A 51,736-nucleotide genomic window follows, 5' to 3' on the forward strand; every position below is an offset into this window, starting at 1 on the left:
AAAGAAAGAAAGAAAGAAAGAAAGAAAGAAAGAAAGAAAGAAAGAAAGAAATGAAAACAAATCATCAGGAGCAGAGAAGTAGCACTGGGGTTAAGACCTTGCAAGTGAAAAAAAAAATAAAAATAAATAAAAAAATGGGGCTGGAGAGATAGCACAGCGGGTAGGGCGTTTGCCTTGCACGCGGCCGACCCGGGTTCAAATCCCAGCATCCCATATGGTCCCCTGAGCACGGCCAGGGGTGATTCCTGAGTGCATAGCCAGGAGTAACCCCTGTGCATCGCCAGGTGTGACCCAAAAAGCAAAAAAAAAAAAAAAAAAAGACCTTGCAAGTGACCAAACCTGGTTTAATCTACTTCTAGGAGTGAGCACTGAGCACAAAACCAGGAGTCAGCACCACTGGATGTGGTCTCCAAATAAATAGCAGTCACAGTCATCCCATTGTTCATCGATTTGTTCGAGCAGGCACCAGTAATGTTTCATTTTGAGACTTGTTGTTACTGTTTTTGGCATATCGAATACACCATGGTAGCTTGCCAGGTTCTGCTTAGCGGGCAAGACACTCTCAGTAGCTTGCCGGGCTGTTTGAGAGAGACGGAGGAATCAAACGCGGGTCGGCTGCTTGCAAGGCGAACACCCTACTGCTGTGCTATCGCTCCAGCCCACCAAATAAGCAAAATTAAAGTAAAACAAAAATTTTAACTGAATGTTTTCAGGTTGTCCCAAGTGTTAAATCTAACAGGAGGTGGTCGGAGTGACAGAGTGACGCGGCGGTGGGAAGAGGCTGGGGAGGAAGTGAAGGCGACTCTGCTGAGGAATCTCTGCTGACCTGAACCTTTGGATCAGGTCAGAGAAGGCCTTTTTTGAGAAAATGACTTTTGAACTGAAAACCTGCAGGACAAGAAGCTCACACCTGGGGGCAGATAGTTCTAGATTAAGAACAGCCTGGAAGGCCTAAAGGCAGGAACTGGCTGATTGTGGGCTCGTGGCAGACTCTGGAGACTGTTCATCTTGGGGGGGGGCTATGTCAGGGTCCAAGAAGCCTGGGTGTGTTTGTGTGTATGAGCTCAGGAGCAAGCAGGATGATCTATTAGCCTTGGCTATTAACGGCAAGGGGAGAGTGGGCAACTAAAAAGGGGGACCAAAGGCTAGAACTTGTTTTTTTAATTTAATTTTTATTATTTATTTATTTATTCTGCTTTTTGGGTCACACCTGGCAATGCACAGGGGCTACTCCTGGCTATGCACTTAGGAACCACCCCTGGCTGTGCTCAGGGGACCATATGGGATGCTGGGAATCGAACCCAGGTCGGCCACGTGCAAGGCAAACGCCCTACCCGCTGTGCTATCGCTCCAGCCCCTATTTATTCATTTGTTTGGCTTTATTTAATTAGTTTATTTACTTTTGGTGGGGGGTGTCATACTCAATGATGCTCAGGGTTTACTCCTAGCTCTGCATTCAGGGATCACTCCTGACAGGCTCAGGGGACCATATGGGGTCTTGGGGTCGGACCCAGGTAGACCCCATGCAAGGCAAGCACCTTACCCACTGTACTGTTGTTCTGGCCCCCAAAGCCTAGAACTTTAACCCAGAGGAGAGCTGATAGATAGGACTTCTGTGGTGAAGTTGGGGAAAATATGCTAGAAGAAGAACCAGTAGATCTTTGGGATTCTTTTGGGGGGTGGTGGTGGGAGATTCGGGGCCATCCTCAGAAGTGTTTTATAGTCACTCGAACTCCATGTCTGGTGGCTGCTCCTGGTGGTTTCCCAGGGACCATGCAGTAGCGAGGTCAAACCCAGGACTGCTGCATCCGAAGTCAGTGGCTGCTCTGGGCTCTGTGCTAAGGGTCACTGCTGGCGGGGTTCAGGGACCATATACACATGCAGTGTGGAGAGTCAAAATGGGACCGAGAGCGTGCAAGTGCTTGGTCCTCTATACTGTCTCTCTAACCTGCTCTCATGGATTCTTGATGAAATGATCTGAAACTGGAATTTTCCCCCCAGATCAGGACTTGCTGATTCTGTAATTTTATGCTTCTGGCTGCTTCCTAGTCCCCGGCTTTGCTAAAGCACAGTTGGAGGCAAGAATCCTCATTCACATCCCAGGGTCTCTCTCACATCCAGCCGCAGGCAGGGTGGCCAGGGGTCCTGAAGGGCTGGGGAGGGGGCGGGGACCTCTCAGCAGCAGGGAGACCGCCAAGGGGCTGCTCAATGGGGCTTTCAAGGGACAGGTCACTGCCCCCACGCCAAGCCCTAAATCACTGTGACCAGATCCATTCAGCCTCACCCTGGAGTTTTAGATGGCCAAACATGCCCCTCAAGGCACACAGCACAGCCACTGTCTGAGGAGAGGTCCCCAAAGACCCCCGAGGCTCTGCCTGCCCAAACTCACCACAGCCGGGGTGCAGGCAATGTAGACTGCGGCTGCACAGGCCGGACGGGAGCCACCTGCTCCTCTGCGGACACGTGTTAGAGCCCGGGAGGGCATAGGTGTGCTGTCGGGGTGGTTGTGTGTGCGTCTGGGCTGGGGTGTGGGCCACACCCAGTGGTGCTCAGGGGCTCCTCCTGGCCCTGTGTAGGGGACCATGCGGTGCCTGATCCCTCTAGCTTTCCGTCCTCTGTGTTAGCATGTTACTCTCCTGTGGCTCCAGCAGGCTTGGGGCTTATACTGGGGGTGCCAAGGGGCTCATTCACACAGACACTTCCCCAGACCCCTAAACCCAGACCCCGCAGGAACTGGCTCCTCCTGTCCTGAGGTGGACGGGAAGAGAAGACAACACACATCATACATATATATCACACACACATGCCCCAACTGCATCACGCACACACACACATACCATATGGACCATGCATACAAACCTATATCTCACATCACACATACATCACATAAACCACACATACACACCACATACACCACACACACCACACATCAAACTTACATCACACACCACATACACATACTACTTACACCACACACCAACCACATACTATATCACACCTACATCACACACCTCACATACACACCACACACATGCCAAACTTACCATACCGTGCATGTACCACATATACTACACACCCTATTACACACAATATCACACCTATATCACACGCTGCATACATCCACATAAACCACATCCACACCAAACCTATGTCACACACCTCATCATACACATACATCACATACGTCGTATAAACCACACATACATACCAGACACACATCCTGCACCACACATACCACACAAAAACCACATACCACACCACACACATGTTACATATCACACATATACCACATACCATACTATACACATGAACAGCACGTACATCAGACCTACCACACATCCACCACAGCAGCCTACACCACACATATACTACACATACACTACCCCCACCCCATGCACACCACACACATACCACAGAGACACATGAACATCACACCCCTCTTGTCTGGACCATAAACACCACAGGCAGAGTCCTGCCGGTCAATGATTGACCAGCTCTTCACAGGCTGTTGGCTACAGCCCCCCGCCAGCTGACCCTCAGAGGTCACCTCTCCAAACAAGAGTTCCATCCTCCGGAGGGCCAGGGTCCCCCACCCCTGCGGTTTCCTGCCACCCCAGCCCTTCCGGATGGATCGTGGATCTCGGGCAAGTGCCCGTGCCCCGGGTGCCTCCCAGTCCGGCCTCGGCAGCCCCCGCCCCCCAGCTCCCGGCGTCTGCGGCACTGGTGGGCCCCGGCTTCCCTCAGTCTCAGCCTCTCTCCCGGCCCTCCTGCCAAGCCCTCCACAGCGCCCACCCTGCCCCCCTTCCGCTCCTCTTGTCAAACACCAGACAAGGATTTTCCCCTTCCTCCCGGGCCCTGAAAGGGCTCATTCTTTCTCGGGGAGCCTCGCCCCTCGGAGCCTCCTCCCCTGGGGTGTGAGTTCTGACCCCAGCTCAGCCCTGCCCACTCCGGCCCACTCCGGAGCTGGCTCCGCCCCCTCTGGGCAGTCCCTCCACTGGGCGTGCTGCCCTTCCCTTCTGGTCTCCTAGATCTTGGGGGGCAGGTGGGAAGTTCCTGTAAGGAGGGACTGGAAGTTACCAGGATCTCTTCAGGGGCTCCTGCTGCCCCCATATAGGGCCCTGGGGGTGTTCACGGGACCCTGGAGGGCGTTCCGTGCTCAGGGGCGCATGGCTCTGCCAAGTCTAAAGACTCTCCCAGTTGCATCTCTGGGTCTCAGCTCCTCTGCAGCAGGACGGAGGACAAGGGGCAGCACTGACGCGCCCCCAGCCTTCAGTGAGGAAAGGAAAGTAACCCCGGGACACAGAGGCATAGATTATGGGCCCACTAAAGGACGCCACCCTCCCCTAGCAATTTTGCTGGCCAGAGATAAGGTCTCTAAGGCATGGACATGGGGCTGGGGGCTGGGGGAGCGGCAGCATCTTTGACCCAGAACCTAACAGCTTAAGGGCCTGTGGTTGAGGATGTGTTCCCAGGAGTGGCCAGAGAAGGGCTCTCAGCAGCAGCCCTCCCCCCTCCCCCCACCCCTATAACATACACAGACCCCTGGAAGGGCGTAGGAGCTGTGGTGAGAGGCCCCAGATGAGGTTTTCTGTGCTGGCTGCCAACAGCCAAGTGAGGGCAGGAGTTGGATTGACTGGCAGGTAAATTGTTTTGTTTTGTTTTGGTTTTGAGGGGGCCACACCTGGTGATGCTCAGGGGTTTATTCCTGACTCTGCTCTCAGGTATTACTCCTGGCGGTGCTTGGGGGACCAAATGGGATGCCAGGGACAGAACCTGGGTTGTCCGCATGCAAGGCAAACACCCTACCTGCCATACTATGTCTCCAACTTTTGGCCGGTAAATTCTTCCTTTATTACTTCCCGGCTGTCCTGGAACTATCCTGAGCAAGTTGGTTAACTGTTTGAGCCTTGGTTTCCCCATCCCTCATTCTTGTGTTGGTTTTTGGAGGGCGAAAGCACACTGAGCTGTGCTCAGGGCTTCTTTCTTTTTTTTTTCTTTTTCTTTCTTTTTTTTTTTTTCTTTTTGGGTCACACCTGGCGATGCACAGGGGTTACTCCTGGCTCTGCACTCAGGAATTACCCCTGGCGGTGCTCAGGGGACCATATGGGATGCTGGGAATCGAACCTGGGTCGGCCGCGTGCAAGGCAAACGCCCTACCCGCTGTGCTATCGCTCCAGCCCCCTCAGGGCTTATTTCTGGCAGGCTCAGCGGACCATATACGTTGCTAGGAATCGAACCTGGGTCAGCTGTGTGCAGGGCAAACACCTTAAGCACTGTTCTGTCTCTCCAGCACCCCAGCACATGTGTGAACACAGGTGACCCCCAGCAAGCACTAACTTAGGACATGCAGACGCACCCGTGGAGGCCCACTCCTGACTGGAAATGCCGCCTGCAAGCAGGAGCTAGCAACCAAGCAGGTGCCCCCCCCCACACACAGACTGAAATCCCCCCCTATTCTTGACAACAAAAAAGAAGGGAAGAGGAGAAATAATAGTTTATAATATCCCCTCCCCCAAAAAATAGTTTTCCAATTTTCATAAGCTTCTGGCCCCACAGAATTCGGATTCGCCCCAGTATCACTAAATTTGACACCATTTACTGGCCCATTCCTATGTGCCAAGTACTTCACTCATTGCCCCACGATAGGTATAATTTGCAGGTGAGCAAATAGACCAGAAGAGCCCTTACTTGCTCCCTGAGACATGGAGTCCAGATTCAAACCCGGGGGCCAGATGCATGGGTCAAAGAGCTCGTGCTTGCATGCTGAAGGCCTCCACCTGGTCCTGTGAACCCAGATCATATGAACCCACATTTGCAGGTTCTCAACTCCCTCGTGGTGAAAGTACCTGCAGATAATCAGGGGAGCAGCTGTGCCCTCACTCTCTGTCGCATAATCCCCATAGCTCCCCTGGCCTCCCCTTGACCAACACAGGAATAGACTGGGTTCAGGCATCGCAAATCATCAGTTTCACAAAGAACATGTGTGCTGGGGGGGGGAGCACAGAGATGGGGAGGGGGATGTAGTGGAGCAATAGTACAGTAAGGGGCTTGCCTTGAACACAGCCTACTCGGGTTCAGTTCCATTCTCCGTTATGGTCTCCTGAGCACCACCAGGAATAAATTCCTAAGTGCAAAGCCAGGACTAACTCTTGAACATAGCTGGGTGTAGCCCTAAAACCAACTCCCCCGACCAAAAAAAAAAAAAGGCAAAAAAAGCAATGATGTCCAGTTAAAATTGATTTTTCAATAAGCAACAAATAGGGTTTTTGTAGTAGTACGCAGTAATCGAGATTTTGTTATAATCTCCACCAAAAAAATATGTCTGCCTTCCCCCCACCCCTCAACAGAGGGTCAGGGTTCCAAATGTGAATGCAGGTGGGGGAGGTGGAATGGACCAGCCAGTGAAAAACTGGGAGAGAAGAAACATTAAACCAATGGAGCAGCACCCCTTAAATAAACAAAGTGGTGTTCTTCGGGGGCGTCTGCACTGTAGCCCCCTTAAAGCCACCAGGCTTTTCAAGTTCAAAGATGTAGTTGAGCGCTAGAGTGCAAGTTCCAACCCTGGCACCGTTCCAAACACAAACACACACACACACACACACACACACACACACACACACACACACACACACACACACCCCACACCAAAACCCCCAAACCCCCATCCTTTTCAGACTGGACAAAGCACCTGAAAGATTTGAGAAGGCATGCCAGGGAGTGTTGGAAGCCACAGCGTTTAACACCGCAGAGCCTGTGCCCAGAGTATCAGTTTGACTTGCGGCTGCGGTGGGAAAATCCTGCTTTGACATTAAACCCAATAGGCGCGTGATGGGGTAGGATGCCAAGTCGCCAGGAACGTTGAAAGCTGCATATATATATAAAAGAAACAAGAAAGAAAGAAAGGGAGAAAGAAAGAAAGAAAGAAAGAAAGAAAGAAAGAAAGAAAGAAAGAAAGAAAGAAAGAAAGAAAGAAAGAAAGAAAGAAAGAAAGAAAGAAAGAAAGAAAGAAAGAAAGAAAGAAAGAAAGAAAGAAAGAAAGAAAGAAAGAAAGAAAGAAAGAAAGAAAGAAAGAAAGAAAGAAAGAAAGAAAGAAAGAAAGAAAAGAAAAAAAAAGAAAAGAAAAATGCCTGCGACCTAGAAGAATCGGAAGCCCAAAGCGTGAGCCCCCGACGGCCGGGGCAGGAGGCGCCCCTCGCATCCCGGGCTTTTCGGGGCTCTCCCGGGAAGCGGGCGAGGAGCGGCCGGGGCGCGCGGGGCGGGACGCACCCAGGCCTGCGCGCAGAGGGAGAAAGTGAAGCCGGGACTCACCACTCCCCGCGACTCGCTGGAATGTGGTTGGAGGGGGTGGGGGGGGGCCAGCCGGGAGCGCGCCTGCTCCCAATCACAGGAGGAGGAGGCGGTGGAGGCGGAGGGCTGCCGCGAGGAAGCGCAAGAATGAAGTTGTGGAGCTGAGATTCCCCCCGCCGCGAGCCCCGGAGAGCCGAGCCCCGCGCCCCGGACGCCGCGCGCCCACCCCGCGCCCCCCGCCCTCGCCGAGCCCCGCGCCCTCGCGGCGGGGTCCCGCCCGAGCCATGGGGCCCGAGCCGCAGTGAGCACCATGGAGCTGGCGGCCTGGTGCCGCTGGGGGCTCCTGCTCGCCCTGCTGCCCCCCGGCGCCGCGGGCACCCAAGGTGGGTCGGGGGGAGGGCGGCTGGGGGTGGAGGCGGGGGGCACGGAGCGGCGGCGAGGCCTTGCAGCCCCGAGCCCCCGCCTCTCCCCGCGGGACTGCGGGGGCCGGACCCGCGTCGCGGCACCCAAGTTTCGGGCGATTCCGGCGCTCAGAGCAGCCGGCCCCGGGCGGGGGTGGGGGGCGGAGGAGCCGGGGCGGGCGCGGGGCGTGTGTGTATGGAGTGGGGGGTTGCAGTTGCTGTTGTTCCCCGGGGTTTGGTGGTCCACTCAAGAGGCGCTTTGCGGGGTCCCGTGTCGGCTGCGCCGGGAACTTGTCAAAAAGTTTTTGAAAGTGATCAGAAAGTTTCCTCCGGGAGGGAGTAGGACGTGTGTGTGTGTGTGTGTGTGTGTGTGTGTGTGTGTGTGTTGTGCGTGCGCGTGTGTACTATGTGTACTGTAGCGTAGAGTATGTTTGTATTTTGTATTTGTGAGGGCACCGGTGTGTTTGTGTTGTGCCCCCGCCCCCCCCACACACCGTACGTGCGCGGTGCCAAGTGCGCGCCTTCTGCCGCCTTGAGCCCCCCACCAAGTTTTCTCAAAGCCTCTCCAGCCGGCAGCCTTGTCCCCAGACTGAACTGGACTGGATTCCTCCCGGGGTCCCTTCTGCCCCCCTCGCCCCTCTTTCCTCCGTCTCGCTCCGGCTGCCTGGGTTTAGTTGTTCCAGTTTCAGGCATGATGGGAGGTGGGGGCAGTTTCGGGGCGACCTGTCCAGCGGAGTGGGGCGCCGAGGGTGGCCCTGGCCGTGGGGGGAGGGGAGGCGTTTGTTTTGAAGGAGTTTCTGTCGCACCGGCCAGCGCTGGGCCTGCTGCTTTGTGACTGTCCCGGAGCATGGGCTGCCGCCAAGCAGTGGGTGGATGGCTGAGGGTTCTGGGCTGGGGCAGAAGCGCCAGTTTCTAGATGGGGAGCCCTGTGCTGTTGGTGGGGGCTGGAGCTCAGGGCTGGGGAGTACACAGGGGCTGGGTTGTCTTATTTCTTCTTTCCTGCCTCCGGGAGGCACGGGGTTGGAGACAGGGATGGGGTGACAGTGTGTAGTAAACGGCTGGAAATCCAGCCAGGCCAGGGGCTTCTGCCAGTGGCTGCCGGTGAGAAGCTGAATTTGCCAAGGGGAGCCCCGTGTGAATCCTAGCTAGGACCCCAGGAATCTGGGCGCATGAATCTATTATGAAGGATAGGGGAGCCTCCTCTCCACAGATGGGTGAGATGGGGGGAGGGGTGGGGATGATCTGGACTGGTGGGTGCTCTCCACAGTCTGGGAATCTACGTGTCCCCACCCCTCAGTCTCGAGACCAACCGTGATCCAAGGCCCTGACTGCTCAGGACTGTGTGCATTTATTCAGCATTTATTTATGCAGCATTGTGCATATGCAGGGTTGTGTGTGTGCGGAATTGTGTGTGTGCATGTGGGGTGGTGTGCACACAGGGTTGTGTTGGTGCAGTTGTGCACGTGCAGGGTTATGTGTGTGCGAGGTTGTGGTGGGGGTTATGTGCACGCAGGGCTGTGTCTGTGGGGGCTCTGTATACAGGGTGTTGTGGGTGCAGCTGTGTGTGTGTGCAGGGTTGTGTGTGTGTGTGACTGTGTGCATGCAGGGTTGTGTGTGTGGGCGAGAGGAGTGTACATTCAGGGTTGTATATCTGTGGAGAGCTGTGTGCATGCAGAGTTTTGTAGGGGGCTGTGAGTGTGCAGAGTTTTGTATGTGGGGGTGTTGTGCATGTGCAGGGTTTTGTGTGTCGTATATGGGGCTGTGTGCATGCAGGGTTGTGTATGTGTGTGGGGCTGTGTGCGTGCAGGGTTGTGTATGTGTGTGGGGCTGTGTGCGTGCAGGGTTGTTTGTGTGTGCTTTGTGTGTGTTCCTGGACTCGGTCGCCACCCAGCAGCCTCTGCTGACTTGGGCACTGGGCTGAACTCTGCCCCTGCTCCGAGGAACTCCCTCAAGGTGCAGGGCCAGCTCTGCTAGAACAGGGAGGCGGCCCAGCCTTCCCTCCCAGGGAGGCTCCTCTTTCCCTCCAGCTCGCAGGCAGCTTTCTTCACCCTTGACCTTCAGACAAGAAGGGCGAGGCGAGGCCAGGCTGCTCCTGGTCTCTCCTGGGCCTGGCCTTGAGCAGGTGGAGAGGGGCCCAGCCCGGCATTTGAGGGGTTGCTGACTGCATCTCTCAGGGGGCTCCCCGTGGCCAAGTACAGAGAGATGGGGAGGGGGGTGTGTGCTGTGCAGGAGAAGTGAATGCGGTTTGTAGCTGCCGACTGCCTCTCCTCCCCTCCCCCCTCCCGGCATCAGGTCCCAGGGCCTGAAGATGGTGCAGGAGTTGGGGAGGCGAGGGGGAGGAGGTTGCAAGACCCCTTCTCCAAGGTCAGAGTTTTGGAAAGCGCTGCAAACATCCTTCTTAGCTGGCAGAACTCCTGTTTCAGCTCCCCTCTGCTGCTCCCAAGAGCCTCCTTCCTTCTTTTAGGGAAAGTAACCTCATTTTAATATTCCCCGGGGGAGGGGTGAAAGGAAGGGAAGATGGGATCCAATGCAAAGAAAATGATAGCAGCCTTCCAAAGTCAAAAAAGACAAAGCCCTTGTTCTTTTCTGTGAGTTTGGAACCAGGCGTCTGGGGTGGGGGTGGGAGTGTCACTCCCAGGAGTGCTGGGGGATCGCGTGGCTCCAGCGTGGAGGGTTGCCCCCCCCCCAGCACCAGCCCTTTGTTTTCTGTTCAGTCCTTGCAGAGGTGGGAACCCTGAGTGAAGTGGCTCATCCAGGGCTTCCCAGGGAACCAACAAAGCCCAGCAGTTTGGCCTCCAATGAGGAAGCACCAGGAATTGGTCAAAGTCTCTTTCCATCCGTAGGACAGGCTTGAGTGGCGCCAGGTGGCTGGGTGTGGGAGAGGGGATCCTCTTCCTTCTCGCGGCAGCAGGAAAGCTGGGGAGCTGGAGCCCCTGTGCGGTTCCTCTTCTGGCTGCGAAGTTCTCTTGGTCCCTCACCTCCCTTCCTCTTGGGCTTCCCCAGACTGGCAGGGGACCCACAGGGTGAGGAAGGCTGCTGGCATGGGACCTGGGGGGTGGGGAGTCAACCAGTTAAGGATGAGGAAGCCAGTGTAGGGCTCAAGCATTGGGCTGCCGCTGGGCACTGGAATGATCTGGAAAGAGAGCCCCCTTGCCCCCCCGTCCCTGCCCCATGACCTGTGGGAAACCCTTCCTGGGTGATGCCTCCATCTTTTGCGTGGCCCTCCCTCCCCGACCCAAGATTGCCGAGGGGAGTCATGGGGTGTGTGCTCCCTCAAGGAGTGGGAGAGTGTTTGTAGTTAATGTTTGCATGGCCCAGTTCTGTTTACAAAGCCTGGCCATGTCTGTGGACAGCTTGTCGATTTGTCCGTTCTTTTTAATTCTCTTTTGCTTTCTCTGCTGAGCATAAGGGTTGTTTTCTTCTCTGCTCCTGGGGCCCAGTCAATCTGTAAATATTCATGGAGGGTCTAAGAGTTCCCAGGCACGACTGGCCAGGCTGTAATGAAACTGAGTTGGTCGCTGCCCTCGAGGTCCAGGAAATGACACAAGGTTCCCCAGTGAGTGGCCCGGTCAGGTCTGTGGCATCAGGATGCTGAGTGCAGGGGTCTGAGGTGCTGGTCTAAGGCCAGGGCAGACTGGGCCCTGGCAAGGGGCGGGGAGCTTGGGGATGTGGGTAGTTTCCCTGGAAACCAGAGGAAGGATGGGCTTTCCTGCAGGTTCGAGGAGGGAGCCCAGTTAAGAAAATCCAGAGTTGGCACCAAACTCTGGGCATGAGAGGCCAGTCGACAGGACTTGGTGGATTGTGTGACAAGCCTTTGAACAGAGGGATGGACACTGGGACCTCGATTGCTCCCTTTGAGTTTGGAGACTCCTTGTTTGTTTGGGGACACCCGTAAGCCCCGGCAGTGCTCAGGGCTTCCTTCTGGCTCTGTGTTCAGGAATTACTCCTGGTGGGGCTCAGGGACCATATGTGCTACTGGGGATCGAACCCAGGTCAGTTGCATGCAAGGGAGTGCCTTACTAGCTGTACTGTCTTTCTCGTCTATGAAGGCCCTTGATTGGACTCCACCCACCCACCCATCCATCCATTCATCCATCCATGCATCTGTCCATTCATCTGTTGGTCCATTTGTCTGTCCACCCATCCATCCATCTGCCCATCCTTAAATCTGTTGGCCCACCTGTTCACCCATCCATCTATCCATTTATCTGTCCATTCCTTCATCCACCTACCCACCCATCTGCTCACCCATTCATCTGTCTGTCCATCCATCACCGTGTGGTCTGGTCACTCTGTGTCCTGCCCTTGGGCAGGGCTAGTCCTGCCTCTTTGGCCCCTGGGAGCCAGAGTTTGGGCTCTTGAGGGGCATGTGTTTTTGGGACAAAGAGTCCCTCCATGTCAAAGAGGACCTTTTCATCACCCAGAGCATCAGTGGGGGAGGGGGAGTCTGGGGAGAGAGGTGAAGATGGGCAAGGGGAATAGGAGGGAGTGTGGGGGGCCATAGGGAGGAGAGGGATGTCAGAAGAGTCTTGGCTTCATGATGGGTTGGTGGGAGTGGGGGTGAGCCCAGAAGTTGCTTCTAGCTCCCTGAGAGTAGGTACCAATTTTACCACCTGTTGCAAACACTTAGTCTTAATCAGACTCGAATCAGACAAACAAGGGCACTCCAGGGGTGGGGCTACCACTCTTTCTGGTCCTTCTGCCCGGCCCAGCCACCCTGCCCTGCCCGGAGCCTGTCATGTTTATCAGTGGCATCAGTCGAGTCGGTGTGTTTACGTTCGCAGGGTGCCGGGTGCGTGGGGGGTGGGGAAGCAGCCAGGCCTGGTGTGGGCAATGTGGGATCCGCAGTCCGACAGACTCAGCTTCAGATCCGGCCTCTGGCGCGCGCAGCTTTGTGATCTGAGAGAATCTCTCCCGTCGGGCTAGTCCTTTGCAAAAGAGGGACTCAAATTTCTGTTTCGGAGGGGCTCCACCTGGGCCGGGGTGTGTGTGGGGGTGCACACAGAAGGTGCTCAGTGAATGCCAGCCTCTGCCCCCTGTTCCCATGGTTGTTTTCCTAGTGCCCTGCTGCCACAGCTGGTGCCCTGGGAGGTGGCGGTGGAGGGCAGCAGGGCGTGGAGACGCCCTGCCAGGCGTGGGCCAGGGCCGAGGGGGTCTGGGCTGGAGACAGCTGGGCTTGTAAGCAGCTGAAACCGGGGGAGGTCCTGGCTGCCGGGCGTTATTTTTGGGCCTGGCCTGCCACCCCCAGCTCCTGTTTCTCTTGGGAGTCTGGTGGGGGGAGGGACCCTGGCGTTCTATTTCGGGGCCCTCCCCTTCTGCTTTCTTCCTTCTCTGCCTGAGGGGTGAGAGCAGAGACCACTAAGGTGTCCCTGGGAACTAGCAGCTGGTGGCTACTGGCCCAGACCAGAACCCCAGGCCGGTGCTCCCCGTCTCCCAGAGACATGGGGTGTCTGTCCTCACCCCATCTCCCAGGATTGAGACTCCACGTTGTCGGGCGAGCGGGGGCTCCTCATGTCCCCACACTCATGTTCCCTGGGTCCTCTTCCCATCCCGAGAGGTCAAGTGGCAGCCAACAGGAATTTCAGGCAGCTCAGGCACCCGTGGGCTTGTGGATCTGGGGGTGCCCCCCACCCTCCCGGGCAGGACGTGCCAGGTGATTCATCTTCTCACCAGAGCAGAAAAACGGGTTCGGCTGGGCACTGTAATCTCCCCCCTGCCGACAGGCATGGTGCCAGGTGCAGCTCAGGGCACCCTCCCCCCGGGGGAGCTCACCCCTCGTAGACTCTGGCTTGGGGCTGGGGGGAATGTTGGGTCCCAGGGGTCCCTGCTGGGGGCTGAGTGATCGGATGTGCTCGTTCATCCTGATGCCCGATGGGCGATGGTTGGCCTGGGGCAGGTGCCCAGCACTGACGTAGTGTGCGGGCAGGCACTCCACAGCATGGATTCTGCCAGCTGGTTCTCTGCTGTCTTGCTGGAAGGAGGTGGCAGAGGTGAGGTGCCAGCATCAACACCTCCACATTGGGCATCAGTCTGGTTAAGGGCCTGTCCCAGGGGCCCCGAGCTGACACCTGCTGCCTGGGCAAACCCCAGAAGTCCCTGCAGTGGCCAGGCCCCCCGGTGGGCCCTGTGCTCCAACTCCGACTCCATCAACCCTCCCTCCCTCCCCACTTTCTGGAATTATGGGGGTGGTATCCCTTGCCGGGAGCTGGCACGTGGGTGGTGTTGGAATGGGGTGGGAGTTTGTTTGCTTAGGAGAGAGCCAGGGGCTGCTCGCAGGCTGCATGATTCACTGCGGCCTCTTCGGGGATTTTACCCCCAACCCCCATGAGTTGTGCCTTAGGGACAAAGGGACACTATTTGCCAGCAGGCCTCTGTATGGAGGGGCCTAGGGCCACACTGCTCTGGACGCTGTGTTCAGTCTGTCAGGGCTCCTCCCAGGAGTGCCCTCCACCCGTTTGAGCTCATCAGGGTCACTGTATGGGGGCCCGTGTGTGTGTGTGTGTGTGTGTGTGTGTGTGTGTGTGTGTGTGTGTGTAGGGGGTCTGCCTTCCCGAGGCCCTGACTCTGGGGAGTGAGTATGGAGGTGGCAGCTCCAGGCCGCGCCACTGACCCCATCCTTCCTCCCCGCCAGTGTGCACCGGCACGGACATGAAGCTGCGGCGGCCCGCCAGTCCCGAGACCCACCTGCACATGCTCCGCCACCTCTACCTCGGCTGCCAGGTGGTGCAGGGCAACCTGGAGCTCACCTACCTGCCCGCCAGCGCCAACCTCTCCTTCCTGCAGGTGAGGCCTTGGTGCCTTGGCCCGCAGCTGGGCCGAGCTCGCCGCTCTTAGAAGGGGCTGCTGGAGCCAGGGGGGGAACCCTCTGATGCTTCCCCGAGCAGGAAGTCCTCTTTGAGGTCGAACACTTTTTCTCCGTGACCAACTGTGTAAGTCCCCCTCGGGGGCTGTGGCACAGCTGGGGGGATACAGTTGTTCCTTGGCTACTCTCTTTTTGTTCTCTTGTTGGTTCGATCACGGGCCCCCAAGCCTCATCCTCCAGCCCCAGCCGCTGTCCCTCTCTCACCTGGAGGAGTGGAGAAAGCTACTGGGAGAGGTGGTTCTGGCCCAGTTCCAGGCCCCACTGGTCTCAGTTTCCCTATCTGTGTATTGGGATCAATAGGCTTGCCTTAGCAACAGCGTGAGGGTGGTATCAAACAGATCAAAGGGAACATACGGTGGGGGGGGGAAGGGTTGGAAGCAGGAGGAAGCAGAGACCAGCCCGTTGGGTTGTGCACCTGGTGACCTGGACCTCGGCCCTCGCCCCAGTTACCAAGTGCTCCCCCGACTCTACCTCCGGATCGTTCAAGACTCGGGTGTGGCGCGGTGGGAAGCTGCTGCCTCTCCGTGCTGTCTGTGGGGGAGCAGGAGTGCTGGGGGGCGGGTGGGGGCTGGCGCTCGTGTTCCTGGGCCCAGGGCACCCCTCAGATGCTTCCCGGCCCGCTCCCCTCCCAGGACATCCAGGAGGTGCAAGGCTACGTGCTCATTGCTCGCAGCCGGGTGAGCCGGGTGCCTCTGCAGCGGCTGAGGATCGTGCGCGGCACTCAGCTCTTTGAGGACAAGTATGCCCTGGCGGTGCTGGAAAACGGGGACCTGCAGGACACCGCCGAGGGAGGACTGCGTGAGCTGCAGCTTCGGAACCTCACAGGTGTTCTTCGTGCTCCCTGACCCCAGTCACCTGGCTGGCCCCGGGGGCAGGCTTGGTGTGAATGACGTCCGGAGTTCCCCTCTGGGTGGACGCAGGGAGAGCTAGGATAGGGGACAGCCTGGGATTTTGCTCACTTCTTGACCAAGGGCACTGGTGCAGTGTGCAACCTGTGGAACTGCACCTGGCAGCGGTGAAGTTGACTGTGCTGTGTGTGTCAGGTGCTCTGTATGTATGAGCACCTGTTGGAGAATTGTTGCAGTTTTTCATGTTTACTTGGGGGCCACATGTGGCAATGTGCCAGGGCTACTCCTGCCTCTGAGTTTGGGGACTGAGTGGTACCAGGGATTATTAAACTTGGGCCTCCTGCATGCAGAGTACGCACTCCCACAGTTGAGCTCTCTCCCAGCCCCTCCCGCTAGTCTTGCCGGGGAAGCAGCTACCTTTTTTGTTTTGTTAAGGATGAGAAACTCCTTAGAGGTGAGACATGTGCCAGTCACTCTGGGACTGTCTCTGCTCCTGCTCCCTCTTAGAAGGTGGGAGGAGCCAGAGAGGGAAGGTGAGAGACGGGACTGAGCCCCCTGATTATTATTCGCCCCACAGAGATCCTGAAAGGAGGGGTCCTGATCCAGCGGAACCCCCATCTGTGCCATCAGGACACGATTTTGTGGGAGGACATTTTCCACAAGAAGAATGAGCTAGCGCAGCAGCTGATAGACAGCAACCGATCTCGCACGTGTAAGCCCCGCCCCTCCAGCGACGTAGGCCCCGCCCCGTGCTTGGGCCCCGCCCACTCTGGCATAGAAGCCCTGCCCCTCCGGCAGAACAATAAGCTATGCCCATGCAGGTCTATAAAACCCACCCCAGTATCAAAGCCACGCCCCCACCTACAGTCCTGTGTATCTTATCCCTTTGTCCCTCTGCTCACCCCCCAGGTTCCTGAGCCTCTCCTGTGCCTCTAGGTGCCTCTATTTTTTTTTTTTAATTTTTTCTTTTTGGGTGACACCCGGCAATGCACAGGGGTTACTCCTGGCTCTGCACTCAGGAATTACTCCCGGCGGTGCTCAGGGGATCATATGGGATGCTGGGAATCAAACCCAGGTTGGCCGCGTGCAAGGCAAACGCACTACCCGCTGTACTATCGCTCCAGCCCCGGTGCCTCTATTTTTGTCTGGATCTCTCCCTTACTGTGCATTCTGCCTCCTGATCATTGTCTCTGTTTCTCTCCCCAGGCAAACCCTGTTCTCCCACCTGCAAAACCTCTGGTTGCTGGGGAGAAAGTTCTGAGGATTGTCAGATTCGTGAGTCTCATGGAGCTCTTGGTGGGGGCGGGGGAGGGGGCGGAACTGAGGTTGCCCCCAGGATGTGAGGGTGCCCGGCCTTCTGTGTTGTCCCTGGGGCATGGAGTGTCCCCTAGAGGGTGATGCAGGCGAGGGCTGCCATCCAATCCTCTCCCCAACAGTGACGCGGACGGTCTGCGCCAGTGGCTGTGCCCGCTGCAAAGGCCCGCTGTCCACCGACTGTTGCCACGAGCAGTGTGCGGCCGGCTGCACAGGCCCCAAGCACTCCGACTGCCTGGTATGTGCCACCAGGTGCCATTCTCTGTGGGGGAGGGTGACCCCACCTGGTGCCGCCCTCTCCCCCCCCCCCGCCCCGCACCCCAGGGAAGCGCAGCCCACTGAACTCCAGTGGCCTGTCCCCCCCAGGCCTGCCTCAACTTCAACCACAGCAGCATCTGTGAGCAGCTCTGCCCGACACTGGTCACCTACAACACGGACACCTTCGAGTCCATGCTCAACCCCGAGGGCCGCTATACCTTCGGCGCCAGCTGCGTGACTGCCTGTCCCTGTGAGTGGCCGGGAGAAGGGGCGTGTGCGGCCTTTAGCTGGGAGCTTCTCTGTGTATTATTTGGGGGCACCCAGGACCTGGACTGGCCCGTCTGCCCGCTGCTTTGGGGAGCTGGTCACGGTGGTTCCCCTGGAGCCGCCCAGACTGTCACAGCCGTAGACTGGGTGGCAGACTGGGGGACAGTTGAGAGCTCGGCTCAGGCGGTGGGTGTGAAACCTGCCCGTGCCACTCTCTAGGTGTGGGACTGTCTGGCCTTATTCCATTTCATCATTTGTCAAGTGGGACTCATCAGTGGCCCCAACCTGAAAAGGGGGGTCACAGAGTTGGTTGGTCCACTTATTATATTTTTGGGAACACAGCCAGGAGTGCTCAGGGCTTCTTCCTTGCTCCGTGCTCCAAAATCACTCTTGGCGGGGCTCAGGGGGCCGTGTTGGGGATCAAACGTGTGTTGACCGTGTGCCAGACAAGCACCCTTCCTGCTGTCCTCTTGCTCTGGCCTCTGGTTCCTTTCATTCCTGTGGCACTTTCTGGGCTTGGTGACAAAGGAATGGCAGGCAGGGCCCAGGGAGACGTGCTTCCCATCTTCTCAGACAACTACCTGTCTACGGACGTGGGCTCCTGCACCCTGGTCTGCCCGATGGACAGTCAGGAGGTGACAGCTAGTGACGGAACCCAGCGGTGTGAGAAATGCAGCAAGCCCTGTGCTCCAGGTATCGCCGGCCACCCCCAGCCCTGCTGCCGTCCCTGTCCCCAGCCCTCTGTCCCCCTCTTCCCCCGATGCTCCTGAGACCCCCTTATTTTATCCCAGTATCTCAGACCCCAGCCCTCTGTGGTGCCGCCCCTCTAATCCCCTATTAAAGGGGCCAGGGGAGGGGGCTGTGCACAGGAGTAGGAAATATAAGTTCCTAGAGCGGCTCAGTCCTCACGAGGGGGCTGATGACCCCCTCTCACCACCCGCCCCCCCCCCCCGCGCCCCACAGTGTGCTATGGTCTGGGCATGGAGCACCTGCGGGAGGTGAGGGCTGTCACCAGTGCCAACATCCAGATGTTTGCGGGCTGCAAGAAGATCTTCGGGAGTCTGGCGTTTCTTCGGGAGAGCTTTGAGGGGTAAGGCTAGTCGGGGCGAGGTGGGCTCATGGCCTGTGGCGGCATGAAGGCCATCTATATCCAGTCCTGAGGACCCAGAAGTGGTAGCAGGGGAGGAATGGTGATGGAGGTGACAGGGCAGGAATGCCAAGGGAGCAGGGGGGAGGCTGGGGGTATGCCGGGCTCGGAGGGATTTGTTTTGTGAATGGTTGCTTTCCCATGCGCCTGTTTAATGGAGGAGTTCAGATCCTGATCAAGTCAGGATGAGTTCATGGCGGTTTTCGCTGTCAGAGCCCTAACCTCGAAAGAGCACAGCAAGGTCTGGAGGTGACAAGAGAGAGCAGTGGTGGGCTGTCCTGGCAGTGAGATTCTTATCCACAAAGAGCGGTGGGCCACGGGTACAGCCGGCAACCGAGAGCAGTCCCAGAAACATGTTTAGCAAATGTCTGATTAGCGATATTTTAGGGAAGGTTCCCAAGCAGGCAAATTTATTCTTGAGGCAGAAATCAGAACAGTGGCTGCTTGGGGCAGAGGGACTCAGGGGAAGCTGAGGGAAAAGGTTTTCTGGCGTGAGGGAAAAGTTCTGGGTATTGATTGTAGTGGTGGATTCATGGGCAAACGCATGTGGGACTGGAGTTATAGTACAGCATGGAGGGCCTTAGCCTTGTGCGTGGCTGACCAGGGTTTGATCCCCGGCACCCCATATGGTGCCCTGAGCACCACCAGGAATAATTCCTGAGTTCAGAGCCAGGAGTAACCCCTGAGCATCTCCAGATATGTCCCCCAAAGCCAAAAATAATCATAACACAGAAAATCCAACTCATTAGACTTAGGGGCTAGGGCAATAGTACAGAGGGTAAAGTGTCCTCCTTGTATGTGGCCAACCCAAGTTTGATCCCCAGCTCCCCATGTGGTTCCCTAAGTACCACCAGGAGTAATTTCTGAGTGCAGAGCCAGAAGTAACCCCTGAGCATTGCTGGGTATGGCCCAAACCTGCCCCCCCACCCCCAACAGACACACCAAAAATATAAAAACATTGTCAGACTGTACATTTCAAGTCGGTTAAAAAGAAGCCAATATATATATGTATATATATATATGTATATATGTATATATATATATATAGGGACTGGAGCGATAGCACAGCGGGCAGGGCATTTGCCTTGCACGTGGCCGACCCAGGTTCGATTCCCAGCATCCCATATGGTCCCCCGAGCATCGCCAGGAGTGATTCCTGAGTGCAGAACCAGGAGTCATCCCTGTGCATTGCTGGGTGTGACCCAAAAAGCAAAAAAAAAAAAGTTTTTTTTTTAAATATATAAATGATACACCTATTAAAAATAAACTATACTATCTCTTGGCCTGCTGTTTTCAGTGTTCACTGCTAGAAATGGTTCCACCTTGTACATGCCTTAGGGAAAAGGTCCTTCTGGGTCATGTTCATGGAAGTAGCCATTTCCAGGGGAGAGGATATAAATGTTGTCTTGCTGGACTCCGCCCAAGGGAGGGCCGGCCTTTGAAGGTCAGGAGGGAGGCAGCTGAGGTCAAGTCATCAGGAAGAGGAGATGCGGGGGGCCAGAGAGCCGTCTTGGGGTCCGGCCCCTTTCCTGGCCCCGCTGACTCGACCCTAATGCTCTCCAGGGACTCGGCCTCCGGCACGGCCCCCCTCCAGCCCGAGCAGCTCCACGTCTTCGAGAGTCTGGAGGAGATCACAGGTCAGCACTCTCTGCCCGCCGTGCCCTGCTCTGGAAGGAGGCGCTCAGGCCGCCTCCTGCCCCCACAGACCGGCCTGCCCCCCGCCTTGCAGGTTTCCTGTACATCTCTGCCTGGCCGGACAGCCTGCCTGACCTCGGCGTTTTCCAGAATCTCCGTGTCATCCGAGGACGAATCCTGCATGAGTGAGCTTGGGAGCCGCGGGGACAGGGGCTTTGTGGGTGGGTGGCCGGGGGTAGGAGCTTCGGCCTGGTGGGCACCCCTGCTGCCAGGGACGTGGGTGTTTGCCATGTGCGGGGGATGGGCAGGAGTTCCAGGGTGCTGCTCCTCCCGCAGCTGGGTCCTCCTTCCTGCCCCGCAGCGGCGCCTACTCCCTCACCGTGCAAGGCCTGGGCATCCGCTGGCTGGGGCTGCGCTCGCTGCGGGAGCTGGGCAGCGGGATGGCCCTTGTCCACCGCAACCCCCACCTCTGCTTCATCCACACGGTGCCCTGGGAACAGCTCTTCCGGAACCCCCACCAGACTCTGCTCCGCAGTGCCAACCGGCCTGTGGATGAGTGTGGTAAGATGGGGAGCCCAGTACTGCGCCCAACACACCACCCAGGGCACCCCTGGGGCCGCCTGCACCCAACCACACCACCCCGGGCACCCTGTGGCCACCAGCAGCCACTGTCTGGCAGGCCTGCGCCTTCCCTGACACAGCTCTGCTGGGCTGGCCTGGGCACGGCTCTGGTTGGTCATGTGGCCTACTGGGCATCCTTCCCTTCCCTCCTCCCGGGATCGAGGGATTCTTCCCTGCCTTGCCCGCAGCCTGTCCCTTCCCCGGCACCTGAAGCCTCACAGCCACCCCCAGGACCCCCTGCCTCCCCCTTCCCCTTGCCCCTGGAGCCTCAGCTAAGCGCACCTTTCACCCTTCCCCTCACTGCAGAGGGCGAGGGCCTGGGCTGCTACCCTCTGTGTGCCCAGGGGCACTGCTGGGGCCCGGGGCCCACCCAGTGTGTCAACTGCAGCCAGTTCCTCCGGGGTCAGGAGTGCGTGGAGGAGTGCCGAGTCCTGCAGGGGTATGCGGGGCGGGGGGGCGAGCGGGCGGAGGGGGCTCAGGACGCCAGCAGATCTGCTGACCTGCCTCTCCCCTCTCAGGTCCCCCCCGGAGTACGTGAAGGACAGGCGCTGCCTGCCGTGCCACGCTGAGTGCCAGCCGCAGAACGGCTCCATCACCTGCTTTGGCTCAGTGAGGAGCTGGGGCGTGGGGCAGGAGGGTGGGGGCAGGGGAAGGAGACTCAGGGGGTCTCCAATCGTCAATGCTCTGAGCTCTGAGCCCGGGGGCAGAGGGTGGCAGGAAAGGGGTGCTGGGGGTTGGATGTGGTAGAGAGGGGCAGACGGCCCCAGTCCCTTTCCGCTAGGCTGGGCGCCCTGGAAGCCTGTGTCCTTGGCTGGGGCAGGGTCATTAGTCTTGAGTACCTGGGCCTGGGACTCTGGATTCACTCATTCGTAAAGGAATATGGCTCTAACCGCCACGCACCCTTGAAACGGGATCAGCTCGGGCCTGACAGGCCCCCCGATGGATGGCTGACTGCAGTGTCCCCAACTATGCTCTGATTTCTGCAGTTTCCCATTTGCCAGTGGAAGCTCTAGCTTGGGAGGGGCCCCTGGAGGGTGACAGGATCAGGGGGCACAGCAGGTCCTGGACTATCCCTGGCATTGGGTGAGGGCCCCTGAGGGTCTGAGCCCACTCCCCTGGGGGTGTCATGCCATTCCCCCCAAACCCTTCCTCCCCGCCCAGGAGGCAGATGAGTGCGTGGCCTGTGCCCACTACAAGGACCCTCCCTTCTGCGTGGCCCGCTGCCCCAGCGGCGTGAAACCTGACCTCTCCTTCATGCCCATATGGAAGTTTCCCGATGAGGAGCGCATGTGCCAGCCATGCCCCATCAACTGCACCCACTCGTGAGTCAGGGGGTTTTCCTGTGCAGGGCGGGGCGGGGGGGCTTCCTGATCAGGAGCGTCTCTCAGCTCTTGCTGTAAAAGGGTCACCTGTCTTTGCTTCACCAAGACCCCTCATTTCATATAATACACACACACACACACACAAATATATTTAATTTTAACTTAATCATAAAAGTCACATGTTTGGGGCTGGAGTGTTATACAGTGGTTAGGGTGTTGGCCTTGTAGCTGGCCAGCCAAGTTTGAGAGTTTGATCCCCAGCACCACATATGATTCCTCAGCCCTAAGTGATCCCCGATAAGCCAGGAGTGATCCCTGAGCCCAAAGCCAGGAATAAGCTCCACTCTGGGTGTGGCTCCAAAACAAACAGTAACAACAACAAGTTTTTTCAGGGTGAGCCACACCCGGCAGTACTTGGGTGCTTCTGGGGACCCGACCCGGGGCCTCCATGTACAAAACCACTCGGGCCCAGTGAGCCGTTGCTGGCCCCGCTCCCCATTTCTCTCATTGTCCATATATGTGAAACCTAGAGTATATTTTTACTTACATAAAATGGAAACAGTGTGAAGCAGATTTGTCCTTTTCTTGCACACCTCAGCCACCCCAGCCCTTCTCTGCCCGGGGGGGGGGGGGGGGCGGGGGGAGAGGCAGCAGCTTCGGCTGGGGAATGTTCCAGTCTCCTCTCTGCACTCCCCCATAAACACACACCTGCACATTTGCATCCCGTGGACTCTGAGAGCAGCTGCTTTTGTAGGTCACATGGACAAGAAACAGCAATTTCGAGTTCAACTTGTTAGCCTTCCTGTCTTTATTTATTTGTTTGTTTTGCCATTCCCCCTTTTGGAACCACACCCAGTGGTGTTCAGGGATCACCCCTGGCAGGCCTGGGAAACCATCTGGGGGTTGCCAGGAATGGATCCGGCTTGGATGTGTGCAAGGCAAGCGCCTCCCTGCTGTGCTGTTTTTCTTGCCACCCTCAGTTCTGTGGTTTCATGTTAACGGAATCATCCTTTGGGTGTTGCTGTGTTGCTTCGCTTCCTCCACACTCCAGACACCCTGATCTGTGGCAGTTCAGATGTCCTATTTGATTTCTTTTAGCGGGAGGAGGGGTATCACACCCGGTGGTGCTCAGGGATCTTATGCGGGCTGGGGATTGAACTGGGATTGGCCGCATGCAAGGAAGTGCCATCACCCCTGTTCCATCACTCTGGTCTGGGTTTGTTTTTCCGTGCTGACAGTGGAACCTTCCTGCAGCCTTGAACATGTGGAGCGTGTGCTGTACCGCCAAGCACAATTCAGGCTTTAACCAGGCTCACTGCCAGCCATCCTGGGCCGGGAGTGTGGGCCTGATGAATAGTTCAGCCCTGGGACCAGTGGCACTGGGGACAAGTACAATATTTATTTTCATTTTGGGGCCACACCCAGCTGTGTGGTCTGGTGACTCTCCCAGATCAGTGCTCAGGGAGTATGTGATGATGGAACTCAGGTTTCCTAGATGTATGTGAGGAGTATGGACCACTGAGCGACCTCCCACCCTGGAAAGAAATTTTTTTAAATGATTTTTTTTTTTGTGCCACATCCATGGTGCTTGGGGCTTAGTCCTGGCAGAGCTGGAGGGCCTACCTGGGGTGCCAGGGATGGAATCCAGGTCAATCCCTATCTGCTGTACTCCAGCCCCCAGAGAGGATTTTAAACTGTGCATCAGTCTGAGGTGTAGATTGCACATTTGTCCTTTTATTTGATTGCGCATGAGCTCTGGGCCTTACCTCCTAGGCTGCAGGGCTTGGCACTTTTAGGATCTATTCCAGTGGGTGGAACTGCTGTGTCATAACTTTTTTGTGAGAGTTTTGGCCACACCTTGGCAGTGCTCAGGGGACCATATGAGGTTCTAGAGATCTAACCAGGGTCAGCCACGTACAAGACAAACATCTTTAAAAAAAATTCGGGGGGCACTGGAGCAATAGCACAGCAGGTAGGGCATTTGCCTTGCACACGGCCGACCCGGGTTCAATTCCCAGCATCCCATATGGTCCCCCGAGCACCGCCAGGAGTAATTCCTGAGTGCATGAGCCAGGAGTAACCCCTGAGCATCGCCGGGTGTGACCCAAAAAGCCAAAAAAAATTGGGGGGCGCTGGAGCAATAACACGCGGGTAGAGTGTTTGCCTTGCATGCGGCCAACCCGGGTTCGAATCCCAGCATCCCATATTGTCCCCTGAGCACCACCAGGGGTAATTCCTGAGTGCAGAGCCAGGAGTAACCCCTGTGCATCGCCGGGTGTGACCCAAAAAGCAAAAAAAAGAAAAAAATTTTTTTTAAAAATTTAGTTAAATAAACTAACTAAACTAACTATAAACTAACTAAACTAACTTTTTTTTTAGTTAAAAAATGTTTTTTTAATTTAGTCATTGTAAATTCCAAAGTTCTTCAACACTGGGCGTTAGGCATAGTGTTCCAACACCAATCCTTTCACCAGTGCTCCAGCCTCTGGGGTGCACTGTTGAATTCATAGCTGTTGCCACATTGTCCCCTGCAGAGGTTGCAGCAACCAATGCCCTGGAACTCCTTTACAAAGTGTCCAAGCTCTGGGGACTTCCTTGGCGCTCCCTCAGTGCACTGGTCTTCCCTCACTAGTCCACAGACCGGTGCCAGTCCCTGGGTGTAGAAAGGTTGAAAAACCCTGGTCCACCGCTATGGTTATAACCGCTGGCCCGTGGATCAGCCTACGGGACAGGTGCCAGTCGGTGAGTGTCAGAAGGTCGAAGAAGACTGCTTTAGCTCCTTCCCCCTCCCCTCTACTAAGAGATCCAGGCGGCAGGAATTCCCTTGTGTGCTGGTTTCAAGAGCTCTGGTGAGGACTGGAGCGATGGTACCGCGGGTAGGGCACTCGCCTTGCATGCAGATGACCCTGGTTTGATGCCTAGAATTCATATGCCGCCCCCTCCCCAGCCCTGCCAAGAGTGATCCCCAGGCACAGAGCCAAAAGTGAGCCCTGAGGGGGGCTGGGTGTGATCCCAAAGTCAGAGAGAGAGAGAGAAAGAGAGAGAGAGAGAGAGAGAGAGAGAGAGAGAGAGAGAGAGCGAGGGAGAGTGAAAGAGTGAGAGCAAGAGTGAGAGTGAGAGAGCGAGAGAACAAGAGAGAGAGAGCGAGAGCAGGGGGGAGAGAGAGAGAGAGGGAGAGAGAGAGAGGAGAGAGGAGAGGTTCTGGTGACCTTGAGCCCAGTTTTTGCTTTCATCCCATGTGGAGATTAACCCAACCACACCCATCCCTGGGGGTGCTGCCCTGGAAGGAGCTCAGGAAGGTGCCCGCCTCGTTGATGAGGCTTTTTCTCTTGCAGCTGTGTGGACCTGGATGACAAGGGCTGCCCCGCTGAGCCGAGAGCCAGGTCAGCCTGGGCCCCGCCTCGCCCCTCTGATCTCTTCCCAGCCCCACTCTGGATCCTTCTTTCGTTTCCCTCCCACAAGTGCTCAGAGGATCTGCTCGGGATACACGGGAGTCGGGGACAGGAAGGCGTGCAAAGACCCCGTGTACCTCCTCGCTCTCAAGTAGCTAGATGTCTTGGAAGGGTTCCAGGCTGAGACCCCTACCTGGGATGCGAGGTGGCAGGTGGGGGTGCAGTGGCACTGCATTCTTCACCGGGACAGTGGGGGGCAGCCAGGAGGAAGGAACCGTAGAGTCGGGCAAACAGGCCAAGACAGGTCAGACTTGATTTCTGGGGAACTCTGGGAAGTGGCAGAGACTGGAGTGTGCCCTGAGCCGTCCTGTGTCTGTGAGGTCAGGACCAACCAGGGCCAGGCCTGTGGACAGCAGGATGAGCTGTGCCCCTCCAAAGCGGTACCAGGGAGCCGTGGGGGTCTGGGCAGATGGTCCAGCAGGTGCCACTTGCAAGACGGGGAGGTGTGCGAAATCGAGATTTAAGTGAAACATTTGCCAGAATATCGGAGTCCCAGGGATCAGACCTTGGGCCTCATCCTGCACACTAGACAAGGGGGCCCCTGGCCTCGGGCAGGCCGCAGGGAGCCGGGGAGGCTTCAGAGCTGGAAAGAGGGATCAGAAACTGTGGGTCCCCCTGCCAACGTCCCTGGGCAAAGACCAGTGCCCCGCAGGCCCCTGGACCCAGGAGGCCTCGCCCTCCCTCCTGCCGGGCCCTGCCTCCAATGCCTGTCCCCACCGCAGCCCCGTGACGTCCATCATCGCCACCGTGGTGGGCATCCTGCTCTTTCTGCTCGTGTGTCTGGTCTCGGGCATCTTCATCAAGCGCCGGCGGCAGAAGATCCGCAAGTACACCATGCGCAGGCTGCTGCAGGAGACCGAGGTGAGGTGGGACCACCCACCCCCACTCCAGCCCCCGCGCGAGGCGAGGCGCAGCCCCTGGGCCCTGACCCGCCGTCCTCCCCGCAGCTGGTGGAGCCGCTGACGCCCAGCGGGGCGGTGCCCAACCAGGCTCAGATGCGGATCCTGAAAGAAACGGAGCTGAGGAAGGTGAAGGTGCTGGGATCCGGAGCCTTCGGCACCGTCTACAAGGTCAGGGGAGGGGCCGCAGCCTGGGGGGGCGGGGCCTGCTGCGGGTGGGCGCGGGCTGGAAACGAACAGAGGGAGGGATGGGGCGTGAGGAGAGGCTTCCCCGCAGGGCTGTTGCTCACGGCGGGGGCGGGCCGAGGGCGGGAAGGGGAGGAGGCGCGGGAGACGGGGTGCCTGCGTGTGGCCGGCCCCTCTGCCTGCCTGCCCACGCCCTCCTCCTCCTCCTCCTCCTCCTGCCCAGGGAATCTGGATTCCCGACGGAGAAAATGTGAAAATCCCAGTGGCCATCAAAGTACTGCGGGAGAACACGTCTCCCAAAGCCAACAAAGAAATCCTGGACGTGAGTCCCCCAGCCTCTGCCGCTAGAATGCACAGGAGGGACCCTCCCCGACACCCTCCCCCCCCCAACCCTCCCCCTTCTTAAACTCCACAACCCCGGCCACGGGTCTAGGGGTAGGAATTGGGGCTGTCTCTCAATGGGTCCCCTCGCCCCCAGGAGGCGTATGTGATGGCCGGTGTGGGCTCTCCGTATGTGTCCCGCCTGCTGGGCATCTGCCTGACGTCCACGGTGCAGCTGGTCACACAGCTCATGCCCTACGGCTGCCTCCTAGACCACGTGCGGGAACACCGCGGGCGCCTGGGCTCCCAGGACCTGCTCAATTGGTGTGTGCAGATCGCCAAGGTACGCGCTGCGGACATCCTTGGGGCCAACCCCGGGTCCTGGCGGGGCTGGACTGGACGGAGGTTTCCCGGGAGCGTGTGGCCCCCGAGTGGTGCCCAGGGGGGGCTCCACACTGATGCTCTCGTCACAGGGGATGAGTTACCTGGAGGAAGTGCGGCTCGTGCATAGGGACCTGGCTGCCCGCAACGTGCTGGTCAAGAGCCCCAACCACGTCAAGATCACGGACTTTGGGCTGGCTCGGCTGCTGGACATCGATGAGACAGAGTACCACGCGGATGGGGGCAAGGTGAGAGCAGGGGCCACTCCCTGGTGAGTCCCAGCGGCCACTCCCGGCCACACCTGGTCTGAGCACCTGCTCCATCCCCGCAGGTACCCATCAAGTGGATGGCCCTCGAGTCCATTCTCCGCCGGCGCTTCACCCACCAGAGTGATGTGTGGAGCTATGGTGCGTGGGGGACCTGGAGGGGCTGGGGGGCCAGCCTGAGGCTGGGGCCCAAGGGAGAGCCGGAGTTGGGGGATGAAGCCACACCATGATGTGTGGGGAGGAAAGGATGGATGGAGCTCCTGCTTCCTCCTCCTGCTGGGCTTCCTGCATCTGGGCCCGGGGAAAGGCTGGGTAAGGGGCACTCCTGGCAGTGCCTCCCTGCCTTTCCTTAGTCCGTGGTGCCAGGCTCCTGGGGTTCAGACCCCGCACCCGCACACATACTTTACCACGCTCTCTGCTCCAGGTGTGACTGTGTGGGAGTTGATGACCTTCGGGGCCAAGCCTTACGATGGGATCCCGGCCCGGGAGATTCCAGACCTGCTGGAGAAGGGGGAACGGCTGCCCCAGCCCCCCATCTGCACCATTGATGTCTACATGATCATGGTCAAATGTGCGTGTGGCTGAGCCGCTCGAAGGGCTGCGCGCGGGTTCCACGGGGCCAGGGGCCGCAGAGGAGAGAACGGGGGTCCCTGATGTAGTGAACCGATTCTGCAAAGACCGGTTTCCCCTGCACGGCCCCAGTTCAGAGCCTCTGGGTGCCAGTGGGTGAGAGGCTGTGCAGTGAGACGCGGGCAGTGGAGCAGCACACAGGTTCTGCTCAGACCCGGCTCTGGCGCCTCCTCCACCACGCAGCACTCCGGACTCACGCAGACAGAGTGATCTAGACTCACTTTTCTTGTTTTGGGGACATACCGGGCAGCGCTCAGGGCTTACTCCTGGCTCTGTGCTCAGGCATCACACCTGGTGGGGCTTGGAGGACCTTTTGGGGTGCTGAACTGAACCTGGGTTGGCCGCATGCAAGGCAAGCACGGTGACTGCTGTACTATGGCTCCAGCCCCTTGAAACCAATTTTTAAGATGTTCCACAATCCCTGCACTCGGCTGCATGGCCCCATATGGGGTTGTGATCCACAGTTTAGAGAAGCTAGGGGCCAGTGGCTAGGGGCTAGCTTTCAATGGCTGGTCATCCCCTTGTGGAAGGTTGGAATCCCCCAGTCTCGATGGGGCTGGAGAGGGTGGACAGCCCATCGGGCTGCAGCCAGAACCGAGTTGTTGCGCTCCCTTTGCCACAGGCTGGATGATAGACTCGGAATGCCGGCCACGGTTCCGGGAGTTGGTGGCCGAATTCTCACGCATGGCCAGGGACCCCCAGCGCTTTGTGGTCATCCAGGTACTGGGCCTTTCCACCCCTCCTCACCTATCCAGAGGCTGGAAAAAGGAGCGGAACCCTGAGCCTCCATACCCTGCCTTCTTGGGTGGTCATTCCTCCAGCCAGACACCCCCAGTCTCCCCAGGGGGCTGAGACCCAGGTGGGGCCCCCTCCCCCGCTACCCTGCTTTTTCCCTCCCTTGCTCCCCAGAATGAAGACCTGGGCCCCGCCAGCCCCTTGGACAGCACCTTCTACCGCTCCCTGCTGGAAGATGATGACATGGGGGACCTGGTGGACGCTGAGGAGTACCTGGTACCCCAGCAGGGCTTCTTCTGCCCCGACCCTGCCCCGGGCATGGGGGGCACTGCTCACCGCCGGCACCGCAGCTCCTCCACCAGGGTGAGTGCGTGGTGGGGTGGCCGGTTGGGGTCCTACTGCCTCCCTGATGTCCCCTTCCCACTGTTAACTCGTTCTCTCCCCGGTGGTGTCCTGCTGATGGCCTGCGGCCCTGGTCCCCGCCACCATCCTGACCTCCTGTCTTCTGTCTTTAGAGCGGCGGTGGTGGCGAGCTGACGTTGGGGCTGGAGCCCGCGGAGGAGGAGCCCCCCAGGTCTCCCCTGGCCCCCTCAGAAGGGGCCGGCTCCGATGTGTTCGATGGTGACTTGGGAATGGGGGCAGCCAAGGGGCAGCAGAGCCTCCCTACACACGACCTCAGCCCTCTACAGCGGTACAGCGAGGACCCTACGGCACCCCTGCCCCCCGAGACCGATGGCTACGTTGCCCCCCTCACTTGCAGCCCCCAGCCGGGTATGGAAGGCAGGCTTGGGCCGAGAGGGGCAGCGGTGGGGGGACGGGGAGCGGCCAGGGCCCGCTCGGGGGGCACTGTTTGTGCAGGCACCCTGGGATCCCCAACCCTCACAAGCCCCCCTTCTCGCCTTTCAGAATACGTGAACCAGCTGGAGGTCTGGGCGCAGCCCCCCTCGCCCTTAGCTGCACCCCTGTCTCCTGCTCGACCTGCTGGGGCCACTCTGGAAAGGCCCAGGACTCTGTCCCCCAAGACACTCTCCCCTGGGAAGAATGGGGTTGTCAAAGACGTTTTTGCCTTCGGGGGTGCTGTGGAGAATCCCGAGTACTTGGCACCTCGGGGTGGGGTTGCCCCTCAGCCTCACCCTCCTCCCGGCTTTAGCCCGGCCTTCGACAACCTCTATTACTGGGACCAGGACCCATCAGAGCGGGGCTCCCCACCGGCCACCTTTGAGGGGACCCCTACAGCTGAGAACCCCGAGTACCTGGGTCTGGATGTGACTGTGTGATTCCAAGGCCGAGACCTGAGGCCCTGCTGTCCCCGGAGGAGCCGATGTCCGGCGGCTCCGAGACGAGACGGAGAAGGCCCTTGGGGCCCCCCAGGGGAACTTGCCCGCCCACTCCAATTCCCAGGTCGCTGAGAGGGGCATGGCTTGGCCGGCAGAGGCGGCAACACCGGTGGACCTTGATGGGCACTGGAGTCCTGCCCAGCGCACCGGCGGCAGCTACACCGCGCTCACTTTGGGCGCCTGCGGACTTAGGGAAGCTGGACAAGGAGGGGGAGAAGGTCCAAGGGAATCTGGGAACAAGTTCGACCCATTCAGAGACTGTCCCCGAGAGCCAGCTCTGCGCCCTGCCCTCGGGCACCCTGTTCTGTTTTTACTTCTCTGTTGTTTTTTAAAAATGGAAACTTGGGGAGAGTGGATATTGTGGAGGGGGCTGTTCCTGGGGTTGGGAAGAGGGCGATCCCTTCTTGAGACCCACTTTCTCCATTTGCAAATATATTTTGGAAAAGAACTGGGAACCAGCCGGAGTGTGGGGACGGCCTGGTGCCATCTCAGGCAGCTCACCTTCTCCCGGAGGGAGTGGCTGGGAATCTTCGGGAAGTGTGAAGGAGTTTCTTCCGGGAGGGAGGCTGGCAGATTGGGGGAGGAGCTGAGATTCTGAGCTTTGGACATATCTTTATTGCTTAGGGAAAGCAAATCCCTTCCTTGGTGGGGGGAGGAGAGGTGGGAGGTGGGATTGGTGGGGGTCCTTTGCCTTGCCTTGGTGGAAGACAGATGCTGGCACTAGAAGTGACTATTGAGAAGCCTGCCTGGGGCCTGGAGCAATAGTACAGGATCGGATAAAGGCTTGCATTGCACTCGACAACCTGGATTCGATCCCCAGTAACCCATGTGGTCCCCGAGCACCGCTAGGAGTAATTCCTTAGTGCAGAGCCAGGAGTAACCCCTAAGCATTATTGTGTATAACCCAAAAAAAAGAAAAGAAAAGAAGCCTGCCTGCCTGGCACGGCCACCCTGCCACCCTGGTACAAAGGCCGGGTTGAACTCTGTGCTCCTCCTGCCCTCCCCTCCCCCCCAGATGACAGAAAAACACGCCAGTTGGTACAGGTGTTTGTAGTGCCACTTTATTGCCAATAGCGGACATCACCTGGAGCAAGTGGAGAATAAATTAGAACTATACTAGCATCTGGCAGGTAGTGCCGAGCTGGCGAGGGGACCGGACTTTGGTGAGCCGCTGACCTCGGGGAGGGGACATAATGGGTGGCCGCAGAAATGTCCGTGGGGAGGGTCTCTCTCACCCACCCTCAAGACCACAGAAGCTTCTATTCCTGCCTTTACCCAAAGGGGCAAAAGTTGAAGCTTGGCGTCTCTTAGGGGGAAGAGGCTGGGAGGAGCTTCCAGCAGGACCCACCGGAAGAGCCCAGAGCCCACAGCAGGGACCAAACACCCGTGTGGTCACAGGATGACGCAGGGCGGGCGGCTGTTGGTGATCTTCTCCAGGGGCTCCCCGTTACTGGCTCTTCGGATGGCTTCGATGAGCTGGAGGGGGGAGAGGCAGGTGGGAGGATGTGCTGGAGGGGCTGAGACCTGGGGGCGGGGGTCCCCGCGCTGAGCGTACTCACATCTTTCTCGTAAGGAAAGCCTCCATTCTCCAGCTTGGAGAACACCAGCTGCCCATTGATCTCGATCTCAAAGGCCCCTGGGATGAAACGGAGGAGTCAAAGGGGCTGAGAACATGTCAAAGTCCGGGTGGGGGTGGGGGGCTCCCGCTAGCAGGCCTTGACACTCCGCGAGGCTGTCCCCTCAGGTTCCCTCCCCCACCCCCCTCCACTCCTCTCCACCCCGGACTGGGGATTCCTAAAGTTATGTCCCCACCCTGGATCAAGCCAAAGGCACCTAAGGACACAGAGGTGTGTCCCTCGGCACCCAGCTCAGGGGAATGAGTCTCAGGGTCAACCGGGGGGCGGTCCCCGACCCTCCAGCCCTACAGGTACGCAGTTTCAGGGGTCCCGCCACCCCCTAGGCTTCATCGGTGACCTCCCGCTCCGAGGCACGGGCCCACCGCCGGCCCCCACGGTGAAGAGCCGGCCCGGGGTGGGGAGCCTTGACTCAGCAGGTGCTCCGCGGGCCTCACCCGTGCCCCCCAGGCGCGACTCGATCTCGATGCCCGGATACTGCTCCTTGACGGCACTGGCCAGCTCCAGGTAGGTGGCCTCGAAGCCACACGGTTCGCTAGGGGGAAGATAACCCGGGGTCCGACAGGGCTTTGGGGGCGCCTCCCTCGGACCCCCCCGGGCCCGGCGCGGGCCCCTCCCTCGTGGCAGAAGCCGCTCACCAGTACTCCACCACGATGCGGACCCCGCTGCCCGGCTCGCCCTCCCCGGGAGGGGGCGCTACGGCCAAGTCCCCGCTCATCGCGGCCGGCTCCACTCCTGCCGCTGCTTCCGGGTGTGACGCGGCGCGCGGGCACGTGACGGGAGGGGCGGGGCTGCGCGGCCGGGACGGGCGCCCCCTGCAGGCAGCGGCCGGTGCGACGCTGGTGCCGTGTCCCAGCCCCAGGATTCCCGGGTCCGGGGTGCCGCTTACAGGGGCGCGTGCGCTTGCTTTGCTCCGCTTCTGATTCCGGGTGAAATATCTTAGCCTGCGAAGGACCTTATTAGAAAGGGAAGAGGAGGTGCGACAAGCTGATGTAGGGCCTGAGGCTGGTATGGAAGAGTTACTTTTTTTTCTGTAAAATGCTGATGGCATCTTAAATTATCCTCTAGGGACACCCCCAAATCATCCTGGCATGGAAACGCTGAACTTTGGATGCAATCTGCAGCAACGACCACCTTCCCGGGGCATTTGGAAAACACAGAGTTTGGGGGACCCGCTCCCGGCTTATTGCTCCGATGACGCTCTGCACCTGTCCTGCACCTGTCGGGAGCCTTCGCAGCCTCTCACAGCTCAGCTGGCCTCGGCACCCCCGTTACCTGAGAAACAGAGGCAGGTCCCTCCTTGGGTATCCTGACAGGTTACTCCCATCTGGCAGCCCCTAAAAATGATTCATGCTTGAGCTGCTCAGTGATTTGTAGAGCCGTCCTGCCATCACCACCAACCACTTACAGAGCATGTCCGTCCCCTGGAAAAATCCCTCCTGACGCTTCAGTCATTCCAGCTTCCAGCTGCAGTCGAGGCAGCCACCAATCTGCTTTCACTGCAAATTTGCCTTTTCTGGACATCTCATATCAAAGAATAAAACAATTATAGTCTTTGGCGGCTATAGTCTTTGGCGTCTGAATTTCTTTCTTTTTTTTTTTTCTTTTTGGGTCACACCCAGCGATGCTCAGGGGTCACTCCTGGCTCTGCACTCAGGAATTACCCCTGGCCATGCTCAGTGGACCATATGGGATGCTGGGAATCAAACCCGGGTTGGCCGCGTGCAAGGCAAATGCCCTACCCGCTGTGCTATTGCTCCAGCCCCTGAATTTCTTCTTTTAGGAGAAGACTGTGTTTTTTTTGTCTGGGGCTACCCCTGGTGATGCTCAGGGGCTACTTACTCCTGGCTCGGGCCTTCATGCAGAGCAAGTGCTCCAGCCTATTGAGCTTCATTACTGTTGTGGCTTTTACCAGTTGCAATTTTTTTTTTTTAAGTTGTAGAGTGGGTTTATTCCATTGTAGGAATGTTGATGGGATTTTAGTTTCCAGTTCTTTGACTATTTTAAGTAATGCTGCTATGAATTTTTGTGTCTCTTTGAAATTGTGTTTTCATTTTTCTTGCACACATCCCTTCCTTCCTCCTTAAATTTTTTTTTGGGTGGCTGGGATTCCTATGCCCAGCAGAGCTTACTCCTGGCTCTGTAACCGGGGTCACTCCCAGCAGTCACTCCTGGTGGTGATCATACTTTATGTGGTGCTGGGAATCAAACCAGGATCAGCCACATGCAAGGCAAGAGTCTTAACTCCTGTACTATGTACCCAGTACTGTACTATCTGTACTATCTTCCCTCCTTCCCTGTCTCTCCTTCCCTCCCTCCCTCCTTCCCTCTTTTCCTCCCTCCTTCCCTCTTTTCCTCCCTCCCTCCCTCTTTCCTCCCTCCCTCTTTCCTTCCTTCCTTCCTTCCTTCCTTCCTTCCTTCCTTCCTTCCTTCCTTCCTTCCTTCCTTCCTTCCTTCCTTCCTTCCTTCCTTCCTTTCTTCCTTCCTTCCTTCCTTCCTTAGCCAGAGATGGCATCCAGGGCTTCACAAATGCAAGGCAAACACTCTACTCCTGAGCTACATCTTTCACCTTTCAGTTAGATTCTTATTTTGGGGGTTTGGGGTTTTGGGGGATGGACCACACCTAGAAGTGCCCAGGGATTACTTCTGCCTGGATCTTTGCTCAGGGACAACTCCTAGTGGTGTTTGGGGGACCAAATACAGGGGCAGAAATTAAATTGGGGTCGACTATGTGCAAGGCAAGACCCTTAATCCCTAACCCCCTTAACTCCTAACTCTCCAGTACCAGTGCTATTTGTTTGTGTGTGGGGAGGCGGGTACACTTAGTTGTGCCCATATACTCCTGGCTCTGTGCTCAGGGACCACTCCTAGTGGTGCTTGGGAGATGACATGTGATGCTGGGAATTGAACTACATGCAAGGCAAACACCTTAACACTATAAAACCTCTCTGGACCACAAGTATTTTTAATGGTTTTTTTTTGTTTGTTTTTTTGCTTTTTGGGTCACACCTGGCGATGCACAGGGGTTATTCCTGACTCTGCACTCAGGAATCACTCCTGGCGGTGCTCAGGGGACCATATGGGATGCTGGGAATCGAACCCGGGTCGACCGCGTGCAAGGCAAACGCCCTACCCACTGTGCTATCGCTCCAGCCCCTTTAATGGTATTTTTGAAGTGTACACTTTTAAAAAAAATTGGTGAGTTTTGGATTTTGGGTCATACCCAACAGTGCCAATGGCTACTCATGATTCTGTGATAAGGGGTTCCTGGGATTGAACCCAGTCTTCTGTTTGCAAAGCATGTGCTCCAGCCCATTCAGCTAGCTCCTTGGCTATCCAAAAGGTCTCCCTTTTCTTTTTCTGTTTTGTTTTGTTTTGTTTTTGGCCACTCTTGGCAATGTTGAGTGTTTATTCCTGGCTCTGTGTTCAGGGATCACTCCTGGCAGACTTGGAGCACCGTATATAATGCCAGGGATCGAACCCAGGTTGGCCACATGCAAGACCAGCCCCCTACTCACTGTACACTCTGACCTAAGTTTTTACATTTTGGCAAAGTGTAAGTTATCATTTTTTCCCACTGATCACGTAATGATTCTGCTATTGTAAGCAAATTTTTTTTTTTTTTTTTTTTGCTTTTTGGGTCACACCTGGCGATGCACAGGGGTTAGTCCTGGCTCTGCACTCAAGAATTACCCCTGGCCGTGCTCAGGGGACCATGTGGGATGCTGGGATTTGAACCTGGGTCGGCCGCGTGCAAGGCAAACGCCCTACCCGCTGTGCTATCTCTCCAGCCCCGTGTAAGCAAATTTTGTCTAACCCAAGGTCAGGTGACTTTTTTCCATGCTTTCTTACAAAAAATTTATAGCTGTAGCTTTGAGAATTAAGTCTGTTATCTACCTTAATCGTTGTGCCTTATGTGAAATAAGGACCTACATTCATCTTTTGGTATGTAGCTACTCAGTTGTTCCGACACTATTGAGCAGTCTCTCCTTTCTCTTTGAAATTATTTTGGAGTGGAGCCTTTGTCAAAACTCAATTGACTGAAAATGTTAAAGTTTATAGTGGGACATAATAAAGTGGATAGACCTTATTTTACTTTATGTTCTATTCTGGCCCTCCCACTTCCCTTTATTGTTGTAATAATGAGGGGTTGCATATGCATGACTTTGAGGGCTCAAACACTTTCCTTGCAGTGATCCACCGGGGGTCTCACACTTGGTTGTGATTGTCTCACACTTGGCACTGCTGATGGAACTACACTTGGCCCGTAGGGCGGTGCCTGGGATCAGACTCTCAGCCTCGCAGAGCTGTACAGCTGAGCCATCCTGGGCCCTTCTACTCGAGCTCTTGACTCTGTCCCATTGACCTCTACATCCATTCTTTGTTGTTGTCATCTTTCTTGTTTGTTTTTGTTTTGGGGCCACATCCAGCAGTGCTCAGGGCTTACTCCTGGCTCTGTGCTCAAAGATCACTCTAGGTGAGCTCGGAAGATCCTGTGGAGTGCTAGGAATTGAACCCTGGTCAGCTGTGTGTAAAGCAAGCACCCTACCCTCTGTTGCTCTACTCTCTCTCTCTCTCTCTCTCTCTCTCTCTCTCTCTCTCTCTCTCTCTCTCTCTCTCTTTTAATTAAAAAATAAAAAGGTCCAGGAGCTAGGTAGGTGTCTCAGAGGGCTGGGGCACATGCCTGGCATGCAGAGCGTCTCGGTGTGATTTTTGACACTATATGCTACCCTGAGTGTCACCTGGTTAGTCCTAGTGACCCCCAGCACGCTGGGCATGGGTAGCACTGGGCTGAGTATGATTGGGAGCAGCCCTTGGGTCCCCAAGACACTTTGCAGCCCCCTCAGAATTCAGGTGCACTTTATGCCCAGTGAAATCCATCCTTTTGAGTGTGCCCTTTTGTGAATCCTGACACACAGTTGTGCATCACGTCAAGATACAGAGGGGCTCTATTACCGCCCCCAAATCTCTGGACACCCTGTCTACATGCCTGCCTCTCTTCCAGATCCAGACCTTTCCATACAGTCCCTCCCCTTCAAAAGGCAGGAGAAGCTGTCCTTCACCATCGGCCTCTCAGTCTGGTTGTCTTTGTCCAGCTCTTCTTTCTTCCCTCCCTCCCTTCCTCCCTCCTTCCCTCCCTCCCTCCTTCTCTCCCTCCCTTCCTTCCTTCCCTCCTTCCTTCCTTCCTTCCTTCCTTCCTTCCTTCCTTCCTTCCTTCCTTCCTTCCTTCCTTCCTTCCTTCCTTCCTTCCTTCCTTCCTTCCTTCCTTCCTCCTTCCTTCCTGGGCTTACTCCTGATTCTGCCTTCAGGAACCCCTCCCAGGAGTGTTCAAGGGACCATGTGGGGTAATGAGTAGGACCAGGTTGGTCATATGCAAGGCAAGTGCCCTATCAGCTTGGCTTTTTTTTCTTTCCTCTGTCTGTCTTCTCGCTTGCTTCTTATGGTTCTCGGGACTATTCCTGGCTCTGCTCAGGAGTGACCCTTGTCAGTGCTCATAGGACCATGTGTAGGACCGGGGATTCGAACCGAGATCAGCTGCATGCAAGGCGAGCGCCTTACCTCCTGTTCTATCTCTTTGGCTCCACACCAATCCATCTTTCAACAGCCAGAGTGACGTTTCCAAAATATAAACCTGTTGGCCCTCCCCCCTCCCCCCCTCCACTTAAGCCCAGTTAGACCCTGCAGGTTCTGGCCTCTGTCCACAGTTCCTGCCAGGCTGGGCAGACAGGATGGACGGCTCTTCAACCTGCTTTATAGAACAACGACCCGAGGGCTTGTCAATTCCATACATTCCTGAGTCTCGGCCCCAGAGACTGACATCAGTTCCTAGAGGAGGGGTCTGGGAGGGGTCTGATCTTTGTTCCACATGAGCTTTAGGAGACTGGAGGGAGTCGGTCACTGCACGGAGAAATTCGGCTGAGCCCGAAGCGCTTGTCCTCCCTGCTTCCCCACTCCTGCTCAGACTCACCTGTGAAGCCTCCTTCTCCCTCCCATTTGCCCCTGGTCTCAGCATACCTGCTCCCCCGCGCAGAGGGCTTACCTCCATCCTGCCCCCACTCCCGTCCACCAACCCCAGCCTCCTCCCTGCCCCCAACAACACTCTCAGCTCTATTGTCACTTCCATGGACAAGTCTCCCCAACACCCTGGGTGTGAGTCATTCTCCTGGCACGCTGTCATCTGTCGCTTCTTATTATTTGTGTCATTCTTTGATTAACATCAGTCTCCCCAATGGGCGGCATGAGGCTAAGGGCGGGTCTGTTTTTGTTGTTCATAGTATCCGCAGGTACTAAGATGTGGTCGGTATCAAATCAGCGCTGGAGAAATGTGGGTGGAATGAACGAAGAAATGAGTGAACTGTCTGCTCTGCTTTTGCAACCTGCTCTGTGGCCCCGGGTTGGGGGCCCTGGCCCGTCTTTGCTGGGGCTACTCATCCTGGTTTGGAGAAGACAACCAACCCAGTTTGGAGCGCGCAGAGGAAGGTGCCACTCCCCAATACTCCTGGAGAGTGATCTGATCTCCGACCTCGTATCACTCTACGGACTGTTTATTTACCCAACTGTCACTTTGATATGGGCCTCCCAGGCCCTCTCCCCTGCCCACGTGTTTCCTCGCGCGGATGCAGAGAGGAAGCGCTGCTTCGAAGGGGAACCCTCTGGTGCCCTCTCCCCCGCGCGCCCGCTCTAACCCTTTCTATTTTCGGAGCAACCGGGACTCCGGACTTTGCTCAGCAGAGAGGTCGCACCCGGGCAGCCTCAGAGGGGCCAGGGCGCGGCCTGGGTGGCCAGACGGCGGCTGGAGATCGAGGGGCAGGTCGAGTCGCAGCACTGCCCTTTGGCTGCCCGCCCGTTTTCGCGAGCGCCCTTTGCCCCCGGGGGTGGGGCCCGCGGACAGGCCCCTCAGCTCGGCCAATGAACAGACCCGGCCTGGGGAGGGGCAGGGGCGCCGGGGGGCGGGGCCGCCTCTCCGGACGCCCCGCCCCCAGCCCCCTCGCTCCCGGCTCGCGTGGACTCGGGATCTTCGTTCTTCGAGGCTGTGCGGTGCAGGCGTGCTCCCCGCCTCTCCGCGGGCACCTGCGGCCAGGCTCGGACGGGCACAAACAGTCGCAGCCCGAGTGGAGTGTCAGGACTCCGGGCCCGCCTCCGGCACGGCCTCCTCCCGGGCCCCGCCCAGGCCCCGCCCCCACCTGCCCAGGATAATTTTAGTTTCCTTGGGCCTGGAGCGGGGACGCACCGGGCTCACCCCCCCGGCCCCCCTTTGCCTTCTGCGTCCAAAGTCGGGACTCCCTCCCACCACCTGTAGAGAACCGGGAGTGGATCTGAAACCCAGCCCAGGTACCCGGGGCCCTTAGACAGAGCCCGACTTCGGAGCCGGTGTTCTGCGGCCCCTGCTGGGGTTTCTCCAGGTAAGGGCACCGAGATCGGCCCCAAACGACAACCTGCTCGCCCCCCGCCCCCACGCGCGCCGGGGCCCAGGGCTGGGCCCGGCTTCGGGCCAGGAGCTGGCTGGCTGCCCAGGTGGGCGGACAGGCGACCGCCCGCCTCTCCCCTCCCCTTCCCCTCTCAGTGATGTCAGGCAGGGGCGGGGGCGGGAGGGGGGACAGGTAGTTAAGGGCTTGACGTCTCCTTCCCTAAACCGGTGACCCTAGGCAGGTGCACGGACTCCCAGGGTCCAGGTAAGGACCGAACGGGGTCTTGGTCGGAGGGGCCTGGGCGCACCGGCAGCCCGGGTTCACCCCGGAGGAGCGGACCCCGCCGTGTCCCGGGCCCGACGCCCCTGACTGTGCCCCGCGCCTCCCATCCGCCCTCCGCATCTCTGCCCTCCCGTCCCGCCAACCGCGCCGTGCGCCCCCAGGCCGAGCCCCTCCAGCTGATGGGGATGGGGCCGGTCGGTCTCGGCTGTGGCCGCCGTTTCCCGCTGAAACTAGCCCCTCCCCGCGGCCCCACAAGGAGGAGTTAGGAGGGGTCCGAGGGCCGCCGCTCTGCCTTCTGATTTCAGCCCGACCCCGAACCGGCTTTTGGCGGGTTTGGGGGCACCCACCTTTAATTTGGAGGCAGGAGAAAGAAGGCGCTTCTTTGCACGACTGTGTTTGGGGGGCGTGAGAAGGGGCGGGGAAGGCCCGGAACCCCTGCCGGCTTTGGCCAAATGGGATCTGGAGACAGGGTGCGTGCAGGCGCGGGGGGCTGCTGGCCGGGAAGCGGGGAGTGGGCTGCAGCGGGGGCTGGGGGGCTGGGGCGCGCGCGCGTGCAAGGCGGGGAGCCGGGGGAGGTGCCTGGGGCCGCAGGCCGGGCGTGGAGGACGCACCTGTCCGCCGCTTGGCACCTCTCCCCCACCTCCTGCCCCGCAGGAACGCCCGCCCCCTCCCCCCTCCGCTCGCCGGTCCGCCTGTCCTGGACTCTGCTCCCCACCCCCCCCACCCAGCTGCCCCGAGAGCCTCCCGGGCCGGGGCGGGGGGAGGTCCGCGAAGGCCAGAGGCCTGTAATGATTAACTTCGCAGACACTCGCGCATTCTTCCCAAATTAAACTTTAAAAGAGCTGACCCCCCTCTCCCACGGGGCGTCTTCTCGGCGCGAGGGCGGGGCGGGGCCTCGGGGTGCAGCCCTCCCCCGAGCGCCGGCCCCGCCGAGGGGTCCGCGCGCGCTGCCCCCCCTCCTCCGGCCCGGCCAGGCCCTCGCGGACCCCGGCGGCGGCGCGGGGCGGAGGGAGCGGCCGCCGCGCCCGCCGGGAAGCCCCGACGGTGGCCGCGTTTCCCGGGCGCTGACGCCGCCCGCGCCTCCCCCGGGGCCGGACAGGTGGGGCAGATCCAGGAAGTAAACACGGCGGCCGGGAAGGTGGGGCCGCGGGGCGCGCGGCGCTGCCCGGGCCCGGCGTGGTTCGGGGGGCCTGCCGCCCCCGGCCCGAGCTTCGCCTTGGTTAGGGCTTTGGTTAGATCTCTTGGCCGGGGGGCTGCCGGTGCCCACAGCGGGCGCCCGCCCGCGCCCCCCCGCACCCCGCTTTGGTCCCCACTGCCCTTCTGTGTCTTCGCATGTGGGCGCCCCCACCTCATCCACTTCCCTCTCTGTCCCCCTCCTAACGCGGCCCTCAGTCTGCTCGCGTGCAGAAGGGCAGAGCCGGGCCCTCGGAGCCCAGAGCACCCCAGTGCGGGTCTCCCTGCAGGTGGTAGCCCTGTCCTGTCCCCGAAGCAAGCCCCCCTCACACCTGGGCCAGGATTTCAATGTTACTGGGCCCAAGTTTGAGGGTGTGCCATGGGGTGGGATCTGCAGCCCCCCTCTCTGGCCTGCCCCTCCCCCCACGTCTCTGTCTTCTGCGCCGTGAGCTGCGGGACCCACCGGGCCAGACCCGCAGCCCCGTCGGGGGTAGAGGGGATGTCGATGGGAACCCGTGCTACCGGGTTCCAGGCAGGCTGGGAAGTGGGGCCTGATTCTGTGGATCATCACGGGGCACCCCTGGGAACTGGCCTCTACTCTAGATGGCTCAGTCGGGACCCGGGCCTCTGGGCCTCTCCCCCGCTTCCTGGGTGAGGGGGGCCCCTGGGCTGGTTCCCCCCTGGAGCACGGCCGGCCGGGTGGGGAGGAGGGATGATGTCAGAGGAGCCCCGGGGCCTGATCCTCCTTCTCCCTGGGCCTGTTTCCCGCCCTGCCTGCGCCTTCGGTCGGGAGGGCGTGGAGTTGGGGGTGGGTCGAGGCCGGGTTGTTTGTGTTTCTCCTAAGCCAGGAAGTTGTGCAGATGAGTCAAGGTTGAATGGAGAGCCCTGGGCACCGCTGCCCTGCCCCGCCCTGACTTACCTGTCCCCCAAATCGCTCATGCCCTCATTCAGGGGTCAGGGGCCGGCTTCATGGCCAGGTCCTGTGGGGGCGTGGAGGGCTGTGCCCCTGCCCCGGGCATCTCTAGGTGCCTGTGTCACACTCAGGGAACCAACTTAGAAGCCGGCTAGACCTGGACGGGTGGGACAGGTGCACCGGGAGGGGTGCCCTGAGACAGCGTCTGGAGGCAGGGGGTGCGGGGAGCAGGATGGGAGGTGGGAGGTGGAGAGAGCACGTTGGTTTGGGGGTGGCTTGTTCCCATCCTCCCCCGCTTCCTGCCCATCCCCACCCCCTTGCCTGCCTCACTCAGCACTCACAGGCGTTGCCACAACAGGCGCGGGCACCCGAGCTGGCAGCCTCGTGCTGGAAAAACCTGGGCCAAGCCCAGAGGAGCGGGTGCCCTGCCCCGAGCCGAGAGCTGGCCCCTTGCCCCGACTGACGGCCGGGGCCCCAGACACTCTAGGGGTCATAGAGACTGTTGCCGCCACTCGCTCCGGACTGGAGGGCACCCTTGGTTCCTCCTCTGGACAAGCCAGGGTGAAAGGAAGAGCACTGGACCTGGAGTCCACTCCCTTGTGCCCTGGGGTGTGGTCCAGAGGCTTCCTTCTCAGGACTCGGGGTCTCCCTGCTGCTCTCAGGTGCCCTAAGGAAACTCACGGCGGAGTGGTGGTGGGGGGGAATGCTAAAATCTGGAGCTTCTTCCGCAGTAAAGTGAAATCAGGGGGTCTGACCCCGACGGGCCCAGGGCGGCTTCCTCAGGCCCTCTTCTCCCTCAGATGTCATGGAGCTGGAGCTGTCACCCCCACATCTCAGCAGCTCCCCAGAAGACCTGTGCCTGTCCCCTGGCACTCCTCCCGGGACCCCCCCACTTCCCGCTGCCCCTCTGCCCGGGGAGGTGAGGCGGTCCCAGCCTCTACCCATTCCGACCAGGTACCGTGGGGGGGGGCGCGGGGCTGAGCGGGGCCGGGGCGTCCGAGGGGGTCCGACATGGCTGAGAATCCTCCCCTCCCGGCCCCAGGAGACTTCGAGAGGAGGAGCTTCGAGCCACATCTCTACCCTCCATCCCCAACCCCTTCCCGGAGCTCTGCAGTCCCCCTTCACAGACCCCCATTCTCGGGGGTTCCTCCGGCACGAGGGGGCTTCTCCCCAGAGACACCGGCCGCCATGTAAGTCTCGGCAGCGATGGGGGTACCTGGCGACGGGTGGGCTTGGCCCCTCTGCTGAGGAGCTGGGGGGCTTGGGGGAAGGGAAGCCCCCGTCGCTGCGCCTCGTTGGGTTGCCAGTGTTTCTGGGGGTGCAGGTGGTGAAGGTGTACAGTGAAGATGGTGCCAGCCGGTCGGTGGAGGTGGCAGCGGGCGCCACGGCTCGCTACGTGTGTGAGATGCTGGTGCAGCGCGCCCACGCCCTCAGCGACGAGAACTGGGGGCTGGTGGAATGCCACCCCTACCTAGCCCTGGGTGAGCCTTGCCGGGGGCCTTTGACTCCCACTGGCACGAGGCGGGCGGCTCCTGCGGGAGGCCCCCTCGTGACCTCTCCTGACCCGTGCTCTCTGCCCTGCACCCCAGAGCGGGGGCTGGAGGACCACGAGTCCGTGGCAGAAGTGCAGGCTGCCTGGCCCATCGGCGGAGACAGCCGCTTCGTCTTCCGGAAGAACTTCGCCAAGTACGAACTGTTCAAGAGCAACGCAGTGAGTGTGTGTGAGGGGGCTGCCGCCCCGACGCCCCGATCCCCAGCCTGGGCCCTCCGTCCCTCACCCCATCTCCTTCCCCTCCCAGCACTCCCTGTTCCCGGAGAAGATGGTCTCCAGCTGTCTCGATGCACACACAGACATGTCCCACGAGGACCTCATCCAGGTGAGGGGACCCCCCCCGCCCCATCTTTCACACCATTTTCAGGGTTCCCTAGAATGCCCAGTGCCCCACCGCTGTGCGGCGGAAGGAGCCCGGGGCAGTCCTGGTGACTGCACAGGTTCTGTCTGAGCGGCAGTTTCTTCATCTGCCCTCGGATGGGGACATAAAGTGCATATGGAGTGACTCCAGTTGTCAGGGTGGTGGTGCGTGCTTGCGTGCATACGTATGTGTGTGGGTGTGGGGGTGTGCATGCAGCCGTGTGTGTGCGAGTGTGTGTGCCTGCTTATTATGGGTGTGCATACCTGCATATACATGTGTCTGTGTATGTGTGCCTGCGTGTGTGACTGTGTGCGTGCAGCCTTATATGTGTGCCTGCATATATGTGTGGCTGTGTGCACGCAATGTGCATGCTGCCTTGCATATGTGCCGCCTGCATATATGTGCGCCTGTGTGTCTGCATATCTGCCTATGCATGTGCCTGTGTGCGTGCAGCTTTGCGTGTGTGCGTGCCTTTGTATGCATGTGTACGTGTGTGCATGCTTTTGTATGCATGTGCCTGTGTACGTGCCGCCTTGCATGTGTGTGTGCCTGTGTATGCGTGTGCTTGTGTGTGTGCAGGTGTGCATACAACCCGGTGTGTGTGTGTGCCTGCGTATACCTGTGGCTGTGTATGCGTGTGCCTGTGTGCGTGCAGCCTTACATGTCTGCATACCTGTGTATGCGTGTGCCTTGTGTGTGTAGCCCTGCCTGTGTGTGTGCCTGCATATGCATGTGTCTGCGTGCATGTGTGTGGGGGTTCGTGTAGTCCTGTGTGTGTGCGTACCTGCCCACATTGGCCCTCACCTCTCCCTGCTCTGTCCTGGCCCAGAACTTCCTGAATGCAGGCAGCTTCCCGGAGATCCAAGGCTTCCTGCAGCTGCGGGGGTCGGGACGCAAACTTTGGAAACGCTTCTTCTGCTTCCTGCGCCGGTCAGGCCTCTATTACTCCACCAAGGGCACCTCCAAGGTGAGATGATGAGGGTGACAGCCCCTCGGACACCCCTCCCCGGGTCTTTAGGCTGCCCCTTCCCCATTGCAACTCCAGGACCTTTGTCGCCCTGAGACCCTGAGCTCGTCTTCCCACCCGCCTTGCCGGCCCAGTGCAGAGCCGCCGGGGGAGGCGGCAGGTCCTGGCTCAGCCTCCGTTTGCTGCGACCCAGGGCACGTGGCTGTCCTCTTTGGGCGAGAAACCTCCCCATTTGCCTCCGAGGGTCAGTCGGGGCTGGGGGGGGGCCGGGTCTGCCAGACTGAGTCCCGCTCCCTCGTGCCCAGGACCCAAGACACCTGCAGTACCTCGCCGATGTGAACGAGTCCAACGTGTACGTGGTGACGCAGGGCCGCAAGCTCTACGGGCTGCCCACTGACTTCGGCTTCTGCATCAAGGTGAAACTCGGGCCTGGCGCTGGACCCCGGAGCCCCTCTGGGACCTCGGACCCCCTCGGGAGCGGAGACAGCTGCTCCTGAGGGCTGTGTGGGACCAGCGCGTGCCCTGCCCTCTCCCTGCAGCCCAACAAGCTCCGAAATGGCGTCAAGGGGCTTCACGTCTTCTGCAGCGAGGACGAGGCGAGCCGCACCTGCTGGCTGGCGGCCTTCCGCCTCTTCAAGGTGAGGCCCTGCCCAGGACAGGCGCGCCACGTGACGGAAGGTTCTAGAGGTCTCTGGGATGAGAGAGGTTCCCTCCGCCTGACTCTCCTGGGTCCTGGGGACTCTGAGGCGGGGGGCTCAGGTCTGGAGGGTCGGGGTCCCAGCCTGACCTCAGACCCTCTTTCCCTCCCGGCCCCCAGTACGGGGTCCAGCTGTATAAGAACTATCAGCAGGCCCAGTCCCGACACCTGCGTCCGTCCTCCGTGGGTTCCCCACCCTTGGTAAGTGTCTCCTGGGCTGTGGCTGGAGCCCTAGGACAGCGGGGAGGGCGCCCTGGCTTTGCCCCCAGCACCCCCTGCGGTGCCCTGAGCCAGGAGGGAGCCCGGGCCCTGCTGGGTGCGGGCAGTGAGCCGGGGAGGGTGTGGGGGAGGCCCCGGGTGCTTGGGTCTGCCCCCGACCTGCTTCCCTTCCTGACCCCGCAGAGAAGTGTCTCCGATAACACCCTGGTGGCCATGGACTTCTCTGGGCGCGCCGGGCGTGTCATCGAGAACCCCAGGGAAGCACTGAGCGCGGCTGTGGAGGAGGCGCAGGCCTGGAGGGTGAGGGGCCCATGCCCGTAGGGGCCGAGGGGTGTGGGGGGGAGCCTCTCCCTGGGGATCCTGAGGGGAGGAGGAAGAAGAGGAGGAGGAGAAGGAGGAGAAGGGCAGGGCGGGCAGAGCAGATGTTCCCCCCAGCCCCCCTCCCCGCTGCAGGAAGAGCCTTTCAGCTCCCCCCAGCCCTGCCCTGACCTCTGTGCCCCTCTGGGTCTGCAGAAAAAGACCAACCACCGCCTCAGCCTCCCCACCCCGTGTTCCGGCAGCAGCCTCAGTGCAGGTGCGTGGGGCCCGGCCAAGCGGCCTTCTCTGGCTGTACGGAGCCCTGGGGGAGGTGTGTGTGGGGGGTCCCCTTTCTGGCCTCACGGCCCCTCTGTACCCCCCGCAGCCATCCACCGAACCCAGCCCTGGTTCCACGGGCGCATCTCTCGGGAGGAGAGCCAGCGGCTCATCGGGCAGCAGGGCCTGGTGGACGGGTAAGGGGCCGGGCTGGGCGCAGACTCTGGGTCAGGGTGGCAGCCACGTGAATGTCCTCAGGTGACATGGCCCTGTCTCCTGGCAGCCTGTTCCTGGTGCGCGAGAGCCAGCGGAACCCCCAGGGCTTTGTCCTCTCTCTGTGTCACCTGCAGAAAGTCAAACATTATCTTATCCTGCCGGTGAGTGATCCCTCCCCTCCTCCTCCTCCTCCCTCCCGCCCGCCCGCCCGCTCCCCCGCTGCACCCTGAGGGTTGGGGGGCTTCTTCCTCCCCCCTAACTGGCCTCCCCCATGGCCGTGCCGCAGAGTGAGGAGGAGGGCCGCCTGTCCTTCAGCATGGACGAAGGCCAGACCCGCTTCACCGACCTGCTGCAGCTCGTGGAGTTCCACCAGCTGAACCGCGGCATCCTGCCCTGCGTGCTGCGCCACTGCTGTACCCGCGTGGCGCTCTGACGCTGGCCGCTGCCCCGGCCGCCTCCTCCACGCAGGCTCCCGGGCAGTGCTCCGGGGCAGGGCATTAGGGGACACGCGGGGGCACTCCAGGGGTCTGACGCCCCCACTTTGTACAGACAGGGCCAGTTTGCTGTGTTTTATACTAGTAACAATAAAGACTATTTTTTGATACGCCGCGGAGTCCTGTGCAGCCGGACCGGGCTAGCTGGAGGAAAGCGGGGCGCAGGAGAGGGACCCCAGGCCCCGAGGGGTGTGCCAGACACACCAGGCCTTGTGTCGGCATCTTTATCCTTTTGGGGGGTAGCTTTGCCGGGAGTCGTGTCTGGCGACACTTGGCAGATCAGGCCAGAAGGTTCCATGCTTGGACCCAGTGGGGCGAGGGACAAGGCTCAGGGGCCCCCAGGGCGACGCTCGGCGTGCTGGGGGCCGGGGGGCCATGCAGTGCTGGGGATCAAACATGGGTCCTTACACACGCCAGCCTTGCCCTGAACTATCTCCCTGGGTCCCGGGCTGATGCTTCTATTTTCCTTCTTTTAATTTTTATTATTATTATTATTTTTTAGCTTTTTGGGTTACACCCAGCAATGCACAGGGGTCACTCCTGGCTCATGCACTCAGGAATTACCCCTGGCGGTGCTCAGGGGACCATATGGGATGCTGGGATTTGAACCCAGGTCGGCCGCATGCAAGGCAAACGCCCTACCCACTGTGCTATTACTCCAGCCCCCTCCCTTCCTTCTTTTTAACTTAAAAAAACTTTTTGACTCCTAGTCTGATTTACAGTATTGCTAATGATGGCTGCCCAGGCATATAATTCCAACACTGCACCCTGACCTGAGTACCCACTTCCCTGCCCCAAGGACCCAACGCCCTTCCCTCCCTCTCAACCCCCACCTGCAACAACTCTGTTGTGTGGATCAGTTCTCCTGCTGTGTTGCCTCTGGCTCTCTGTTGCTGCCTCGTGCGTGTCTTTGAGTCCCACAGCTGAGAGATCGTTCCGTATCCGTCCCTCTCCTGACTGACTCCACTCAGCGTGATACTCTCTAGTCCCATCTACAGAGTGGCAAGTGGGATGAGTTTGTTCTTTATTAGGGCAGCATAGTATTCCACTGTGTATATATCATGCAACTTCTTGATCCGTTTATCTGTGGTTGGGCATTCGGGTTGTTTCTATATCTTGGCTCTTGTATCAAGTGCTGCAGTGCACACAGGTGTGCACGGATCCTTTCAAATGCTTTTGTTTTGGGGATAGATCAGGTTCATATGTGTGTGTGTGTGTGTGTGTGTGTGTGTGTGTGTGTGTGTGTGTGTGTTTTGGCCACACCTGGTGATGCTCAGTGGTGACTCCTGGCTCTGTGCTCAGGAATCACTGGTAGCCCCTGGTGATGGGGTGTCAAGGATAAAACCCAGGTCAGCTGCATGCAAGGCAAGCACCCTACCCGCTGTTCTATTGCTCCACCCCCAAGGCTGATGTTTCTTTCTTTTTTAAAAATTTTTATTATTTTATTTTTAAAAATTTATTCTTTAATTGAATCACCATGTGGAAAGTTACAAAGCTTTCAGGTTTAAGTCCCAGTTATACAATGCTCGAACACCCATCCCTTCACCAATGCACATATTCCACCACCAAGAATCACAGTATACCCCCCCACCCCCCAAGGCTGATGTTTCTTAGAGACGGGATGGCCCCTGGTCTGGAGTCCTTGAGTCCCCAGTGCCCAGCCTGAGTCTGGTTCCTGGGGTCCCAGAATGTTCGTAACATGAGGGGGTGCACAGAGGCTGGCCTCTCGTCAAGTCTGTGTGGGTCCCAGTGTCATGGAAGAATGCAAGCGGGTGTCCACTCTGCGTCTCACCCCAGGCTCAGGGTGAGTTCACGGGGGACCGAGAATGGTGGGTGTCACCATGGCCCCAACACATGCTTCATTCAGAAGCTGCTGGAAGTCCCAGGGGCCCACACTGCCTACCCTTTCCCCAAACCCAGATTAGCTTCCTGTCCTTGCTTACCCCCAGCTGGAAGCCAGCTCAGTGGCCCCTCCAGCCACAGTGTTGGGAGTCCCGTCCTGACCCCTGAGCTGTCTGGCCAAGGTACAAATATGCCCCCTCCTCCATGCAGCCTCCCAAGCCCAGGGTTGAACCTCTGCCCACCGCCCCCTGCCAGGCTGGAGTTTTGCAAACAAGTTGGAGTATTCTAGCGCCCTCTTGAGGGAGAAATTTATCACTAGGGAACGGATGGGCCCCCTGTAAATCTGCTGGTTATCTCCAGGTCACAGAGACTCCACCCCTCCCCGTGGGTACTCGACTGGGCATCGTTGCTGCCCAGCAGATTGATTTTGAATTTGATCCCTGTGATCCAACGGTGCGTTTATTGAAAATATAGAGGCTAGAGGGACATGGGCAATGGTGACCAGGCCCCCAAGGGCAGCTCAGGGGACTCTTGGGCCAGAGAAACCAGTTTCTTCTGTACAGCAACCCGAAGGGAAAGAGGGGCAGCCGGGGTTTCAAGAAATTTAGAGATTGTCAACGAAACACTGGCTCCATCTGATTCAAAACCAAACTAGGTTCGGGGGCTGGAGCGATAGCACAGCGGGGAGGGCATTTGCCTTGCATGCGGCCGACCCGGGTTCGATTCCCAGCGTCCCATAGGGTCCCCTGAGCACTGCCAGGAGTAATTACTGAGTGCAGAGCCAGGAGTAGGAGTCAGCCCTGAGCATCGCCAGGTGTGACCCAAAAAGCAAAAAAAAAAATAAAAATAAAAATAAATAAATCAAATTCCTAATTTCAAAACCAAACTAGGTAACTGCAAAAAATTGCCTAGGCAAGTGAGGGAAATTTGAACTCTGGTGAAGTATTTGGGGCTATTAGGGAGTTACAGTGAACTTTTTTTTGGGGAGGGTTCACACCTGGCGATGCACAGGGGTTACTCCTGGCTCTGCACTCAGGAACTACTCCTGGAGGTGCTCAGGGGACCATATGGGATGCTGGGAATCGAACCCAGATCGGCCGCATGTAAGGCAAACGCCCTACCTGCTGTGCTATCACTCCAGTCCCAATTATGGTGAACTTTTAGAGGCATGATAATGGTGGTTATGTTTTTGTTTTTGGTCTTTACTGGGCTAGAGATAAGGAGGGGGTCAGCTGGTAGCACATGTACCTTGCACGTGGGAACCCTGGGTTTCATCCCCAGTACCACAGAGAAAAGAAGTCTTTAGCTTTAGGGGATTCTTCTGAATGTGGAAACACTCATTTGAAAGACTGTTTCATCCTGTATTTACAGCACCTTGGTTCACAGTAGCCAAAATATGGAATTAAATGAAATCCCCTTTACTGGTGGATGGGGAAGAGTGGAAGGGGAAGAAGCTGTGTAGGGTCGGGGTGATAGCACAGCAGGTAGGTGTTTGCACAGGAACAACCTGGGTTCAATCCCTGCCACCCCATATGGTCCCCTGAGCCGGCTAGGAGTGATCCCTCGGCACAGAGCTAGGAATAAGCCCTGAGCACTGCCGGGTGTGATCCAAAAAGCTGTGAAATAAATATTCAAATATATAAATGTATGTATCTTCTTTTTGAAAAGTAGGATTCATGCCAATTGGGACTGTCACTGTCACTGTCATCCGTTGATCATCGATTTGCTCGAGCGGGCACCAGTGACGTCTCCAGTGTGAGATTTGTTGGTACCTTTTTTGGCATATTGAATACGCCACGGGGAGCTTGCCAGGCCCTGCCGTGCGGGCGAGATACTCTCGGTAGCTTGCCGGGCTCTCCTAGAGAGAGGCGGAGGTTCCTCTGCCAATTCGGACAAAATGGACAAAATTGAGGTGATTATGTTAAATGAAAATAACTATGGGAGTGAACGACAGCTAGGAGGTGGTTATACTGAGATGTGGAATGTAAATAACCAAAGTAAACGCACCAGCAAAAACCAACAGGATAATCCCTTAACGCTGTGAAAACTCTGGCAGTTCCCAGGGGGAAGTGGGGGTGGTGGTGGGAGGAACACAGTGTCTGTTTGGCAGGAAGATGGCATCAGAACGTTGGTGATGGGCATGTCAAGTTGTTCTCGTGGGGGTGGGGGAGGGTTGGGCACACCCAGCCGGGCTCAGGGGCTCTTCCTGGTCTGTGTTCAGGGGTCACTGCTAGCGTGCTCAGGGAGCCACATGCAGTATGGGGGTATTGAAACGGGGTCGGGTACATGAAAAGCAAATGCCTTAACCCCTGTACTATCTCTGCCCAGCATGGCGAGTATTCCTTAAGTATAAATTCTATAGTATCCTTAACCAGTGATTAGAAAAAAATATTATTCTGGTGAATTTATGGATGAAGAGATGACTCAGTATTAATTTAAAAATAATCATGGGACCGGAAAGGTAGTATAGTGGGTAACGATAAAAGGTGACTGTAAGTTGAAGTTGGGTGAGTGGTATGTGGGGAAGCATAGTATTTTTTCACTTGTGCATATGCTTAAAACACTATGATAATTTTTATGAGAAGCTCTCCCCCATTTTTTTTTTTTTTGCTTTTTGGGTCACACCCAGAGATGCTCAGGGGCTACTCTTGGTTTTGCACTCAGGAATTACTCCTGGCAGTGCTTGGGGGATCATATGGGATTCCGGGGATCGAACCCAGGTCGGCCGTGTGCAAGGCAAACGCCGTACCTGCTGTGCTATCGCTCTGGCCCCTCTCTCCAAATACTTTAAAAAATTATTACTTTATTTAGGCAATATGGTTTACAAAGTGTTCAAATTGAGGGTTTTTTTTTTTCGGGGGGGATCACACCTGGTGGTGCTCAGGGCTTACTTCTGGCTCCGTGCTTGGAGATCACTCCTCAAGGGGCTCTGGGGACCATATGGGTGCTGGGGATCAAACCAGAGCTGGCGGCATGCAAGGCAAGTGCTGTTCCACTGTGCTCCGGCCCCTAGCCCCTATACTAGAATTTTAGGCATGCAGTGTTCCAACACTAATCCTACCAGTGTCAAGTTCCCCCACCTGTGTCTCCAGGCTCCTTCTTCCCTCCCCAAATCTTTTTTGTTTGTCTTTTTGAGGGCCACACCCAGCAGTGCTCAGGGCTTACTCTTGGCTCTGCTCTCAGGGATCACTTTTGGGGCTGGGGGAACCTGTGGGGTGCTGGGGATTGAACCCGG

The 51,736-nt window shown here is 58.2% G+C and overlaps 3 protein-coding genes across 5 annotated transcripts; 2 read left to right on the plus strand and 1 right to left on the minus strand.

Annotated features, from left to right (window-relative positions):
- Window positions 1–7,387: 7,387 nt before the first annotated feature.
- On the plus strand, window positions 7,388–30,789 carry ERBB2 (erb-b2 receptor tyrosine kinase 2). The gene is made up of 27 exons (XM_055130639.1): window positions 7,388–7,670; window positions 14,320–14,471; window positions 15,183–15,375; window positions 15,976–16,110; window positions 16,605–16,673; window positions 16,835–16,950; window positions 17,079–17,220; window positions 17,811–17,930; window positions 18,201–18,327; window positions 19,948–20,021; window positions 20,114–20,204; window positions 20,381–20,580; window positions 20,947–21,079; window positions 21,159–21,249; window positions 21,802–21,962; window positions 25,298–25,345; window positions 26,137–26,275; window positions 26,362–26,484; window positions 26,723–26,821; window positions 26,978–27,163; window positions 27,294–27,449; window positions 27,533–27,608; window positions 27,892–28,038; window positions 28,720–28,817; window positions 29,007–29,195; window positions 29,348–29,603; window positions 29,739–30,789. The coding sequence occupies exons 1-27, from the start codon at window positions 7,598–7,600 to the stop codon at window positions 30,107–30,109; spliced, it is 3,765 nt and encodes a 1,254-aa protein (XP_054986614.1). The 5' UTR covers window positions 7,388–7,597; the 3' UTR covers window positions 30,110–30,789.
- A 419-nt stretch (window positions 30,790–31,208) lies between these two features.
- MIEN1 (migration and invasion enhancer 1) lies at window positions 31,209–32,595 on the minus strand. Its single transcript, XM_004608736.2, has 4 exons — window positions 32,442–32,595; window positions 32,241–32,338; window positions 31,729–31,805; window positions 31,209–31,645 (listed from the first exon to the last, which is right to left on the minus strand). The coding sequence occupies exons 1-4, from the start codon at window positions 32,519–32,521 to the stop codon at window positions 31,562–31,564; spliced, it is 339 nt and encodes a 112-aa protein (XP_004608793.1). The 5' UTR covers window positions 32,522–32,595; the 3' UTR covers window positions 31,209–31,561.
- Window positions 32,596–39,036: 6,441 nt separating this feature from the next.
- GRB7 (growth factor receptor bound protein 7) lies at window positions 39,037–46,699 on the plus strand. Of its 3 annotated transcripts, none has more exons than XM_004608737.3 (15): window positions 39,037–39,206; window positions 42,381–42,534; window positions 42,623–42,770; window positions 42,905–43,061; window positions 43,170–43,291; window positions 43,380–43,457; window positions 44,323–44,460; window positions 44,766–44,876; window positions 45,000–45,098; window positions 45,278–45,358; window positions 45,560–45,676; window positions 45,890–45,950; window positions 46,059–46,146; window positions 46,233–46,326; window positions 46,452–46,699. In XM_004608737.3, the coding sequence occupies exons 2-15, from the start codon at window positions 42,386–42,388 to the stop codon at window positions 46,596–46,598; spliced, it is 1,590 nt and encodes a 529-aa protein (XP_004608794.1). In that variant the 5' UTR covers window positions 39,037–39,206; window positions 42,381–42,385; the 3' UTR covers window positions 46,599–46,699. The 3 variants fall into 3 exon arrangements, with proteins under 3 accessions (XP_004608794.1, XP_054988601.1, XP_054988603.1); XM_055132626.1 differs by lacking the exon at window positions 39,037–39,206 and adding an exon at window positions 39,402–39,476; XM_055132628.1 differs by lacking the exon at window positions 39,037–39,206 and adding an exon at window positions 39,872–39,964.
- The last annotated feature ends 5,037 nt before the right edge of the window (window positions 46,700–51,736 follow it).

This window comes from Sorex araneus, chromosome 3 (genome assembly GCF_027595985.1).
Source record: "Sorex araneus isolate mSorAra2 chromosome 3, mSorAra2.pri, whole genome shotgun sequence".
In the NCBI taxonomy this organism is placed as follows: domain Eukaryota; kingdom Metazoa; phylum Chordata; class Mammalia; order Eulipotyphla; family Soricidae; genus Sorex; species Sorex araneus.

Bases quoted from the DNA above. Each gene is read 5' to 3' on its own strand.
- ERBB2 (XM_055130639.1), top strand. From the start codon at position 7,598: ATGGAGCTGGCGGCCTGGTGCCGCTGGGGGCTCCTGCTCGCCCTGCTG. The intron at 17,221-17,810 runs GTGAGTGGCCGG...CCATCTTCTCAG, and splicing joins CTGCGTGACTGCCTGTCCCT to ACAACTACCTGTCTACGGAC. The intron at 27,450-27,532 runs GTGAGAGCAGGG...CCATCCCCGCAG, and splicing joins ACCACGCGGATGGGGGCAAG to GTACCCATCAAGTGGATGGC.
- MIEN1 (XM_004608736.2), bottom strand. From the start codon at position 32,521: ATGAGCGGGGACTTGGCCGTAGCGCCCCCTCCCGGGGAGGGCGAGCCG. The intron at 32,339-32,441 runs GTGAGCGGCTTC...TCTTCCCCCTAG, and splicing joins CGCATCGTGGTGGAGTACTG to CGAACCGTGTGGCTTCGAGG. The intron at 31,806-32,240 runs GTGAGGCCCGCG...GTTTCATCCCAG, and splicing joins GTCGCGCCTGGGGGGCACGG to GGGCCTTTGAGATCGAGATC.
- GRB7 (XM_004608737.3), top strand. From the start codon at position 42,386: ATGGAGCTGGAGCTGTCACCCCCACATCTCAGCAGCTCCCCAGAAGAC. The intron at 43,292-43,379 runs GTGAGTGTGTGT...TTCCCCTCCCAG, and splicing joins AACTGTTCAAGAGCAACGCA to CACTCCCTGTTCCCGGAGAA. The intron at 45,099-45,277 runs GTGAGGCCCTGC...CCCGGCCCCCAG, and splicing joins CGGCCTTCCGCCTCTTCAAG to TACGGGGTCCAGCTGTATAA.